The sequence below is a fragment of the Furipterus horrens genome, unplaced genomic scaffold (genome assembly GCF_987537825.1).
Source record: "Furipterus horrens unplaced genomic scaffold, mFurHor1.1.pri manual_scaffold_6, whole genome shotgun sequence".
Classification (NCBI taxonomy): domain Eukaryota; kingdom Metazoa; phylum Chordata; class Mammalia; order Chiroptera; family Furipteridae; genus Furipterus; species Furipterus horrens.
Genome location: NW_028327176.1, coordinates 82,785,799 through 82,846,746, shown reverse-complemented (window position 1 = coordinate 82,846,746; position 60,948 = coordinate 82,785,799). Strand labels below are relative to the sequence as shown.

The window sequence follows — 60,948 nt, the reverse complement described above, 5'->3', positions numbered from 1 at the left end:
TATTTACCATAGCGACCTGGGTTTATTTCTGGGCTCTCTATTCTGTTTCATTGATCTATATGTCTGTTCTTATTGTGAGAAATGCTCACAATAAAAACCGGGACACAGGACTTGAGCAGTAAAGCGAGGCCTTTATTCACGAGTCTGCAGAGCTGGGCGCACCCTCATAGCCAGGAGAATGTGCGCCCCAAGTAGACAAAAGAACCTGGTTTTATAGTCTTAGCTTCCCCACCCTAACGCAACTAGTTTCCCCTCCCCTCTCCTCCTTCACCGTTTCTCCATGACTGGATACTCCGGAGGTACAATCTAACACGTTCATCTAAATGCCCCTATTGTGATTTGTGAATATGCTAATGTTATCCACTCCCTTCTCAGAGATCCTTTAATTACATTTTCCCTTAAGACCCTTTAATTACATTTGCCTTTTGTTACCAATGACTTTGCTACTGGTTTGGGAGTCACTATGATCTTGTTTCTAACATTATGTCAATACCAGATTGTTTTGATTACAGTGGTTTTGTAATATAGTTTGATATCATTTATTGTGATTCCAGTTTTTCAAGATTTTTCTTGTTTTTCAAGATTGCTGTGGCTATTCAGGGTCATTTTTGATTCCATATAAATTTTGAAATAGTTATTCTAGATCTGTGAAATATATCACTGGTATTTTAATAGGGATTGCAGTGAATCTATAAATTGCTTTGGGTAGTATGTACACACAGTATATGCTTCCATTTATCTGCATCTATCTTAATTTCTTTCTTCAGTTTTCTGTAGTTTTCTGAGTACAGGTCTGTTACCACGTTAAGTTTATTCCTAAGTACTTTATTTTTCTAGTTTCTGTCTGTGATATTTCATTGTTGGTGTACAAAATTCCTTTGATTTATAAATATTGTCTTTGTATCCTGCTTTTTTGCCAAATTCACTTATTAGATTGAGTAGTTTTTTGGTGGAGCCTATAGGGTTTTCTATGTATACTATCAACAGCCTTTAAACAGATTCATCAAGAAAACAAGACAGGACCTGAATAATTAAAAGAAGAAGTGAAAGAGGAGATATCACTACCTATGGTACAGAAATACAAAGGATGGTAAGAAATTACTATGAACAACTATATGCCAAGTAATTTGAGAACCTGGATGAAATGGACAAATTTATGGAAACATATAATTTTCCAAAACTGAATCGAGAAGCAGAAGCCTGAATAGACCAATAACAAGTAATGAAATTGAGGTAGTAATCAAAAAACTCCTGGCACACAAAAGCCCTGGACTGGATGGCTTCACAGGTGAATTTTACAAAACAATTAGGGAAGAGCTAAAGCCTATCCTTCTCAAACTATTTCAAAAATCAAAGAAGAAGGAAGACTCCTAAACTCTTTCTATGAAGCCAGTATTACCCTAATTCCAAAACCAGGTCAGACACAACAAAGAAAGAAAACAACAGGCCAATATTGCTGATGAACATAGATGCTAAAATCCTCAACAAAATAATGGCAAACTAGATCCAGTAACACATTAAAAAGATCATATACCACGATCAAGTGGGATTCATCCCAGAGATGCAAGGATGGTTTAATATTTGCAAATCAATAAATGTAATACACCAGATAAACAAAATGAAAGACAAAAATCACATGATCATATCAATAGGTGCTGAAAAAGCATTTGATAAAGTACAACACCCATTTATGATGAAAACACTCAGCAAAATGGGAATAAAGGGAGCTTACCTCAACATAATAAAGGCCATATACGAGAAACCTTCAGCCATATCATACTCAATGAGCAAAAACTGAAAGCATTCCCCATGAGATCAGGAACAAGACAAGGATGTCCACTATATCCACTCCTATTCAACCAGTCTTGGAAGTTCTAGCCACAGGAAACAGACAAGAAAAAGAAATAGAAGGCATCCAAATTGGAAAAGAGGAAGTAAAACTGTCATTATTTGCAGAAGATATGGTAGTGTACATAGAAAACCATATAGGCTCCACAAAAAAACTCCTTGACTTAATAAGTGAATTTAGCAAGTTAGTAATGTACAAAGTCAATATTCAGAAATAGAAGCCATTTCTGTACACCAACAATAAAATATCAGGGAAACTACAAAAAAATCCCATTACCATAGCAACAAGAAAAATAAAGTACCTAAGAATAAACTTAACTTAACCAAGGAGGTAATAGACCAGTATGTTGTATTAAATGTGGTGAGGGCGCGGAAGTAATTCCAGCAAGGAGAATGAGTCGGTTGGAGGGCTGCCGCATGCTCTGGCTGGTCAGCGATGAGCTGCGCAAAGACCTCTCCTTTTATTGAGTTTTGCAAGTATAGAAATCAATAGGGAGGGTAAAGAATGAGCTCACAGGTACATTCCAATATTGATTACAATATACAATTACTTGGGATTAAAACAAAAGGAGGTTAATATATAAACTATGAAGAATGATTTCTATCAAAAACAGAAAATAGGAATTCAATCATCTATTCTTTTAAAACTATGGGAACGGCCACACTGTTCCTTAAACATTAACAGAAAGCACACAGGGTTAAACACCACCTGTTCTTGGCTTTGTTTGGTTTCCTTGGCAACATCAGGGAATATGGAGTACTCTGCAAGATTCCTTTTAAGTTACAGAATGCCTTGAAACCCTGAGCCTGATCAGTCAAAGACTGTCGGTGCCAGCGAGTCCAGCTCGCCAGCTCGGGTCATAGAGCACCTGGACCGAGAGGCATGAGGGCATGCCTCAGTTTAGGAACCTTGATTTCCAGCATTACCAGTACTCAGAAAACTATATCACACTGAAGAAAGAAATTAAGAATGATACAAATAAGTGGAAGCATATACCATGTTCATGGATGAGAAGAATCAACATCAGTAAAATGTCCATACTATCCAAAGTGATTTATAGATTCAACGTAATCACTATTAAAATACCAGTGACATATTTCAGAGACCTAGAACAAATAATTCAAAAATTTATATGGAACCAAAAAAGATCCCGAATAGTCACAGCAATCTTGAAAAAGAACACAGTAGGAGGAATCACAATACCTGATATCAAACTATACTACAAAGCCACTGTAATCAAAACAGTCTGGTACTGGCATAAGAACTGACATACAGATCAATGGGACAGAACAGAGAGTCCAGAAATAAACTCAGGTCTATATGGTCAACTAATATTTGACAAAGGGGGCAGGAACATAAAATGGAGTGAGAAGAGCCTCTTGAACAAATGGTGCTGGGAGAACTGGACAGGGATGTCCAAAAAAATGAAACCAGACCATCAACTTACACCCTACACCAGAATAAATTCAAGATGGATCAAAGACTTAAATGTAAGCCTTGACACTATAAAAGTCCTAGAGAAAAACATAGGCAGAGGAATTTCAGATATCGCACGTAGCTATATTTTCACCAATACATCTTCTTTTTTTTAAAGTATATTTTATTGATTATTTTATTACAGTAGTTCCAATCTTTTTCCCTTCACTCCCCTCTGTGCAGTACGCCCCCTCCCTCCAGCAATGCCACCCCCCATAGTTCATGTCCATGGGTCATACATATAAGTTCTTTGGCTTCACCCTTTTCTATATTATTCTTAACTTCCCCCTGTCTATTTTGTACCAAATATTATGCTTCTTAATCCCTGCACCATATCCCCATTTCTCCCCCTCCCCTCTCCTAGCTGATAACCCTCAAATGATCACCATACCTATGATTCTGTTCCTATTCTGGTTTGCTTAGTTGGATTTTGTTTTTATATTTTAGATTCAGTTGTTGATAGTTGTGAGTTTGTTGTCATTTTAGTGTTCATAGTTTGACCTTCTTTTTCTTAAGTAAGTCCCTTTCACATTTCATATAATAATGGCTTGGTGATGATGGACTCCTTTAGCTTTACTTTGTCTGGAAAGCACTTCATCTGCCCTTCCATTCCAAATGATAGCTTGCTGAATAGAGTAGTCCAGGTTGCAGGTTGCCTTTCATCACATTGAATACTGCTTGCATGTCCCTTCCTGCCTGCAAAGTGTCCTCTGAGAAATCAGCTGATAGTCCTATATATGCACCCCCCTGTAGGAAACTCTCTGCCTCTCTCTTGCTGCCCCTAGGACTCTGTCTTTATCTTTCACTTTTGGCACCTCAATCATGATGCATCCTGGTGTGGTCCCCTGTGGGTCCAGCTTGCCCGTGACCCTCCATGCTTCCCAGACCTGTATGTCCATCTCCTTCACAAAATTTGGGAAGTTTTCCTCATTTTTTCTCTCAATTCTTGCTTCCTCATTCTGCACTGGTTGAAAATTTTTTTCTTCCTTACATTCCAAATCATTGATGTGAACCCCATTTTCCTTTCCTTCACCATTGGTTTTGTGTGGATTTTCCTTTTTTCCACTTAGCATAGCCTTCACTTCTTCTCTTATGGGTTTGCCATACGCAAGCATATCTGTCAAGGCTGTGGGCATCTTTATCACCAGTGTTTTGAACTCTACATCTGTTTGGTTGGCTATCTCCCCACTTGTTAGGTAGGCTATCTCCTCGTCGCTTAGTTCTCCCACTAGAACCTTGATCCCTTCCCCGTTTTGGGCCATACTTCTGTGTCTCCTCATTCTGACAGGCTCCTGTATTCGTTTGCCTCCACGTCCCCCAGGTAGAGCTGTCGTTCCTGTTATGTTGTAAGGGGTGGAGCCTTAGGGATGTATCAGTACAGGGTGACCTGTTTCACCACGTTGTAGAGCTGTATGTAGGGCAGGGGTCCAAGAGGGAACAATGACACTTGTCCAGCACTCACCCCTTTTGCAGGCGCCTCTCCCACTTCCGCACCAGATGGGTGCCACTCTAGCTGCAGCCCTGGTGTCATTCCCAGAGTGGGTGGGTCTGCGAATGTTCTAGGACCATGGGGGCCCTTTAAACAAGCAGGTTCTGCTGAGAGACCGGCAGTTTCTGTCTCCACCCCAATCTCCACTGGTCTACACAGTCAGAAGCAATGAGGCTTGATTTTCCCTGGTGCTCGGACCGTGAACTTCTAGGTCCAGTGAGGAGTGGGAACGCTCCCCAGGTATCCCTCCTGACTTTAAAACACGTGACAGAGCTTTCTGCTGGCGTGCTGCTGCCACCGCTGCTGCTGCCACCACACCGCATCCTCTCCGCCTCAGCTCCGCCCCTCCTACCTGTCTGGATGAGTATTTCTTCTTATATCTTTGTTTGCTAGACTTCCATGTAGTTTGATTTTCTGGAACTTCTATTTTTTTCTAGTTTAGAAGTAACTGTATTCCTTCTTAGTTGTAAAGGGAGAGATAGTGTGTCTGTCTACGCCTCCATCTTGGCTGGAAGTCCACCAATACATCTTCTAAGGCAAGGGAAATAAAGCAAAGATTAAACAAATGGGACTACATCACACTAAAGAATTTATGCCCAGCAAAAGAACATCTGCAAGATGAAAAGGGAACAACCATATGGGAAAGCACATTTGGCAATGATACCTCAGACAAGGGATTGATCTCCAAAATATATAAAGAACTCTTATGACTCAGTACCAAGAAGGCAGACAATCCAATAAGAAAAAAATGGGCAAAGGACCTGAATAAACACTTCTCCAAGGTGGACATACAGAAGGTTCATAGGCATATGAAAGAATGCTCAACATCACTAGCCATCAGAGAGATGCAAATAAAAACCACAATGAGATACAACCTCACACCAGTCAGAATGGCCATCATAAACAAATCAACAAACAAGTGCTAGTGAGGATGCAGAGAAAGGGAACCCTAGTGCACTGTTGGTGGGAATGCAGAATGGAGCAGCCACTATGGAAAACAGTATGGAATTTCCTCAAAAAACTAAAAATGGAACTGCCTTTTGAAGACCAAAACTATGAACTCTAAAATAACAACAAACTGACAACTATCAACAACTGAATCTAAAAAATAACAAAATCCAACTAAGCAAAACAGATAGGAACAGAATCAGGTATGGAGACCATTTGGAGGGTTATCATCTGGGAGTGGGGAGCGGGAGAAATGGGAAAATGGTGCAGGGACTAAGAAGCATAATCGGTTGGTACAAAATAGACAGGGGGATGTTAAGAATAATATAGAAAAGGATGAAGCCAAAGAACTTATATGCACGACCCATGGACATGAACTAAGGGGGGTGGGATTGCTGGTGGGAAGGAGGGCACTGGGCAGAGGGAAGCAAAGGGAAAGAAATTGGGACTACTGTAACAGTATAATCAATAAAATATATTTAAAAAAGGGAAAAAAGAAAGAAGGAACTCCTACCTTTTGCAACAACATGGATGGAACTGGAGAGTATTATGCTTACTGAAATAAGCCAGGTGGTGAAAGACAAATGCCATATGATCTCACCTAATACAGGAACCTAATGAACAAAACAAACAAATGAGCAAAATAGAACCAGGGGAATGGAAACAAGGAATAGACTGATGGTGACCAGGAGGTCAGGGGAGGGGAAGAAGTGGGTAAAGAAGGGGAAGAGTCTAATCAAGAACTAATATAAATGACCCATCGACATGGACAACAGGGTGGGGATTGACTGTGGGAGAGGGGGATGTGGATGGGGCAGGGTAGTGCAATGGGGGAACAATAGGACAACTGTAATAGAACAACAATAGAAAAATGACAAAAATAGTAATTGATCATATAGGCTTCCTTAAATCTATTTTGCTTTGCTGAAATATTACAAGGAATTCCTGGATTGAGGTTTAAATATCCCCTTAGGACATGGAAGCCAAGCCACAGAGTTGCTTTCATGCTTTGCCTGTAGTACCTGCATATTTGGGTGAGTTTTTGAAGTTCTTTAGGTCCCCCAAATGTCTTGAGGTTTTTCTCATGTCATCTTTCAGGAAAGTAACCTTCACTCCTTACCAGGAAAGACCACCATGAACCTTTTGACCAAGCAAAGTACCAGGCCATTTCTCCAAAGAACTTTTATTGGCTTCGAAAGTCAATTTCAGTTCCTCAAGGCTTTCTGGTAACAATCATAGTCCATCACTGAGGACTTCTGGCCAAAATGGAGGCCTAGGAAAACATGCTGCATCTCCCTCCACAACTAAGAAGGAATATAAGTACCTCAAAACTAGAGAAAACCAGAAGTTCCAGAAAATCGAGCTGCATGGAGCCCAACAAACAAAGATATATAGAAGAAATACTCATCCAGACTGGTAGGAGGGTTAGAGCTGGGGTGGAGAGCACACGGTGTGGTGGCGGCAGCAGTGGTGGCAGTGGCAGGTTGCCAGAAAGCACAGTCACACATTTTAAAAAGTGAGGATAGACACCTGGGGAGCACTCCCAGCACCAAACCAGACCACACTGATCATAGTCCCAGTGCCAGGAAAATAAAGCCTCATTGCTTCTGACTGTGCAAACTAGTGGGGGTTGGGGCTGAGGAAGAAACAGCCAGTCTCTCAGCAATCTACTTGTTTAAAAGGCCTCCGTGGTCCTAGAACGTCTGCAGACCCACCCACTCAGGGAACGACAGCCAGGGCAACAACTAGAGAGGTGCCAGTCCCATACAAAGTGGGAGAAGTGCCTGGAAAAGGGGCGAGTGCTGAGCAAGCGGCATTGTTCCTTCTCAGACGCCTCCCCCACATACAGCACCACAATGTGGTGAAACACGTCACCCTGTACTGATGAATACCTTAGGCTCTCCCTCTTGCAATGTAACAGGAACCACAGCTCTACCTAAGACACAGAGACAAAAAAACACAGGAGCTTGTCAGAATGAGGAGACACAGAAGTATGGCCCAAAAGGGGGAACGGATCAAGGTTTCAGTGGGAGAACTAAGTGACGAGGAGATAGCCAACCTTACAAACGAGGAGATGGCCAACCTAACATATGCAGAGTTCAAAACACTGGTGATAAAGATGCTCACAGGCTTGACAGATATGCTTAAGTACAGCAAACGCAAAAGGGAAGAAGTGAAGGCTATGCTAAGTGAAACAAAGGAAAATCCACACAAAACCAATGGTGAAGGGAAGAAAACTGGGATTCAAATCAACGATTTGGAACATAAGGAGAAAAGCAACAGTCAATCAGTACAGCATGAGGAAACAAGAATTGAAAAAAATGAGGAGAGGCTTAGGAACCTCTGAGACAACTAACTTTAAACATGCCAACATCCAAACTATAAGAGTGCCAGGAGAAGAGGAAGAGGAAGAAATTGAAAACTTATGTGAGAAAATACTGAAGGAAAACTCCCCATGTTTGGTGGAGGAAACAGACATACAAGCCCAGGAAGCACAGAGAATCGCAAATAGGCTAGACCCAAAAAGAACCACACCAAGACACATCATAATGAAAATGTCAAGGGCTGGAGATAAAGAGAGAATCATAACAGTAGCGGGAGAAAAGCAGAGTGTTATCTACAAAGGGGTGCCTATGGGACTATCGGGTGATTTCTCAAAAGAAACTTTGGAGGCAAGAAGGGACTGGCAAGAAGTATTCAAGGTGATGAGAAGCAAGGACTTACAACCAAGATTATTCTATCCAGCAAAGCTATCATTTAGAATGGGAGGGCGGATGAAGTGCTTCCCTGACAAGGTAAAGCTAGGGGAGTTCATCATCACCAAGCTATTATTATATGAAACGTCAAAGGGACTTACTTAAGAAAAGAAGATCAAAATTATGAACATTAAAATGACAACAAACTCACAACTATCAACAACTGAATCTAAAAAATAAGCACAAAATCCAACTAAGAAAACCAGAATAGGAACAGAATCATAGGTATGGGAATCATTCAGAGGGTTCTCAGCTGGGAGGGGGTAGAGGGAGAAATGGAAAAATGGTGCAGGGATTAAGAAGCATAATTGGTAAATACAAAATAGATAGGGGGAAATTAAAAATAATACAGGAAAGGGTGAAGCCAAAGAACATATATGCATGACCCATGGACATGAACTAAGGGGAGTGGGATTGCTGGAGGGAAGGAGAGTACTGGGCAGAGGGGAGCAAAGTGGAAAAAATTGGAACTACTGTAATAACATAATCAATAAAATATACTTTAAGAAAAGAAAAAATAAACCGGAGTCCAGGCATGCTTCTTTCAAGCATGACATTCCAAGTCTTGGTTAATAAAATCACAATTGGAAACTGGCTTTTTGCATTCTGTTATGAAGAAATCAGATTCCTATTTGATATATGCAAACAAACAGATTGCCATGGAAAGAATACTACTCACTCATTAAGATCTTCAAATTCCACAGGGATCAGGTAGGGAAAAAATAAATGCCTCAATATTGCTTATGAAAGTATACTTTACCAGACTGCTTTAAGAAACAGAAAGTCTTCTCATGTCTGAAAAACAAATGATTAAAAATTAGCTATATTTTTCAACAAAATGTTATAAAAGCCACAATTATCTTCAGTTTATTATGTCCCATAATTAATTTCTTTATCCTGATCATCTGCAAGCACCTTTATAAATCCAGCAATCTTTACTCAGTTCAAGGATTGGTCTGAAAATTCATTCTCAGAAATATGCAATCTAAAATAAGTCAGAATCCTGTCCAGGAACCCCTCCCAAGACATAATATATTTTTTGCAAATGCAGTAGAGAAAAACAATGAATGTTTATAAATGACAAGACTTAAAATGAGACGGTTACAGGGTTGAGTCTAACACCACTGACAAAGGAATTTGCTTTCTTGTAACATCTTAAGATCACTAAAACTAAAAATGAAAGTATATCAGAAGTTATATAATCTCTAGAACATAAAAATGTGTATACGAATAGCAGATATTTATTATTTCTTTATTTGACAAAGCTTCCCATGTACTTTAAGCATATTAAATAGGCCTGATTAGTTCCAAAAGTTCTTTTATAAAAGAGGGAGAACAAGTCCTTGAGGTATTCCAGGGACCCACTGGAATAATTCATATCTATTTCTCAGTTAAAAAGTCTCTTAAAATTTAAACTTTGGGAAGGCCATCAAACAAAGTTAACCAAAAGAGTATAACATAAACACATTTTTATAGTAATAACTTGAAAAGATATTAAACTTAAAACTGGTTTTCACATCAAATAATTTGTCCAGACCACAGGATCCTGCTTAATTTATATGTATTTACTTTCTTTGGGCCAATAACATATTACACCTTAATTATGCCATCTGGAGAAAGAAAACACACCATTTAATACACAAACACATATCAAAAAGACCATAAACATGAAGACTGAACACATCAAGTCTATACACATAATTTGACTTATTAATTTGGATAGAGAAAGCACACAATGTTCTTATTTGCTTGTCTTTTTGCTTCTTCCCTCTACACAACCTTTTGTAACTTTTCTAGTCCCTTTTTACTCATGCAGAAATTATAACAATCTACTTTTAATTTTATTTACTTCAAAACATATTGCCATAATTTACACTTTTTATTACTAAAGCCGTATTTTTCCCTAACATAAATGTAAGTAATTAGCATTCTTTAGATTGACAGATTCATGAATACATTTCATAAATATTATCCTGTTTACTAGACCTTTGGCAAAACAATTCTAATTAGTCTAAAATGCAACCTGAATCTCTCCTTTCCAAAACAGACACAAAAACAAACTCTAAAGCAAAGGGAAAATTTCAATGAGGGACTAGGACTAGACTTGGAATTTCATCTCCTTATTTTTCTAATTGAACCTCACCTTCTAACTGCCACACTCTTGCTTTGGCTCCTTCCTTTTCCTCCATGCAGGTCCCCTGCAAGGCCCACATGGACATTGGGGTATTCCCCCAACACTGGGGCACCACTCTGGGTTACACCTGCTATTTCTAGGGTTACCCTCTGGCCTCCCCTACCCAGCATGTTATCACATGCAGTCTACCCCACAGGGGTATTTTTCTGAATATTCTGTTCATGACACCAACTGTAGCACAGGAGCCCCAAACCAGGGAGCTACTTAAGTGTTATGATATTCTGAAAAAAACAACAACAACAAAAAACCCCAGTGGACTAGCAGATGTGGACATGCTGTTTATTACTCACATTACAGGGGAGTGCACCAATGGCAGCAGTAGGTGCCAGAGACACCACATCTCCTCCAGTCCGAGGCTCATTATACCGGTCATAGCCCTAAAGTAAGCTGAGCTCCCAGGCACTGCATATGCCAGGCCTCAGAATTCTAAGCACTAATGCCTCCTTTCTAAATCTTGATCAAAAGGTTCAGCTGCTCCATTTTCCTCCAGCCTGGAAACTGAGGTTTGCAAGTGAGGGTGGAGAAGGCACTGAGTAGTGGACCGGTATGATGAGCTCACCCCTTTCCTGGATGGAATTTTACTGCTAAATTTCTTCTGATTTCTAGGCTCAGCTGTCCTCCATATTCTTTTAACACTCCCGACTCTCTCTTTGATCACCACCCATCTGCATCTACACTAGAAAAAAGAAACAAAACTTACATCCTTGCCGCAAACAGCCATCCCTTCTTCCAAGGGGCTTGCATGTTATGGTCCCTGACCCCCTTTGGGGGGTCATAGACCTGCCTAGGAGATAAAAGAGAGGGGTTTAAACCACAGCCTTTATCTCTTCAAGTTGTGACAGGATATTAAGGAACTAGAATTCCTGAACAAATTGAATGGGGAAACTAAGACAAGAAAATTAAACAAGCCCCAGCAGTTTGAGCATCTTACAGTCAGCTGGTGAATTACAAGACCTTATCTCCCCTAACCAAGGACACTTGAGAGCAAATGGTTCATACTTTTCCCCTCTAACCAGAGAACATATAGTTTAAATCTCCCTGACCTGGGCAAATAGAACAAAGTCCCAATTAATGTCCTTTGTGTCAACTAATCCAAGGACAGATGAAGTCAAGGGAACAAACAACAAAAACCCCATTAAAAACCAAACTTGTTGTGGCAATGTCCCTCAGACTCCCCTCTGCTTTGGCTTCAGAGGTTCATACTTGTGGATGTTCAATGTTGCCTGGAGCTGGGTAGAAACCTAGTCCCTGTTCTGATTGTGATCAGTGTGCATAGGGATATGGTTCATCTGTGTCACCCACACAAACCAGTTGCTTTCCAGGAAACTGACCATGAAGAAAAGGCCTAAAAAGCCTTTCATTCTCCACAGTGACACACAAGTGAGGAAGATGCAGATGTAAAAGGTGATCATCCAGGCCAAATTCACCCACTTCTTCTTCCAGATAACAAGATAGAAAATATACCATTGGAAGTAGAGAGGCAGCAAGGCTGGCCCAATCAAGAACAAGTATTTGTGCTGGTGGTTGTATGACATGTACTTATTCTTCTGCTTCTAATGCTCCACAGAGATGATCTTCCCCAATGCAAAGAAGAAGGATTGCATGTTAATGTCTGGGTCTTTGTGGAAGCAGTGGGCCTTGGCATGGTGCTGGAAGTGCATGTGGTTCCACCAACTGGCAGGTGGCCATTCACTAAATGATGTATTAAGTGGTTCCATGCAGAGGTGCTGAAGATAGACAGGTGCCCAAAGTCATTCCACAGCCAGCCAGCCAGCCTGGACTGGAACTGCGCTGAGCAGCACTGCATAACGGAGAAAGGGCATAAAGGATGTCTCCATAAGCTCCATCCATTCCACTGTGGCCCATAGCACCCCCGAACTTATTCTCAGCTCTTTACTCTTATAGCTCTCAAAGCTAGACTGCTCCGGAGACAGTTGTCTAATCAGGAGAGAGCTCGTGTACTTCTTCATAAGACCCTTGTTGATGTGGAATGTCACAGAGGGATCCGTGGCATCCTGCCCTGTTTAATAGCTGATAATTCAGAAGCCTCTAGAAGAACACGTTTAGGTTGTGCACCTTCCTCTTGATCACCAGCTACCGCTCCTTGCTGCTCCTGGACCATTGTGCCATCTTGTCCCAGGTGTAGTAGAAGCGAAGGCCCGCCCCTGGGCCAGGGCTCTGGGGAGCCCCAGGGACCTAGTGATGTCACACGGTGGGCAGGAGCAGCCAGAGGCCCACTCAGGTTCATGGATAGCGCTCGCCAGTCTCGCATGCTTGGAGAGTGGGTCTGCTTCCGTGCCAGATAATGATCTTTGGAAACTTTTCACTCAGCACAATTTCCTTAAGATCCATCCAAGTTCTGTGTTTCAATTCAATGATTGTTCCTTTTTATTGCTAAGTAATCCGTAATGTGATTTTGCGAGTTTAATGGTTTAGCTGTTATGAAGAACACTATGCAGATTTTTGTCTAAATATCAGCTTTCATTTCTCTTAAATGCCCAATGACATACAGATTTAAGATTCAAAACTGCAACAGCCATTGGCTACCTCATCAGAGACCTCCTTAGCCACCCAATTATTCTTCATTCTTCATATTGATTCACATTTCTTCATGACATCTTTCATATTATGTATTTATTTCTTGGTTTGCTTATTGTCCACCTTCCCTGCTGGAAAGTGACTTTGTTAGCTCAGGAACTTTGTTTTGTTCTGGAGCCTAGAAGAAAGGCTGGCACATGGTGTACACTCAACAAACACTGAATGAATGAATGAATCCTAGATATCTTTGTGTATATGTAGATCTAGTTCCTTTTTTTTCCCCCCTTCAGTTACCTGCAAAGTATTCCACTGTATGCCTGCACAGTATTTTCATTAACTTGTCCCCTACTCAAGCACATTTATGTTGGTTCCCGTATTTTACAAATCCAAACAATGTTATAATTAAAGCCTTATATAATCAATGATCTTTGCACAGATGAGAAGTGGAGTAAATGGTTCACAGTGTGTACATTTTTTAAAAATTAGCTATTGCCAATTGCTCTCAATAATGTTCTCCCAATTTACATTTCCACAGTGTACTGAAATACCCATTTCCTTATATTCTTACCAATATTGAGCATTTTAATCTTTATTGATCTCATAAATTAAAAGTAATATCACATTATTTTATTGTTAGTGAGTTGAAGCCCTGACTCAGTTGGTTAAAGTGTTAACTGATATGCCAAGGTTGAGGGTTCAATTTCCAGTCAGGTCACATAACATATAAGAAGCAACCAATGAATGCATAAATTAGTGGAACAAATCAATGTTTTTCTCTCTAAACTCAATAAATTTTTAAAAAGTGGATCAAACCTCTTTTCACATGTTTATAAACCACTTGCTCTTTTTCCCTCTACTACGTTTTTATTCTTTGCTTTTTACTTAGATTTGTGAAAGAATTTTGTCTCTCCAGGAAATTCATTCTTCTTCATCCTTTGCCTTATTTGCTAAAAATAACTTTTCCGTTTTTCATCTATCACTTGACTGTTTAGAAGCACATTTCTGTATAGAACTCATTTGATATTCAATTTTATGCAGTCATATTTATCCATTTGTGGCTTCTGTGTTTGGGGTCATGTCAGAAAGAATTTCCAGACAAGATTATTATTTTTTAATCAATGTTTTAAAAATAGCTTTTATAGATTTTTTTTTAAAAAATTTAAGTATTTCATTGATGTAGAATATATTTTGGTGTAAGGAGTAAGATGAGATCTTTTTACCTTTTCTTCACATTGCTAACCCATTGTTCCAGGATCATTTACTGAATGTGCAATATTAACTTGCAATTTCTTCTTCATCTTGTACTAAATTCTTATTCATATTTGGGCCTCCTTCTCAGTTATTATTCTGTCCTATTGATCTATCAGCTTATTCTTTCTTGTAGCTTTATTTTTCCAGACTAACTTTAGTATCACTTAGTGGAGGCAGATAAGAGGAGATACAGGAAGCAAAAATACCTTAGGCCTCATTAGGGCCTACTCATTTTAGTGTCTGGAAGTAAAAACAACCCAAGCAGGGAGGGCCAATGGTGTCATTCCTCAGAAACATTAAGATGAAGACTGAAAAGTATCCTCTGGGTTTAGCCAGTGCTATTAAAAATCACTGGTACTCTTAGGGCACATAGGCTGTGATGAATGGTTAGGTAGGAATTTTTTTTTCACCTTTTAAAAAATTATTGTAAAATAAAATAAATAAAAAAATTGTCCCAATTTTTGCCTCCATTGCTCTCCCCTGCCCACCACCCCCTCGAGATCCCAAGTCAACACCCACTCTGTTGTCCATACCCATGGGTCATTTATACCTGTTCTCTTGACTAGACCCTTCCCCTTCTTTCCCCCCTTACCCCTTTCCCACTGCCCCTCTAGTAGGAATTTATTTTAAAATAAAGTTGTATTAATAAAAATTATATTCTATCAGATAGGTTTAGTTTCTGTTGCATATGAAAACAACCCAAATAGGAGTCTTAAACAAACTAGTGGCTTTCATCTAACTCACATACATGGTTTGGATGCAGTCCCTGTGCAGTGAATAAGGACCAGGTTCTACTACCTCACTACACCATCTCAGTGTTGGCTTCCATCTTCAAGATTGCCTCATGGTCCAGAACAGCTGCTTGAAGTCCTACCATCATGTGCACATTGCAGGCTGGAAAAATCAGGAAGAGGAAGCTGAAAAGGGCATACTTCCCAGCTGAGTAGGCTTTTAGATGTCTTTGCAGAATCCCATCCAAAAAGTTCCATGTGGTTATCATTGGCCACCCATGAGCTCAGGACTGTGTTGAGGTGTGAAAGAAGTGTTGGATGAGTTGAAAGTGCTCCTGTGAACATCTGTAACCAGCCAGACAAGCTTTCATATTGTAGCATTGCCTTCATAAATTTAATATAATACTGGCAGCAAAGGGGCCTGGGAAGTATCTTTTAGCTGAACACATTGCTACCTGGAATAAAATTTTAAGGAAGAAGTAGAGATTAGCTATAAAGTAGTCAACAACAGTCCCTTATAAGCACATATTAAACTATACAGCAGTACTGGAAGTCCCAAACTGGAAGTCAGGAGGCCAATTTCATCTTGGCAGAAATGATTTAACAATTTTTAGTTAGTTTTCAACAGCGAAAAGTGAATATATTTTACATAAACTCCAAATTTTTGCCTTCTCTTGAATAATATAAAAATTTGGCAATATGCTGGGACTACATTGTCAATGGATAACTTCAGCTAAAGATAAGAAATAGCTGCCTTTCAGGAGGGATACTTGTCCTCTAATTAGTCACTGTCTGCATCTTTCCCTATTGGTCTGGTCTGCTCATTTAAGTTACCTTTCTGTCTCCAACAGTCACTTGTGTTTGCACCCATCATTTTACAACTGAATAAACAATAACTGTTATAAAGAAGTATGCATAAAATGACAATGGAATTAAGTTATTAGTCTAATAATTCAAAAGTACTTAAGTACTGTCAATATGATTATAGCTATGTGCAAGGCATAATGGAGAACATCGGTTTGCAGAGGAGCTTCTGTCCTCATATCGGTTACTTAAGGATCTGACCTGTTTCCTTATTTGTAAAGTATGTTAGTATTCTAAAAGAACCTTGACAGCCAGGTAAGAGTTCCATACAAAGCAAAGTCAAGGAAAGTCTTAAGATAGAAAATAACCAAGCATCAGAATTTCAGGTTCTACGTAAACATAGCAGGCTGATTGGAAAGAGTGGCCTGCTTGTTTAGATTTAGCTCCAAAAATGGACTGGATCATGAGTAGGTCCTGTAGAGGACTGTGGTGAGCACAGCCTGAACCGGAGGCTGGGCTGGCAACATTATAAGAAGACAGTGAGGATGGCAGCTGATGTTGGAGGCCAGAAGAGCTTCGATTTGAACTTCATGCTCGAGGTTTGGGCATGTTCTAGAAGCAAAAAAGGATGCTTTGAAGATTTCTAAGTGAGAAGTGACAGAACAAAGGAAGCATTTTAGGGTTTTTTTAAAGATGATTCTCTCCCTTGAGGTTGTTATGTAAATAGGTTACAGGTAAAGACTAGATAGGGAAGCTAGTGGAACTAGTCACATTGATCTAGTTATTCATTTAAAAAATTTACAAACTGACATTGATGAAATAATTTAGGTCCAAGTGTAGTAATGAAAATTAAAATGAACAGAGGCAAGAGAGGTAAGCAAAGCAAGGCTGTCCAGATTCAATTAAAGGACAACATTGAGAAAATAGCAAAGGAAACTAAGAAATGCAGTAGGGATAAGGGAGCAACCCAAAAGATTTGGAAATCTACTGGATAATGAAAAAAATTCAAATCACTGCAGGATTATCAATCTCCCTATATACTTCAGGAAGGAACAAGCATTTTAGATCCCATTCAACATAATTCTATGCAGCGGGTTACTTTCCCTCCCTCCCTCCCTCCCTCCCTCCCTCTCTCTTTCGTCTTCTCTGTTGCCGTTTGATAATTAAGGTTTTCTTTTTTGAAACAAAATTGCGAGTGCCTGTCAAGGTGGTTGTTTAATAAAGCGCCCCACAGACTACATGGAGCCAGGTCTGCTACCTCTGACCCTCCTCAGGGTAATGCTAGATGCCTGTTCTTCCCACACCAACGCAGATCCAGCTTTCTCTCTCCAGAGCTGAGTCCAGGGCACCGTACAGGAAACCCAAAGTCTCGGAGAGCAGGCCTACTGCCGTGGAAGCTCGGCTGTGGGCCCGCAGCGTGAAGGCAAGCGCTATTGTGTTCTCGTCGCGCCCCGTGGACACTGTCTGCCTCTATTACCGGTCCCCGAGGTTTGCGTTCCCGTCAATTCCGTCCCTGAACGGGTGGTCGAGCCTCCTCTACCCTCCCAGGAAACAGTTCAGTACCCAAGCCCACTAAATTCCGTAGCTGTGGGAGGCCCCGGCCAAGCCCCACCCCCCGGACACGCCCCTTCCGCTCTCGTCGGGGTGGGGTTTGTGCTGCGGCCGGGATCTGCTCCGACGCGGCCACGTTATACTGCGCTCTTTGGAGCTCACGGCCCTCCCCTCCCTCGGCGTACCTGCTAGGTTTGTGGGGCTGCTGTATTCCCAAGCTCACTCAGCTCGGCACAGCGGTGGGGAGCGGCCAGTCACATCCGCGGTTCCAGTGCACGGACACGCCTGGGATCTGGGCCCGGGAGGCGCCGCCCTCCGCTGGCCCAGCTCGCTTCCCCGCAGCGAACTGCTGGGAACCTGGGCGTTGGGGCCCATGCTCGTGCACCCCTGCAGGCCCGCGCCATGGCCTCCGGGAGCGTGGCCGAGTGTTTACAGCAGGAGACCACTTGCCCCGTGTGCCTGCAGTACTTTGCCGAGCCCATGATGCTCGATTGCGGCCACAACATCTGTTGCGCGTGCCTCACCCGCTGCTGGGGCGCGGCGGAGACCAACGTGTCTTGTCCGCAGTGCCGGGAAACCTTCCCTCAGCGGCACGTGCGGCCCAACCGGCACCTGGCCAACGTGACCCAACTGGTGAAGCAGTTGCGCACTGAGCGGCCGTCGGGGCCTGGAGGCGAGATGGGCGTGTGCGAGAAACACCGCGAGCCCCTGAAGCTGTATTGCGAGGAGGACCAGATGCCCATCTGCGTGGTGTGCGACCGCTCTCGGGAGCACCGTGGCCACAGCGTGTTGCCGCTGGAGGAGGCGGTGGAGGGATTCAAGGTGAGGGCCGGATCAGCTGAGGGAGACGAGTGGCGGGGGAGTCGGACAAAGGGAGGAGAAAGCCAAAGAGGCTTCCTTTTTTCCGCCTAGAAAATGGCTGGGCCGGACTTGTGGTTCACAGCCGTCATTTCCTCTCTCTCTGCTCTAGAGCCTGGGCACTCAGATTTGGGAGGAAAACCTGTAGATGGTGAGGAAGCCACAAGTCTCCCCGTCCCCATCCTCCTGTCCTTATGTGCCACTCTGTTTACTGGTTCATGGGCAGACGGCCCGCAGGAACCACCCCCCTTGACTGTGTAAAAGATGCTCGTAAAACCACGTACATATCGGTAAGCTTCAGAGATGCACTTATTCCTGTTGGCTTCTAGCTGATCTCAGACAAAACACATGTTAATTGGCAGTATATACATCAAGCAGATACCCACTACCTAGTCTATAAACATTTCCCCACACTTCCCTGTGTTCTAGTCTGTTCTAGAAACTCACGAAAAAGAACACAACTATTTACTGCTTAAGTTATTTAACCACTGAGACTCGTAGAAGGTAAGTTATTATAAAGATTAAGTGAAATAACACGATGTGTGGAGAGCCCTTTGTGAATGGTTGAATAGAGCAGCTAAACAATAACGTGGAAACAAAGTAATTTCCTCAGCATGCAAGCTGTGGAACAGCTGCAACTTAACTTGAAGCCTCTACTCCAGCCACGTTTCCACTGGACCAGTGATTTTAAACCGGGTGCCGGGAAAATTTTAAAACATGCAATACCTGACTATTTAGTCAGGGCCACTGACCTCATTTCTTTTAGATTGTTAAATGAAAAAAATAACAGCCAATACAATGATAGCTGTTCAGTGTGAATAAATCAGAATTATACCTTAAATTTTTTTGTGTGTGTGAGATCGGCAAAAATTATATTTTTTGGTGTGCCGCAGAATTTTAGTAATTTTATGTGTGCCATGGCAGAAAAAGGTTGAAAATGCTGCATTAGGTCATGCAGGGACCTTGCGGGGCAGATAGTTGACTCACTGTTGGAAGTTACACACAGACTGCCTGAGGAGAGGTGTGACGACCCCCTGTGCCCTGGTGATGGCAGTGTGGTTAAAGGACAGGTTCTGACCCAGGGCTTGGCATCAGACATGTGGGTTTTATGTGTGATAAGTGGAATAGCCATGCTCGTGCTAAGGTCTGCCTGATCCTGAATGGCCCAATTATTTTTGCTTTTCTTAGGAGCAAATCCAGAATCAGCTGGACCACCTAAAAAGAGTGAAAGACTTAAAGAAGAGGCGTCGGGCACAAGGGGAGCAGGCACGAGCTGAACTCTTGGTAAGAGTCTTTGGAATTCACAGATAATATCACTTCTGCTGGTTACTTTCTCTTTTGTAAGGCTGATGTTACTTCCTTAACCTTGTCCAGCCAAGTCACCCAGACTTCTAGGTGAAGTTTGGAACAATGCCTTATTGTGGTTGGAAACCCTGGAGGTCTGACCTATCAAAAGTTTAACCCTCTAGCTTTGTGTAGATCAGGGTTGATCCTTGACAGAGCTGACATGGGTGAAGTTCTTGGGCACAGTCAGCCTCCTTTAGTACTATTCTGCAGCCAGATGGTGATAGTGGCTTTGCATAAGCTCCACTGTTACTTCTTGTTGGAGTGTTCACTTTTTTGACAACACTTCAACTCCGAAGTTTTTACTTTGTTTTTTTTCTTACCCTAGTTTCCCAAGGCCATAGCAAGTGGTTGATGAACTAATTTGTGATAGGGCTATCTGGGGGTTTCGTTTTGAAAACCAAAACAAAAAGTACAGAGACTTATCTATTTAAAAATCCACCACCTAGGTTTTTAAGCATTTTTTGAACAATAAATAAAATATTAAAAATTCCCACCCATTACAGGTATTTGCATGTGAGAAGTAAACTGTTAGACTAGTAGTGTCTAACACCATCTTGTGAGAAATTTTGTCCGTCCTGGCCAGGGTGTAGCTGAGAAGTTTTGGACAGGGAATTTAGATACCCTTAGATGCCACCACTTGTTCTGCTCTCATAGTCCCTCTGAGACCTCAGTTCTCCTTGCTTGAAAGTAGGTCTGATGGATGGAAAATCTTCCAGTGAGCATGTGTAAAGTCAAATTCATTATGTACATAACCTTGTCTTCTGTGGGAGGATTGTCAAAGAGGGGAGACAGCTCTTCTCTGATAGAGTACCTGAACATACTTCTTGGCTCTGACACTAGCCAATTGGATAGATGGACAGAATAATAGAACGTCTTGAGGCCTCAGTTTTCTCATATGTGAAATGACTAGGTTGGACTAGATTTGTTCTTCAGCAACGGTATGTGTTTCTTTGGTTGTCACTTGAGCAATCCTGTGATGGGGAGGGTGGGGCAGGGATGCTAAATGTGCTGTAATCTAGAACTAGTTCCATGCTAGACAGAATTGCCCCCCACCCCACCCCACCCCAGGGTGGAGATATACACACACACACACACACACACACACGCACGCATGCACGCACACACCCATCCCCTTGAGAAGCACTGAATTAGTTAATCTTTAAGGTCTCTTTCAGCTTTAATTTTCCATTTCTAAGATTATATTGTGTAGTTTATATATTGGAAAGACTTATCCAACTAAGGAGAGGTATGAGCTTAAAATGGATTTATAAACAAAGGTGTTTATGTTTTGCACAGGAGTGCTTAAGAAGGGTAGTTAGCGGGATAGTTAGTGAGGGAAGGTCCTCAGGAGTTGAGTTTAAATAGGTGAACAAGCTTTCTGTAAAGGACCAGATAGTAAACATTTTTGGCTTTGTGGGCCATATCATCTGCTACAACTACTCAACTCTGCTGTCATAGTTTCAAAGCAGCTAAAGACAATATGTAAATGTAGATGTGGCTGTGTTCAGGTAAAACTTTACTTGGAGCGAGGAAACAAAGGGAGCTTGCTCATCCTTTGTTTAGAACAATTATTAATAGGGCACTGTCAGTGGAAGGTGGGGTAGAGAAGGAAGGGCAGGGAAACTGGCAAATCTGCACCTGTGAACCTTGAAGGTCAGATAAAGGGTGTAGATTGCAGTGGAGGGCCTAAAGGAACCTATCAAGGTTATTATGTGAGGATTGTTGTAGAAATTGTTTGAATGTTGCAAACCTTTCTCCACTGGGCACATATTGCTTCTCTGACTGCTTTTCATGGTTCCCCATTGCAATAAAGTCCTTGCCCCTTAGCCTTCCAAGCTAAGTATACTCTAGTCTCTTTCTTTTTTCTGGCCTCTACCCTCAGAGCTCATGTTGTTGCATCCAGACAGAACCAGTTGCCTGCTCTCCCCACTCCCTTGCCTGTGCCATTTCTTCTGCCTGGAAAGCTCTCCCGGTCTTTGACCACATGGTGAACTCCTGTTCATCATATAAGTCTCTGAATACTGCTTTTGTGAAGGCTGCAACTTTTCTCACCACAGCTGTCACCCTATCTTTACTTATCCATCCATGATTATGTGTGTCACATGAAGCCAACCCTCACTTGATGGACTTTCTTCAGGGCAGTGACTGTGTCTTAATTATCACCGGGCAATTTAGTTCTTGGCCATTATATATCTAGTTAGTAAAGATTGAAAAAAGTGGGTGAGTAAACAAGATAACTTTTTTTAGTATACTGGATGCAATGTTGAGATCTTGGAGTGGGTAGTAGGGGAGAAATGGGAAGGGCTATAAAAGTAAACTTTCCCTGTCCTCATTGCCCTTTCATGTATACACAGAGCCTGACCCAGATGGAAAGGGAGAAGATCATTTGGGAGTTTGAGCAGCTGTATCACTCTTTGAAGGAGCATGAATATCGCCTTCTGGCCCGCCTTGAGGAGCTAGATTTGGCTATCTACAATAGCATCAATGGCGCCATCACCCAGTTCTCTTGTAATATCTCGCAGCTCAGCAGCCTGATTGCCCAGCTAGAAGAGAAGCAACAGCAGCCCACCAGGGAGCTCCTGCAGGTAAGATTAGAGCTCCCTGCCCAGGCAGCACCTGCTGACAAGTCTCCATTCTCTCTTAAACAACATGTACATGAGCAGTTGTTACCTCGAGTAGTTCTGTGGTGTGACCTTCACAGTGCAGATGGTAAAGCTGCAGTAGACATCACCCAGCAAGACCATAGCAAAGGAGTGAAGCCTGTCTGTCATTTGTTCATTCAACACATGTGAATGGTTTGCTCTGGGTTAGACAATGGGATTAAGTGGTGAATAAGCTCTCCTGAAATTTACATATATATATATTTTAAGATTTTATTTATTTTTAGAGAGATGGGAAGAGAGGGAGAAAGAGAGGGAGAGAAACATTGATGTGTGAGAAAAACATTGATTGATTGCCTCAACTGGGGACTGGACCCACAACCTGCCATGGACCCTGACCAGGAATTGAACCGGTGATCTTTCACTTTGCGGGATGACACTCAACCTACTGAGCCAGGGCTCTCTGGCCTTTTTTTTTTTTTTTTTAAATGTTTACCAATCCCTGCTTTAGAATAGCAAGATGATGGCCTACTTTGAGCCTTTATGAACACCAGTATTTCATTGTCAGGGAAAGAAGGAAGGGTTTGGAAAGGGAACAGGTGACCAGAGAGTCAGTGTAATTGGGAAGGAAGAATGTTGCAAGAAGAAGGGAGTAGACAGCAGAGTTGACGTGAAATAATAGGGGGGCTGATGTCTATGGATTTTGAAAACATGGCCATTGTGATGACTTGTGTGAACTGCCACAGGAGATAGTTTATTCAGGAGCCCATTAGGGAGAGTGGTGGGGACTGGGTCCAGTGAGCAGAGACTACATGAGTAGATGACTGTTTCAAAGAGTAAGACGGAAGGAGATGTAAGAAAATATTTGGAGATGAGGTAGGGTTGTGGGGCTTCATGGGAAGGGATGCTTAAAGGAACTAATTATATATTTTAAAAGAATGTGCAGGGAGGAGAACCTGTGTTATAAGGAACAAGGTGAGGAAAATCCTGGAACTAACAGTGATGGATTAATCATCATTTGTTATTCCTGAGAAGAAGGGAATGGGAACTGAAGCATGTGTGCAGGAGTTGGTTTTGGAAGGACTATGTTGTATGGGAAGACTGAAGGATCAGGGGAGGTAGGTATAGGCAGGTTGTGAGGTTTCATAAAAACGGTGACTTTCATTCTCTTTTGAAGTTGGAAAGCAAGATCGTCTCTGAGAAGGCATTAGGGAAAATACGAGTTTTGAAGAATGTGGGAAAGTGTTTTTTGTTTTAGAGAGAGGGTAAGGGAGGGAGGAAGAGAGGAAGAGAAACATCACCGTATGAGAGAAACATCAATCAGTTGCCTCTCACACGCTGGGGACCTAGCCTGCAACCCAGGCCTGTGCCCTGACCAGGAATTGAGCTGGTAACCTTTTGGTTCACAGGCTGGTGCTCAACCCACTGACCCACACCAACCAGGGTGGAAAGTTCTGAAATCATTCTTTCAGAGTAAGGCCAGGTGGTTTGTGAGACATAATACTTGGTCAGTGAACCTGGGGTTATACTGGAATCAGTTTGCCTTCTTTCTCTGCTTTCTTAGAACATGACTGCTCTGATACAGGCATAGGGAACACAGGTAGTTGGGCTCATCCAGGAAGAGGGCATTGAAAGAAGGACTTTAAGGTTTTATTTGTGTGTGTGTATTATATGTGTGTGTGATAGTACTTAATTAATTCACCATTTCAACCATATCAAAATGTACAACTCAGCATTTAGTAAACTCACAGTGTTGTACAATCATCACAACTATCTAGTTCTAAAACACTGATCACCACAAAAGGAAACCTGTACCCATTTCTCATCCCTTTCTCCCACTGACAACCACCAATCGGCTATGTGTCTCAGGGTTTGCCTATTCTGGATATTTGATGTAAGTGGTGAAGTCAATTATTCGCATGTGCACCCATGCGTTCATGCATGCACATGTATATACACAGTGGAATACTATGCAACTGTAAAGAAGCATAAAGAAGACACCTATGAACAGAATGGTTTACAGGATATAGTCTTAAGTGAAAAAAATCAAAGTGCAAAATGTAGAATATGCTTTTCATGTAAGAAAGAAGTGATAATTGGAAAATACATGCATTTTTGCTTATATTTGCAAAGGAAGTACTGGAAGGGTAAACCAGAAACTATGGGGATGGGGAGAAAGAGTGACAGATCCTCTCCAGCCAACTCTCGGACTTTTTGAGCACCAAAATAAGAAGTAATGGATTATAACTCGTTGAATAATATAAGAATCTGAGTCCATGCTAATAATAAATAAGAAGGGAAAATTCTTCCTTCCAGTAGAATATTGAGTAAATAATATAGAAGGAATTTTGAAATTAGAAAAATGATCATTTGGCAACCATCATAATGAGAGTTAATTCAGACCATAATTATTAATGGATGTTAAATCTAAAAAGGGAAAGTTTCATAAGAATTGAAATATTAAGATAATTTTAAAGTATCACTTTAGGTTACTTATTAATTATGCAAGGAAAAATAGTAGCTCTACAGTGACCAGAATATCACTAGTAAGGAGAAAGCAAATATTGCATACCTTTAAAAGAACACACAGACACTGGTCAAAGGTCCTACAACCTAAGTTTAATCATGAGGGGGGGTATCTGACAAACCCAGGTAGAAGGACATTCTATAAAATAACTAGCCAGTATTAAACCAGTGTCAGTGTTGTGGAAAATAAAATCAATGCTAAGGAACTGTTAAAGAATAAAGTCACATGTCATCAAAGCTAAGTGCAGTGGATCATTCTGGATTACTTTAGCAGGGGAGGAGTGGCTGTAAAGAACATGAAGACAGTTGGTTAAATTAGAATATGGACTATGGATTAGATAAAACATCAATGTTCAATTTCCTGAGTCTGATAACTATACTGTAGTTATATAAGCAAATATACTTAGGAAATGCATACAGAAGTGTAAAGGGGTCAAAGCACATACTGTAAACAATGGCTTCTCAAATGGTCCTAAGGATAAATATGTATATAATTATCTGGTAAGTCTGTGTAAGAAGTATATAGAAGCTTTTTGTATTAGCAGCTTTTCTGTGTATTTGAAATTATTTCACCACAGAAGTCAAAGGAAGCAATCTGTATATTTGTGATCCAAGGGTGGGATGCTTGAGTTAATAAATTTGACATTTTGGAGTCTGAACAGGATTGTAGTAGGAGGACCTAGAAAGTATCCTACAGCAAATAGTGTGCATCCCAGCTTCCTTTGCTTGATTTTTAGCTCCTTGACTGTGAGTAGTGTTCCTTGTCTCCCTAGTTTCTCCAAGTAACAGTCCATAGTTGGGCTTTCAGCAAACATCTATGAAAGAAAATTGAAGTTATGAATGACTTCTCATGGTTATCTTTTTCCTTTCTCTTATAGGACATTGGGGACACATTGAGCAGGTACCGTTTTCTCTCTCTGCAGTGTTAATCAGGGGAAGACCTTCTCCTTTTACTTAATAAATCCTGAAAGGAGCTCAGAGCCAGAGATGGCTGTCTTACCAAATGGTCACATACCATGCCTCTCCCTGAACAGAATCACTAGTGCACAAGGAATTGGATGGACCACAGCTCTTCTCATTAAAGTTCAGGAATTATTGACAAATCGTGGGAGCAAGGTGGTAGAATAGGGGGTTCAATTGGGAGGATGCTGGTGTTTCATGAGGACACTTCCATGGGGAGGGTGGAGGCTTATAGGGACTTGGGCACAGCACAAGGGTATCTTATGATTGTTGCTTCCTGAACATTTCAGAATCCTTTCTCTTATTCTTTCTCTCTTCCAGTATGGCCTAAAAAAGGTATGACCAGCTTAGTTATGTAATTAATGATGAGACACCTGGATTCTGGCTTGTATTCTCAATATTTCTGTACTGTATCATTAGAGAGAAAGTGAGGAAGAAAGCGCTCCCTGGGTATTGGAACATGGCCAAACAGGGAGAGCTCAGAGTGGGCAAGAAGCCACGGCAGAGCTATTTGTGGGCAGATGGCGAGGGCAGCCAGATAGGCCTGGGGACATGATGTATGGTTCAGTGCCTACAGGGCTGGAAATTGACTTTGAGGGAGCTGAACTCTGAAGCTGATCAAAATCCTGAATGGTGAAAAACCTTCAGAGAAAATGCAGCCTGATTATGTGGGAACATTTGAGGAGATGGGGGAAGGCCTCATAGGTGTGGTAGGTTGGCTTCGGGTCTGTGTGGATATAATCATGATGATAGATGGACCTGTTTCTTGAAGGCTCCAAAGAGGGAGATGAATTGATACTTGAAACTGTCCCAGCCAGCTGATTCCACCAAATATTACCTTTCTTGTTACTTTGACTTTTTGATGCCAGTCTAGTTTTGACCTAACATAGGATCCTAGCATTTGTGCCATTAAAGTTTGGGTTTGGCTATATGAGATAGGAAACCCAAAATTTCATTGTCTTCAGGATTAAACAAAATAAAAAATTTTGTCACCATATAAGAAATGTGTCCAAGACTAGTATGGTGGCTCTAGTGATCATCAAACTCTCAGGTTTCTTTTCATTCACTCTTCTGCCATCCCTAAGGTATGGCCCTCATTCTTATAATCCAAGATAGTTGCTAGAATGGCAGCCAGCAAGAAGGAAATAAGTCACATTGTATTTCTTTTTTAGGCTACCTTCTTAAATTAATACAAGATACATTTTAACTTTTCATTAGCCAGAACTCTGTCATGGGGTCACATCTAGATTGGGTAGCCATGAGCCCAGTAAAGTTTGGAAGGTGGAAGAAGGGATATTGTAGGTAGGCAATTAGCAATCAGTCTTTGCCACAGATCCCTTGGAGGTGTGGGTAATTGGGTAATGTCTAGAGAGTACCCATCTGTCTGAAGATGTCACTCTCACCATATTGGGAATCTTAGGATTCTGGGTCATTGCCCATCATGAATATCTTGGACTCTGTCATGGAATATAGTGCTTTCTGGCCTTAAATTCAGTTTAATTCAGTAAACCTTTTGAAAAGCCATGAGCTTTATGCTTTGGGGATTAAAAAAAATGAGTTAAGATGTCTCTCCTTTTCTGGTCTAGAGGATCATAGTCTTGGAGAGGACTATGGAAAGGGTGGCTTTTAAAGATTGGTGACCTCTGTTGGCCAGTGCAGCCCAGGCCCTGTCCTGGCCTCTGGAAGGTCATAGAGTTGGGGAAGGGATTCACACTTTTTTTTCTCCTTAAACTTAGGGCTGAAAGAATTAGGATCCCTGAACCTTGGATCACACCTCCAGATCTGCAAGAGAAAATTCATATTTTTGCCCAAAAATGTCTGTTCATGACTGAGAGTCTGAAGCAGTTCACAGGTAATGTGAAAAGAGGGATCTGCGAGGGGAAATGGATCTATGCTCTGAGTATCTGTTACCTGACAGATGCATTTTCCAGTTGGTGAAATGCAAATTGATTATCTTCTTTTCTCTCCTTAGAAAAAATGCAGTCAGATATGGAGAAAATCCAAGGTAAATTTGTCTACTGATGGGCTTTTGATGTTGAAATATCCCATGAAAACGAACGTCTGCATTAAAAGTGTGGCAAAATAGGGCAGGGGTGATAGATACCCACTGGCCAGCCTTCCCTGATATTTTACACCTTCCTTTTTGCTTTGTTAATTTTTTTCAATTAATAGCCTCTTGTTTCCCTTTGAAGTCTTTTAATTATATGCAGTCAGTTTTAAATCTACATTGATGGAGGAGAAAGGCAATCCAAAATTAATCCAGAATTAATGTGATTGTTTTTATTTTTATTATTTAATTGGGAAAGGGCATGAACAAACTATTCTAGTTATGTTTTCATTTCACCCAGTATTTATAGTTATAATTCACAGAGTTCCTATTGCTTTTGGGTGTAGCTACTGACCAGTGTAGGAGGCAACACCTTGAGGAAAGTGGTGAGGGGTGGCATTCAGGAGTGAGGGTGCCTGGGTCCCGGGTCCAGCACTTCCTTGTGGATTCTGCACCATACAGGTGTGGCTCAGACATCTTAGGTTTGGTTCCAGGGCACCACAATAAAATAAATTTTGCAATAAAGTAAGTCACAAGAATATTTTGGTTTCCCAGTGCATATAAAAATTATGTGTACACTATGGTGTCTCTTAAGTATGTAATAGCATTATGTCTAAAAATATATATATATACCTTAATTTAAAAATACTTTATTGTTAAAAAATGCTAACTCATCTGAGCCTTTGGCAAATCATAATCTTTTTGCTGCTGGAGGGTCTTGCCTTCAGTTTGAACAAAAACCACAATATCTGGTAAGCTCAGTAAAATGAGGAATGTTTGTAATTTCTTCATCTGTAAAATAGGGGAAATAATAGTTCTTACCTTACAAGGTTGTAAGGTTTAAGTTAAATTAGGTGCCATTGCTAAAGCCTTTGGAATGAAGCCTGATTCATAGTAAACCCTATATTTATATTTATTAAATAAAGTGTTCTAGGTATTTAAGGAAGACTCTTTCAAATACAGAATTTTTTGTTCATACGCCAAATTCAGTTAGGAGCTGCCTGTGTATTAATTACTAGAATTCTTAGGCAGTCTGTTAGAATCTGAAATCCTTATATGTAGGTGAACCCTTTTCTTATTTATTACACATTACATTTCCTCATAATCTCTGATAATCTGTGTTATGTGTTCTGAAACTTTATTTGCATTTTATCTTTTCATATACATACTCTTTTGGTATATACCAACAGAGATTTAAGGGACACTCACATGTCCATAAGCAAAACAAATGGGAAGAAGTTCCACTTAATACAGTGGATAATACCAGAAGCAGTTAGTTCAGACATGACCTTTCTCAATCTTGTTCTCACTTAGTTCTCTTCTTCTGCCACTTAAAAGGCTTACTGTGAACATATCTGTGTAAATGCTTTGACAACTCTAAAGTGACTTTTAAGTGAATGGTCCTATTTGTCTCAATGTGGTAGTAGGTGTCACTCAAACCATCCAGCCCTGAGAACAGAGGTGGCTTATGAAAACCAAGAGTTGTGTGTCATGCTGCCTTAGAGCAGTGTTTCCCCTTACAGACCCAGCATGTACAGTGGAGGGTGGAATCCTTGATCTTGCCTCAGTTTGACCCAGTAGGCTACCAGTGCCAGGCATGTGGTTATTCTTTCACTCAAAGTTCCCAGTCCCTCCCCTTTCCCTTAAAGCTGAATGATTGAGTCATGTATTAATATGAAGAAATCAGTGCATGACTGACAACAGGTTTCTAGTGGGGACCCCTGCTGTCTGATGACTAACTGAAGCTCCCTCAAGTCGGGTATTTCCTGGAAATACTTAATGTGACTTCCATAACTTTTTTTTTTCTTTTGTTTTTTCAGAATTAAGAGAGGCTCAATTATATTCAGGTAAGTGATAGAAAAACCATGCAGGGAAAGGAGGACAAAACCTTAAGTACATAACCACTATTGAATGATTTGAGAAATTACCTAATTTTGGATCCTTTAGGCTCAATTATACTCAGGTAAGTGATAGAAAACCATGCAGGGAAAGGACATATCCTTAAGGACATAATCACTATTGAATGATTTTAGAAATAGCCCAATTTTGGATCCTTTAGGTTACATGTGTAAAGATGATAACAACTATTAAAAAATCATTGCTTGTTTCTATATGTTTACAATGACTCAGAGATGAAGCCAGGGATGTTTGAAATAGGAGGAAGTCAAGATCAGGTGCTGTGAAGACTTACAGAGCGAAACTGCAGTTCCCAAACAGTAGAGCACTGGTAGTACCCTGCAACACTGCTCTGCCTGCCCAGCCTTGGCACCATATTGTTTGCAAAAACCAACCATTCATCCAAAAAGAGTGATTGGAGAAGAGTGATTGAGTTCAGCTTAGGTTCTGAGTGCTAGGAAGTCTAGGAATCTTGTGTCTTCCCATCTCTGTGCTTTGGGGTAAGATTTAAAATTCCCCCTCCCCTAGACCATCACCTTTACCTAATGTTCAGGGAGACTGGGTAAATCTATTCTCAGAGGTACTCAAATCTGGGGTGTACTTTCCATAGTCACATGGCTATCTTCTGTTGCATGGAATCCTCTTGATGAAGAGGGGGACTCCACATATAACAGGCCTTTTGTCATTGGAGTTCACTGGATGCTGTAATCCATATTTAATTTTTTCAACAAGTGTTAATTGGATACCTTGTTTACTTCTTATACTAAGATTGTGCAGGGTACTATAGAGGTAACCAAAGACCATGAGACACAGCCCTATCCTGAGAGTTTGTGCCTAGTTGGAGGTATGAAGTATACCCATGGCATGAGAAAGAAATGAGTGACTATTGTGGACAGATGGTTGAATCAAGAACTGACCATCTGGGTTCTTGCCCACCTCTGCCAAGTTGCCTGTCATGAACCTTTTGTGGGATTCATGCGGCCCACCGAGCTTTGGTTTGAAGGGATAATGTTTGGGAATCTTTCTCCTGAACAAGCTAGGAAGAACAAATGAGAGAATAAGTATTGGTGATTATAAAGCAGAAAGAGTCCACATGATTGAAAGATGCTGCAATACTAAATACCAGATTATGAGACATGGGTGACACACAGTTTTAGATTTAAGAGAGGGAAACTAAATAACTTGGGCTGGTTAAAAACAACTTTTTAAGGAAGATGTGGGTCAGGTATTGGATCTTAGAGGAAGATGAATAGCATTTGGATGTGCTGAGTAAAGGTCCCATGACATGGAGGATATAAAAGTGAATTGAAAGATGGGAAAATTGTTCCAGGTTCCCAGTTCTTTATTTACAGCTCTGAATATATGTGGGAAATTCAGTTTATAATGGATATTGTGGCTTAAGATGTGAAAGAATGGGAATAGATGTAAAAATCTCAATATTTTCAATATATTTTGGCTTAAAAAGGTAACCAGCTGATTCAAACCATGACTTTTTTGAATGTTAAATTCAGGATGAATTTCATCATAAAATGAATGCAGCCTATAGAGGGGAGCTCTTATTCCCTTATCAGGCAGGTAGGAGAGAAGCAAGGTGTTCTAGAGTGGGCTTTCCTGGCCCTCAGTTGACTCTCACCTTTGCCTCTGTGTCTCTGCAGTGGATGTAACTCTGGACCCAGACACAGCCTACCCCAGCCTGATCCTCTCTGACAATCTGCGGCAAGTGCGGTACAGTTACCTCCAGCAGGACCTGCCTGACAACCCTGAGCGGTTCAATCTGTTTCCCTGTGTCTTGGGCTCTCCATGCTTCATCGCTGGGAGACATTATTGGGAGGTAGAGGTGGGAGATAAAGCCAAGTGGACCATAGGGGTCTGTGAAGACTCAGTGTGCAGAAAAGGTGGGGTAACTTCTGCCCCCCAGAATGGATTCTGGGCAGTGTCCTTGTGGTATGGGAAGGAATACTGGGCTCTTACTTCCCCAATGACTGCCCTCCCCCTGCGGACCCCTCTTCAGCGGGTGGGGATTTTCTTGGACTATGATGCTGGTGAGGTCTCCTTCTACAATGTGACAGAGAGGTGTCACACCTTTACTTTCTCTCATGCTACCTTCTGTGGGCCTGTGCGGCCCTACTTCAGTCTGAGCTACTCAGGTGGGAAGAGTGCAGCTCCTCTGATCATCTGCCCCATGAGTGGGATCGATGGGTTTTCTGGCCATGTTGGGAATCATGGTCATTCCATGGAGACCTCCCCTTGAGGAGGTGAACACAGGCCAGAAGGGCTGTTGGCCATAATCCTACCCCAGGCATAAGGGATATTGCTGCCTAACCACTTCCTGTCCTTCACTGCTGGATATCCTTACCACTTTCCATGCCCCTGCAGTAGGAGACAGGATGTTCATGTTCTCTGTCATCCTCTCCCCATGAAAATTATGAGATGTAATGAGAAGCATCAGGACTGTTCAGAAATAAAAACCAGATGTCCACCTCTAGTGTGTTACACTTTTTGGTTTTGTACATTACTGGAGGGGATAAAGAATATGGATATTCTTTGAATTTGGAAAGCTGTTCATGATACTTACATCTTGGCTTAGCCTGCCTTCCTCTGGTCCAGTCCCACATAGTGGATATGGGTATTTGCTGTCATTTCTGTACTAGATCTCCTCTCTGAGAACCTGAAGTGGGACTAGAAGGCCGTGTCAGCATGGCTGCCTTTATCCCAGTTTTTTCTTCTGGGGATGTGTTTTGATTAGTTACAGTTATCTTATAATAATATAGGAAATGGCTCCACCTTTGTTATGAGATAATGTTCTAATCAGTGTGTTCTTTGCTTCAATCTTTCGTGAGAACTTTGCTCACTTCACTCTAATAAAAAATATGCCCTGGTGCTGGATGCATGTCAAGGATAATTTTCTGCCCAATACCGTCTATTGTTCCTACATCCCTTCCCAATCACATCTGTGGATTGATGGATAATGATTCCTGGAAGGATTCTGGGGCAGTATTCCAGGGATTCAGTGACCTGTTGCTCCCTCTTCTTCATCTCTTGAGGATGGGGGAATTGACCTTTCTAGTGTGTATCCCATCAAAGGCTTTTGCCTGAATTGGTGCTTCCTGAATAGCTGTTCTTTTTGATATTAAAAAAAAAAAAAAAGTTGTTTCTTCTCGCTTTGAAAGTCCTTTTATTTTTAGCTTAATTATAAATTTCTAAGCTCTGGTTTGTTGGCTTAATTTTGCATTTGAAGTTTGAAATGTAACCAAGACGTGAGGGTAACCTGAGGTACACTCATATCTCACCCAAATTCCTCATTCAGAGCACATACAGAATTTAGCTGGATAATAGTATGGGATGTAATTGCCAAACCCATTTTGAGGTCTGTGATACACAAAATAATGTAATAGAAAAAGAATAGATAACTTCTTCTAGTGTAGTGAGATTTCATATTTTTCAACCTATACATTTTAAAAAATTGTAAAGAAATATACCAGAATAGTAACATATCTTTTGATGAGGTTATGGGCGGTTTCCCCACACCACCTCATATTGAACTCTTCACTATGGAATCCTTGAAGCACACACCAAATGAAAAAAATATACAGTACCATCTCTCAACTTCAAAAACTTTGATATATGATCAATCCCATTTTGAATATAGCCTCATCTCAATTTTCACCCTTACCCCTGTTATTTAAAATAATTTGGAGGGCTTTTCAAAATTTCTCTTGTAAAGTTGTTTTCATAAAAAGAATGACCTCTAGTGAGGTATATTGCATGGTAAATGTTGTTCGTAAATAGTAAAAATATTTACATGTTTAATTATATCTCATCTAATTCCAGAAAGAACTTTAAGGCATTTAAAACATAAGCAAAATAAGGTAACAGGAGTTTAACGTGGTAAAGGAAGAAAGAGAAATAAGAATGGAACAAAAGACCAGGAATAAAAGTAAATGTGTTGAATGATAACATTACAAGGACAGTAGATGTGGACCACAGTTTCGTTTTTAAAAAGTGACATGGGAACCTTGTTAATTTTGTAGCTCATAGGTTTTGAGATGGGAATTAACTAAATTGTTAAGGGACTTAGTGGGATTCTTGTTAGTAGAAGGAATTTCTGCCTGGGTTCTTGGTAAATAGGAACTATCACAAGGGTTTGTCTTAAAATGAGATTAACAAATCAGTAAGGAAACATCCCAATAAAAATTTAGTTAGAAAAGCCCTATAAACAGGAATGTTGAACTTCACTAATAAAACCATATAACAGTGCCTTACCATTTTCACCCATTAAACTGATGCTCTTGCTTAATTATAATCTGTGTTGATCAAGTTTAGGGTATCTAAATTGTTTAAAAATTTTTGGTAAACAGTTGGACAGTATTTGTCAAAAGCTTTTTTAACACTGGATAAACTGATGTAGTGATTCCACATCTAGAAATTTGATGAAATAATTATTGGTATTTGAAAATATCCATACAAGGATATTCTTCAGCGTGTGGCTCATGAAATGGAAAAATTAGAAATAATCCAGTGGTCAATACCATTTTAATATGGGAAATCTGCAATACTTTGCAATTAGAAAAAAAAACCCAGTAATTATGAATTTTGAGAAGGTTACTTTTGTCATGTTGGGAGTAACTTAAAGAAAATATAGTAAATTATTTCCCGCGCAGAAAAGGGACCTAACCTTTACCTTATTTAAATAAAAAGGAAAACCTTAGTGTGTTAATAAATACAGGAAACAACCCATAAGTTCAAAATTCACTTAATATCCCCAGATCTATGTTTCTGCTTTCCGAACTTCAAGGCCCCAAATACAGCAGTTGAAGCTAGTGTCAAACGTGTTTAGGGAGCCCACCACGCGCGCAGACGCTGCCCTGGGCAGCAGCAGTCCCAGTCCAGTCGATCTTCGCAGAGCCCGCCCTCCTCCCACGCCTCCGATCCGCCCCTGCTAAGGGCTCTCCCTGTGCTCCGAGATGTCAGTTCTCATTGTTTAGTTTAGGTCTCCCTTGAAAAACGTCCTCAGACCCGGTAGACCCAGAGATCAGATTAGTTTGCGAAAAGCTGAGGAACCGCTGGAGGAGTCTTAAAGAGGAGACATGGCGCGGTTTCTTAAATCTCGCTGACCATGCTGAAAAATCGCCACTGTTGTCTTCGACCAGCTGTGAACAAGAAGGTCAAGGCTGAGCGCTCAAGTCACCCGTTGGGGTCGAGACTAGCTGTGTCCCACCACCACCGGCAGGAGATGTCGTGTACCGCCCCTCCCCACCCCCCACCCCCCACCCCGCCATGCACTTTCCTAGGCTGCTCCCGGTTGTCACTTCCGGAGCCCCCCCCCCCCCGCCCCCCAAATACATCTCAACAAGTGCCAAGGCAGTTCCGGGTACAAAAGGAATCTAAATAGAGAAGAACGGGGGCCATGCCATAGACTCGGGGTCATTTGTTTTCTCTTCAAAATAAACAAACCCCAGGGAGAGGATAACAGATTTCACTGAGAATTAGAGATTGGAAAACCGAGGAAACGACATCTGCAAATTGTTCTTTCTACCTGCCCCAAACGAGGGCTGTCTGTACACAGGACAGGTTTGCATGCCCTTCTCCCAGTGTGGATGATAGCCGTAAGGCCCTTGAAAGACCTGTGTTCAGTTTTATGCATTAACATTTTTTTCTGCTTCCTCAAAGTCTTCCTTTACAGCCCACAAGTGGCTTTTTTTCTTATCCCGCGCATTACCTAATGACCCCAACGTGAACACTTCTGTCATGTACGTCACAGAGGTGCTAGGATTTATTCTACAAAAGGAAAGGACTTCTCATGGAGTGTCAGGATGGCCGAGTGGTCTAAGGCGCCAGACTCAAGCAACTCTTCCCTATAGGGGATTCTGGTCTCCGAAGGGAGGCGTGGGTTCGAATCCCACTTCTGACACAACCTTTTCTTATTTTCCAAAATAAATATGTATCTGAACGGTATGTATAAATAACTTACCAACCCATAGTGTTAAAAATTTGACCTTAACAATTTTCTCGTAGGACTTTTAACACAGAAACGACCAAAAGAGGAAACGCCGCAGTATTTTGGAATCTGCGAGACTTACGGCAAAGACGCTTAATGAGAAGCGGAGATTACTAGAGGGTGACTTCTTTGAGGCATCCAGAGATAATCTAGAAACCGCAAAAATTGATAGCTGGGCATCTTTTCTTGCCAGTTGTGCAGGGGGAGATTAACAAATCAGTTAAAGAGGGCGCTGGACCTGTGCTGTCGCTGTTTCTCTACCTGGCTGGCCCACTTTGTCCCAGTCCGTCCCCTGAAAATTTCCTCCAGTACTTTGCCACCAGTCTCATTACCCTGTCTCCTGGCAGTGCCCTCTCTAAAGAAATCCAGTACAGGTCGCCTGCTCTCTTCTCCATTTTCAAAAGACATGAAAGTAGTTCTCAAACATTTCTTTCTTTCTTTCTTTCTTTCTTTTTTTTTTTTTGAATTATGCACATTCACCCTCCCTTGGCATCTGAAATAATTGTTTTTTTTTTCCTCAGTAAAAATTGAGTACCATTTTAACTTCTGAATAAAAATATGAACGCTATACTTTCCTCCAGATGTAACCATCAGTATTTTATTGTATATCTTACAGTTCTATTTTCTCTGAATTCACATGTATATATTCAGAAATATTTTGTATATTTTTTCACAGAAATGTGGTCATAACCAAACGCACTGTTCTCTGACAAATTTTTCACTTAATGTATCCTAGGCACTTTACATGGGAACACTCATTCTTTTTCCATTCAAAGGAAATATCACAATTTTTTCCACAGGATGGATATATTCTACTTCATTTTTCCACTTTTTGGGGAGGTGGTGGTGAACATTTAAGGTATTTCTAATTATCATTCATCCAATAAATATTTAATGGGTGCTTCTTATGTGTCAGGGGATGCAGCCCTAGGGCTGTAACAGTGAAAATATAAGAAAGGATAAGATAGGATTTTAAAAAATTAAATGAAAATTTAAAAATAATAAAATAAGTTTCTGCCCTTATGTTGTTTATATTCCAGTTAAATGACTTTGTTCTACTCAGGAACACCACATTCCAAGATTTTCCTATATCTCAGAAGAATATAAATCCTGGATCTTGAGACTAAGTGTTTAATACCAGCTATTGAACATTCATATCTGCATGACCATGTATTTTTCCATCATTATGACCACTCACAACTGTACTCATTTGATTATTGATTTTATCCTAAGAGTCAAAATGTAAGACTACACAGGTGAGAAAAAAAACTGGCTTATTTAACAATAAAATTCTCAGGAAACATTCAGCAAGGACAAGATGCAGTTGTTCCACTTGAGAGGCTACATTCTGAATTCAGATTCTGGAACCAATGCTTTTCAGTACTACCAAACAGACTTAAACAGAATAGGAAGGATGGGCTAGGTAGGAAAGATCATCAGGGTGGAAAGCCCGGGGTGCCTAGCAGTGAGCAAAACTGGGAGGATGAGTATTGTAGGGTGGGACCTTGGCTTCACAGTGATCTTTTCCTCCCCTAGTGTCACTGGTCATGTGATTTAGAGCCCCTGACTTTTCAGATACCTGGTCATGTGGTTCAGTCCTTCCCCTCTTCTGGTATATCACTAGTCATGTGGTAGACTCCCTTATAGGAGGAACAAGAGGGCTATAGAAAAGCCTCATGTGACTCCCATATAAGGCCTCACTTGACTGTTCCCTTCAAGACAATGAAGTCTGGACCCTCATCAACTAATCTTAGGAACAAAGACTCAGGTCTGTTGACCACAGAAACAGAGTTTTGGTCAAACTAGAGATGACATCTAGGCCTCAGTTTTGTTTTAGCTCCAGGCCCAGAAAAGCAGCAAGGCCAGATAGGGCCATGCCATGGTTGACATCAGGACTAGCTGTGATGATTAATGATTGCCTGCCCAGGCACCAAAGATCAATGGAGACTAGGACCCTGAGTAGACACACCTGGAAAGTTGATGAATATTCTGTTGAGATTCTCCCAAGAACCCAGTGTGTGTGTGTGTTCTCATTCCTCCTCTCATTCTCTCTCTCTCTTCCACTTTCCCTTTCTCCTCCCACCTGTCTCTCGTTCCCTGTACCCCCAAACACACACCTTTCCCCCTCTCCTTCCACCAGATGCATTTTCTTGGCCTTTCTTTCTTTTAAGATTCAAGGGCCCTTCTTTTGCCTCTGTGACTTGTTTCCTGAGTCCACGCAGCCCAGCTGGCTCAATTCTTTCACAGCTCGCTTCTTCTACCCCTTTGATTTTTCTAAACAAACTTTTCACTGGTATTTGAGTTTTTCGGCTCTTAGTTCTTTTTTTTTAATTTTTAAAGTATATTTTATTGATTATGTTGTTACAGCAGTTCCAATGTTTTTCCCTTTTGCTACCCTCTGCCCAGTACCCCCCTTCCCTCCTATATTTCCACCCCCCTTAGTTCATGTCCATGGGTCATGCATATAAGTTCTTTGGCTTCACCCTTTCCTATATTATTCTTAACATCCCCCTGTCTATTTTGTACCAACCAATTATGGTTCTTAATCCTTGCATCATTTCCCCATTTCTCCCCCTTCCTCCTCCCAGCTGATAACCCTCCAAATGATCCCTGTACCTATGATTCTGTTCCTATTCTGGTTTGCTTAGTTGGATATTGTTTTATTTTTTAGATTCAGTTGTTGATAGTTATGAGTTTGCTGTCATTTTAGTGTTCATAGTTTTGATCTTCTTTTTCTTAAGTAAGTCCCTTTGACATTTCATATAATAATGACTTGGTGATGATGAACTCTTTTACCTTTACCTTGTCTGGGTAGCACTTCATCTGCCCTTCCATTCTAAATGATAGCTTTGCTGGATACAGTAATCTTGGTTGTAGGTCCTTGCTTTTCATCACACTGAATACTGCTTGCCGGTCCCTTCTTGTCTCCAAAGTACCTTTTGAGAAATCAGTTGATATTAATACAGGCACCCCTTTGTAGGCAACTCTCCACTTCTCTCTTGTTGCTTTTATGATTCTCTCTTTATCTTTCATCTTTGGCATTTTAATTATGATGTGTCTTGGTGTGGTCCCCTCTGGGTCCAGCTCGCCCAGGACTCCTCGTGCTTCCTGGACTTGTATGTCTATTTCCTTCACCAAATTTGGGAAATTTTCCTCCATTATATTTTTCACATAAGTTTTCAATTTCTTGCTCTTCCTCTTCTCCTTCTGGCATCCCCATGATTTGGATGTTGGCATGTTTAAAATTGTCTCAGAGGTTCCCAAGCCTCTCCTCATTTTTTTCAACTCTGGTTTCCTCATTCTGTACTGATCGACTGTTTTTTTCTACCTTATGTTCCATATCATTAATTTGAACCCCGGTTTTCTCCCCTTCACCATTGGTTTTGTGTGGATTTTCCTTCATTTCACTTAGCATAGCCTTCACTTCTCTTATGTGTCTGCCATACTCAAGCATATCTGTCAAGCCCACGAGCATCTTTATCACCAGTGTTTAGAATTCTGCATCTGTTAGGTTGGCTATCTCCTTATCTATTAGCTTGGCTATCTCCTTGCCACCTAGTTCTCCCACTGGAACCTTGATTTGTTCCCTCATGATGTTGAGGCACTGTATGTGGGGGAGGGGTCTGAGAGTGAACAATGCTGCTTGCCCAGCACTTGCCCCTTTTCCAAGCACTTCTCCCACTTCCATATGGGACTGGTGCCCCTCTAGCTGTTGGCCTGGCCATTGTTCCCAGAGTGGCTGGGTCTGTGGCTGCTCTAGGACCATGGGGGCCCTTTAAACAAGCAGACTCTGCTGGGAGACTAGCAGTTTCTGCCTCCGCCCCAACCCCCACTGGTTTGCACAGTCAGAAACAATGAGGCTTGATTTTCCCTGGCTCTGGGACTGTGAACTGCATGCACTCTGATGAGGAGCTGGGAACGCTCCCCAGGTGTCCCTCCTGACTTTTTAAAATGTGTAACTGTGCTTTCCACAGGCCTATTGTTGCCACCACCACACCTCATCCTCTCCACCCTGGCTCCACCCCTCCTACCTGTCTGGATGAGTATTTCTTCTTTATATCTTTATTTGTTGGACTTCCATGCAGCTTTATGTTCTGAAACTTCTGGTTGTTTCTAGTTTTGAGGTAGTTATATTCCTTCTTAGTTGTGGAGGGAGATGCAGCATGTCTGTCTAGGCCTCCATCTTGGCCGGAAGTCCTTAATTCTTTTCTTAGCTAAATTCAAGGACCGATGTCTAACATCTGTGCTGTTCACCTTTAACACCTGTAGTACTTAATTTAAATGTGCTTAGGTGAAATATGAAATGAAATATAAGAGCTTAAGAAGGGAAAATGATACAAAGTCTCACAAGATTTCTATTATGTTATTAATTACATAAACATACAGGGCAATATATCATATGTGTGTATAGCCACTGCATACATAAAATCATTTTCATGGGAGCAAACAAGTGTGTCTCTGAAGACTCTGGAAGAATTTGTAGTGTCTTCTGAAAAAACTAGGTGAGTTAGAAGAAGACTAAGATAGTATGAGGGAGAGTAGATAGCAGCTATCATGTAGGATTTTAAAAGGTTAATTTTAGTTAAAAAAATTACTATAGAATTTTTATAAAGCTATTCTTTATGAGGAAGTTTTTCCTTCCTGTTTCATTCACAAGTGCCTTTTGGAATTATTGGGAAGATAATTTAGCTCTTCATTCACTCTCTTCTTTGCTGTTTTAGTAAGTGTCAATAAGAGTTTTTACCTTCCTTGACCCACATTTCTCTTTTGAGCTTTGCTTCTGTGGTCTCCCTTAGCCCTTTGCATTGGTAATGTATAAGGGTACCTGGGCTTTCACACAGCTGCTGAGTGAATGTGTCTATAGGGTTCCAGGTCTACAAATGGGTAAAAGGAGTAGAAAAAGCCCATTCTACCTTCAGATCAAAACCATATTCTTCAATCTACTTTTACCAACCACAAAGCTGATATTTTGTTTCTGCCACTACCATATACCTTCAGTACTTTAGTACAAATAGAAATGAATGTGTCAAAGACTATTTAATTAATGAAATAATGTAACAACCAGTAAGGTGTTACTATTGCTCAAATGAAGATTTAAAGTACTGTATATTTATCAACAATCTGGAATGCTGAAATATATATAGATTGCTTTTTAGGTTTTCGATTTCCAGGTCAATGATCAATTACATTCCACTGGACATAATTCATTTGTATTTCTGAGGATGAACATGATTTGCACTATTGTATTTTTTCTACAATTGAAATAGCTCAAAATCAAGGTTGCTCTTATGGACTGAATGTTTGTGCCCCTCCCCCTAATTTATATGTTGAAACCTTACTTCCTAAGGTGATGACAGTAAGAAATGGAGTTTTTGGAAGGTAATTAGGACTAGATGAGGTTATAAGGGTAAAACCCTTATGAATGTGATTAGTGTTCTCATAGGAATCCTGGAAATGCTTGTTTTCTCACTCTGCTCTTCTTGCCATATGAGGACACAACAAAGACAGCCTTCTTCCTCACAAGAACCCAATCAGGACTTTCCAGCTTCCAGAGGTATAAGAAATACATTTATGTTATTTAAATCACCCAATTTATGATATTTTGCTATAGTAGCCTGACTTAACTAGGGCAGTTGCCCTAGACAAGATACCCAGGAATGTTTTTTGCTCATCTCAAACTCACAATTTTTCCTGACCAAACTCAAATGGGAGAAGAATGTGATTAAACCCTGAAAACTGAACAAATCTTTCCTGACAAGGAGAGTGAGAGATAGAGACAGAACTGCTAGTCATTTAATGGCTCTGGCTAGTTAACAAAAGATTCCTCACATCTCTGTTTTACCTGTTGAAATTCTGTACTAATTTCCAAGTGGCTATTTCCATAGATTATTTTAGCCAGGCACCAGCTGACTCCAGGAGCCTCTGCTTGTTGTTCAGTCAGGCACCATTTAACCCAAGAAGCCCCTCTTGTTTACACATGACCATGCCCTAGCTCATTCACAGGAGTGGACATTACTTTGTGTGGACTCTGCTATCGCAGAACTGGCTCCGCATTACTTTCCTTCACTGCTTTGCCTATAACTCATGTAAAGTCTTTCAGACTACTTTCTTCTTCTCCCTTCCCCCTACTCCATGTATAAAAACTTTTTTAAAACTCTGGAAGAATGGACATCTTTTTTATGTAGCCACATTACTGGTGATTTAGACTACTTTTTAAGTATATTTTATTGGTTATGCTACTACAGTTGTCCCAATTTAAAAAAAAATTTTTAAATCAAAGCTATTTTTATTGGTTTATTACAGCGAATATTGTAATTAAAAAAAGATTTTATTTATTTTTTAGAGAGAGGGGAAGGAACGGAGAAAGAGAGACATTGATGTGTGAGAGATAAATCAGGCATGTGCCTTGACTGGGACTCCAATCAGTGACCTTTCAGTTCGCAGGCTGGCACTTAATCCACTGAGCCAAACCAGCCAGAGCTACAGTGAATATTTTAAAATATAATACATTTTCACTAAGAATTATTGTGCCTTTAGGACTTGGCTTTACTGTATAAAACAATAAGATACCCTAGGAAGATAATTGCCAGCATTTAGCACAATGCAGGGCATACAATGATTATGTTCTTAACTAAATGAGAAAAAAACAACAACAGGATACACATAACACATTTTCTCTAATTAAACATGAGTAACATTGACCTCTGAAACTTCATGGAAAAAACAGATCAGAAATTTATTAAATCTATTATAACAAAGACAAATCATTTGAGTTCGTCTAGTATTCTGTATCAAGCCTGTTAAAGCAAAACAAACAAACAAACAAACAAACAAAAAACCCTGAGATTTCTGGGATTATCTTTTCTCCCTGGTCCATTCTTACTAATAGTATTTCAAATATATCTATGTATAATTATTGACAAACAAATTTTGAACCCTCTCTGTGTTTGCCTACCCTTTTAATGCTCATCAATGACAAAGGATAAATCAGCTAATTTCATGATAGACAGTTATTTGAGCCCAAAGCTACATTTTCTTTTTGTTTGTTTTCTTTTATTGTTTTTCTGTTACAGTTGTCCCATCCCCCCCCATTGCTCTCCCCTGCCCTGCCAACCTCCTTGCTCTCCCACAGTCAATCCCTACCCTGTTGTCCATGTCCGTGGGTCATTTATACCTCTTCCTTGACTAGACCCTTCCCCTTTATTCCCCCTTCCCCTCTGATTGCTATCAGTCTGTTTCTTGTTTCTATGCCTCTGGTTCTATTTTGCTTATTTGTTTTGTTTATTAGGTTCCTCTTATAGGTGAGATTACATGGTATTTCATCTTTTGCTGCCTGGTTTATTTCACTTAGCATAATACTCTCCAGTCCCTTCTTTCTTTCTGTTGTGTAGAATTCCATTGTGTAAGTGTACCACAGTTTCTTGATCCACTCATTCACTTCTGGACACTTAGGCTGTTTTCAGAACATGACTATTGTAAATAATGCTGCTATGAACAAGGGGTGTATAGGTTTTATTGAATTGGTGTTTCAGGATTCTTCAGGTATAAACCAAGCAGTGGAACCACTGGGTCAAAAGGCAGTTCCATTTTTAGTTTTTTGAGGAAATTCCATACTGTTTTCCACAGTGGCTGCACCAGTCTGCATTCCCACCAACAGTGCACTAGGGTTCTTTTTTCTCCACATCCTAGCCAGCACTTGTTTTATACTGATTTATTATTGATAGCCATTCTGAAAGGTATCAGGTTATATCTCACTGTGGTTTTATTTGCTATTCTCTGATGCTTTGATGTTGAGCGTTTTTTCATATGTCTATGGGCCATTTGTATGTCCTCCTTGGAGGAGTGTCTATTCAGGTCCTTTGCCCATTTTTTAGTTGGATTTTTTGTCTTCCTGGTGTTGACTCATATGAGTTCTTTGTATATTTTGGAGATCAAACCCTTGTCTGAGGTATCACTGGCAAATATTTTTCCATGCTATTGGTTCCCTTTTCATTTTGATGATGTTATCTTTAGCCATGCAGAACCTTTTAAATTTGATGTAGTCCATTTGTTTATTCTTTTCTTTATTAGCCTTGCCCTAGAGCAGTGGTTCTCAACCTTCCTAATGCCACGACCCTTTAATACAGTTCCTCATGTTGTGGTGAACCCAACCATAAAATTATTTTTGTTGCTACTTCATAACTGTAATTTTGCTACTGTTATAAATTGTAATGTAAATATCTGATGTGCAGGATGTATTTTCATTGTTACAAATTGAACATAATTAAAGCATAATGATTAATCACAAAAACAATATGTAATTATATATGTGTTTTTCGATGGTCTTAGGTGACCCCTTTGAAAGGGTCGTTCGACCCCCAAAGGGGTCACGACCCACAGGTTGAGAACTGCTTCCCTAGAGCATGTATCAGCAAAAATACTGCTGCTTGGGATATCTGAAATTTTACTGCCTATGTTTTTCTTTAGAACTTTTAAGGTGTCTGTGTCCATGGCTTATGTTTAAGTATTTTATCCATTTTGCATCTATTCTGGTGTGTGGTGTAAGTTGATGATCTAGTTTCTTTTTTTTTTTTTTTTTCATGTCCCTGTCCAGTTCTCCCAACACTACTTGTTGAAGAGGCTATTTTTACGACATTTTATGCTTCTGTCCCCTTTGTCAAATATTAATGGACCAGAGGGACCTGGGTTTATTTCTGAGCTCTCTATTCTGTTCCATTGATTTATATGTCTATTCTTATGCCAGTACAGATTATTTTCATTACTGTGGCCTTGTAATATGTTTCAGTGTCAGATACTGTGATACCTGCAACTTTGTTCTTCTCTCTCAAGATTGCTGAGGATATTCAGGATCATTTTGGTTTAATATAAATTTTTGAAGCATTTGTTCTAAATCTGTGAAATGTCATTGGTATTTCACAGGGATTGCATTGAATCTATCGATTGCTTTGGGTTGTATAGATGTTTTAATGATGTTAATTCTTCCAATCAATGAACACAGTATATGCTTCCATTTATTTGTGTATCCTTAATTTCTTTCTTCAGTGTTCTGTAGTTTTCTGAGTTTTTTACCACCTTGATTAAATTTATCCTAGGTACTTTATTTTTGTCATTGCTATAGTAAATAGGATTTTTTCTCAAGTTTCTCTTTCAGGTATTTTATTGTTGGTGTACAGAAATGCCTTCTATTTCTGAATTTGACTTTGTATCCTGCTATTTTGCCAAATTCACTTGTTATGTTTAGTAGTTTTTTGGTGGAGCCAAGAGGGTTTTCTATGTACACTATCATGTTGTCTGTGAACAATGACAGTTTTAGTTCCTCCTTTAGAATTTGGGTTCCTTTTATTTCTTCATCTTATCTTATCACTGTGGCTAGGACTTCTGATACCATGTTGAATAAAAGTGAAGAGTGCATCCTTGTCTTGCGCCTAATCTTAGGGGAAAAGCTTTAGTTTTTTTTTCCCCCATTGAGTATGATGTTTACTGTAGGATTCTTGTATATGACCTTTATTATGTTGAGGTATGCTCCCTCTATTCCCACTTTACTGAGCATATTTATTATAAATGGGTGCTATACTTTATCAAATGTTTTAACAGCATGTCTTGATATGATCATGTCACTTTGTATTTCATTTTGTTTATGTGGTGTATTACATTTATTGATTTGAAAATATTAAACCATCCTTGAATCCCTGGGATAAATCCCAGTTGATCATGGTGTATGATCTTTTTAATTATTGCCTGGATCTGGTTTGTCAATATTTTGTTGAGGATTTTAGCGTCTATGTTCATCAGCAATATTGGCCTGTTGTTTTGATTCTTTGTTGTGTCTTTTACCTGGTTTTGGAATTAGGATAATACTGGCCACATAAAAAAAGTTTGGGAGTCTTCTCTCTTCCTGAAATTTTTGGAATAGTTTGAGAAGGATAGTAATTAGCTCTTTCCTAAATTTTGTTAAAATTTGGCGGTGAAGCTGTCTGGCCCAGGGCTTTTGTGTGCCAGGAATTTTTTTATTACTGCTTCAATTGCACTAATTATTGGTCTGTTCAGGTTTTCTGCTTCTTCTTGATTCAGTTTTGGAAGATTATATGTTTCCAGAAATTTGTCCATTTCATCTAGGTTGTCAAATTTCTTGGCATACAGCTGTGCATAGTAATTTCTTACAATCCTTTGTATTTCTGTGGTAGCAGTTGTGATTTCTCCTCTTTCATTTCTGATTTTATTTATGAGCCTGCTTAAAGGCATGTTGATTTTGTTTATTTTTTCAAAGAATTTGCTCTTGGTTTTATTGATCTTTTGAATTGTTTCTTTAGTCTCTATGTCATTTAATTCTGCTCCGATCTTGATGATTTCTTTCCTTCTATTCACTCTGGGCTTTGTTTGTTGTTGTTGTTCCTCTAGTTCTTGTAGCTGTAGAGTTAGATATTTTATTTGGGATTCTTCTATCCTTTTTAGGTAGACCTGTATTGCTATGAACTTCCTCTCAGGACTGATTTTGCTGTGTCCTGTAGGTTTTGGGTTATTGTGTGTTCATTATCGTTTGTTTCCAGAAACTTTTTGATTTTTTCCTTGATGTCATTGTTAACCGATTCATTACTTAATAGCATGTTATTCATTCTCCATGAGTTTGAATGTTTTTGAGTTTTTTCCTTTAGGTTGATTTCCAGTTTTCAGCCATTGTGATCTGAGAAGATGCTTGATATAATTTCAATTTTCTTGAATTTGTTGAGGCTTGTTTTGTGTCCTACCATGTGGTCTATCTTTGAAAATGTCCATGTGCACTTGAAAAGAATGTATATTTTGGTTCTTTGGGGTGAAAAGTTCTATATATATCAATTAAATCCATTTGATCTAGAGTGTTGTTCAAACCTCAATTTCTTTGGTGTTTTTTTTGCTTCGAAGATCTGTCCATTGTCGACAATGGGGTGTTAAAGTCCCCTACTATGAGTGTGTTGCTCTCTATATCCTTCCTGAAGTCTTTCAAAATTTTCTTACATATTTGGGTGCTCCTATATTGGGTGCATATATGTTTACAAGGGTTATATCTTCTTGATGGATTGTTACTGTAAGTATTATGAAATGTCCTTGTTTGTCTCTTTTTATGGCCTTTGCTGTGAAATCTGTTTTGTCTGATATAAGTATTGCTACCTCAGTTTTTTTTTCTTGTCCATTTGCTTGAAATACTTTTCCCCATCCTTTCACTTTCAGTCTGTGCAGATCTTTTGTTTTGAGGTGGGTCTCTTGTAGACAGCATATATCTGGGTCATGTTTTCATATCCATTCCACTACCCTATGTCTTTTGATTGGTGCATTTAATCCATTTACATTTAAGGTTATTATTGATAGGTAATTATTCATTGTTGTTTTCTCCCTTTATACTTGTGTTTCTCTCTGTCTCTCTCTGTTCCTTCATCTTCTTAAAGCAGACGTTTTAGCATCTCTTGCAATGCCGGTTTGGTGGAGATGTATTCTTTTAGCCTTCATTTGTCTTGGAAACTCCTTATTTCACCTCCCATTTTGAATGAGAGCCTTGCTGGGTAGACTATTCTTGGTTGTAGGCCTTTGTTTTTCATTGCTTGAAATATTTTTTGTCATTTCCTTCTGGCTTGTAGTGTTTCTGCTGAGAAATCTGATGATAGCCTTATTGGAGCTCCCTTGTATGTTAGCTGTTTCTCTCTTGCTGATTTTAGGATTTTATCTTTGTCTTTGAATGTTGTCATTTTAGTTATGATGTGTCTTGAAGTGGGCCTGTTGGGATTCATCTTCACTGGGACGCTCTGTGCTTTCTGGACTTGCGTGACTCTTTCTCTCATCAAGTCAGGGAAGTTTTCTGTCATTAGTTTTTCAAACAGGTTTTCTATCCCTTGCTCCTCTTTTTCTCCTTCTTGAATTCCTATTATATGGATATTATTATGTTTCATTACCCTGGCTGGTTTGGCTCAGTGGATTGAGCATTGGCCTGCGAGCTAAGTGTCGCTGGTTCGATCTTCCAGTCAGGGCACATCAGAGAAGGAAAACTCTGACTCCAAAAAAACTCCGCTGCCTTGTGGCATACCTCTTCAGGGGAAAGGCTAAGGGAGTAAACCCCGACAGAAAATCCGGAGCCGGAGTCCCTAAGGCGGTTTGACATTGTAGTCAACACCGGCAACTCCTGCGGCGCACCTGAAGCCAAGCTGTATTGACTCCGTCTTTCCCTTGGGCCCTTCAGCTGCGAAGAGAGGGGGGGTGTCTGCTGCATGGGCAACAGCAGACCCTCCATATCACCCTGCCCAGGCTCTGTAGCTTCAGCTTCACTGGAGAGGACACTCCAGCGTCATCGCAAGATGTCGATTCAACACGGGAGGAGACAGATACCGTGTCACTCCCGAGTCGGACTGCACAACCATTCTTGGCGGTGCAGATAGACTCTTAAGAAGCTACACCATCGTCTCTCGAGACGGACGGCTGCCGATGATGATGATGATTATGTTTCATGTTGTCCTGCAACTCTCTTAAAACCTCTTCTTTCTTTTTCAGTCTTTTTTCATTTTGTTGCACTGTCTGGGAATTTTTTCTATGTTTTCCTCCAGCTGGCTGGTCTGATTTTCTGCTTCCTCTAGCCTGCTTTTCATTTCTTCTACTGTGTTCTTCAATTCAGAAATTGTATTATTCATTTTCTCCTGGCTCTTATTGATAGCTTCTATGTTCTTTTTCATATTGATGTAATTCTCAGTAAGGTCCTTGTAGTTTCCCTGGAGTTCTTTGTAGTTTTCTTTGAGGTCACTGATCTCATTGAGCTTCCCTATAATCCATCTTTTGAATTTCATGTCTGATAGTTTGCTTTCCTCTATTTCATTTAGCACACTTTCTGGGGAGTCTTCCTTTCCTTTCGATGGGGGGTTGTTTTTCTGTCTCCTCATTTTTGTGACTCTTCTTGTTTGTTGCTGCTTCTTAGATTGATCTACACTTCCTGGATCTGCCCCTGGTGGCCTCAGATTGTGTATCAGTCTGGGCCTAGGCAGCCTGTTGGAGCCTACCAGAGATCTACTGCCTTTTTCTGTCTCCTTTAGTTGTTAATCTCTTCTATCTGTGATCAGCTGTTAGACTTAAGGACCTAGGGTGGGGCAGCTTAATTCCTATAGGCGGGGCTTTTGCTTCCCCTCAGGCTGACACCACTTGGAGGAGAATGTTCTGCCTGCAGTATTGGGAATGAGTCAGCACTGGGACCCGTTCAGCTGCTCCCTCAGTTCTCTCCTCAAAGCCACCACCCCAAATTCTCCCCAAGCGTCTCTAGTTCTCTCTGCCTTCCCTCTGTTTGAGCCCAAGGTAAGTGGGTGCCAAAATATTTTTGCATATGATCCGGTTAAGAGTCTTTCTCCAGTTGTTTCTCTCAGGCCAGCAAGAAACCCTGTGGCATTTTGCTTTTCACAGCTGGATACTATTTTACTTTATGCTCTGTTCCTGTAGGCTGGGAAGCCCAGCTAGGGGTTTAGACCCTGCCCTTCTCAGGATGAACTCCTGGCTGCTGAGCTATTTCTCAGTCCCTTCAGCTGCCACTTGTGGGAGCCCAGCCAGCCCTTACGCGTGTCTGCACTTTTTACTGGTCACGTTGTGATGAAGCGGCCTTTTCTGTCTCTCTGTGGTTATAAGACTTCTCTCCAGCTAGTGTTCAGTTGGTTATTCCAGATGATTTCTCCACAATTAAGTTGTAAATCCAGACTGGTCCTGGGAGGAGTTTAGTATAGCTTCCGTTTAGTCCTCCCCCATCTTGGATCCCCCCCAAAACTCTTAGAAGTCATTTTTGTAACAAAAATCTGGCCAAATATTTATTAAAAATTGCAAAAAGTAAATAAATAGGCCAAATAAATCAATTCAAAAAGTCCTCAGAAAAGCTCAAAAACAATTGGCTAATGTCTTTGCTCATTTACAGTAATCTATATACCTGGAAGGCTTACAAGTAGCTCCTAAGAAAGTTTCACTCTCAGTAATCTCCAACAATTGTTAGATGTCATCAGTTGGCTAAGGCCTAGCCTTGGTATAACTACCCACCATCTTATTCACCTCTTCAACACCCTTAAGGAAGACCCTAATTTAAATTCATCTCATACTTTATCTCCTCAAGCTTTAAAGAAACTAGATATTATAAACCAGCATATTAGAACTAGGCAAATAGAAAGAATTAATCATTCTTACCCAATCAAGCTTTTTTGCTCCCCTATGTTATGCTTCCCTATAGGACTTCTTGGACAGCTGGCAAAGGGCAGCTAATAATCAAAGGGTGAAATAGAGCTCAGCAATTATTTGGCTATGACCCAAAGTTTATTCACTTGCCCTTAACTCAAGTTTATTTACCACAGCTTTTTAGTCAACTCCTGGATTTTGAATGAGCAATAGCTGATTATGTCAAAAAACTCGAACTCAATCTTCCTTCACATAAACTTTTACAGAATATTTCTTAATTGAATCTATGTATTAAAAACAAAATTAGTCCTGCTCCAATATCTGGGGCAAAAACTATCTTTATAGATAGATCAGAAAAAACTGGAAAAGCGGTCATCACATGGAGGGAAGGACCAAGTTGGAAAGATTGTGTAACCCACAATCATTCAACCACCAGAGAGCTGAACTCTCTGGAGCCATTATGGCCCTCCAAAAATGGCTAAACAGTATATACTATACTCCACATAGACCAGGCTCTACTCAAGGAGTCTACAGACCTCCAGTTACTCAGTCTGTTTCTAACCTTACAAAGTTTAATTGACAAAAGAACACATCCCATATTTGTCACCCATATTCGTTCTCATTCAGGCCTTCCAGGCCCTATGGCAAAAGGCAACAAACATGCTTATGTTTTAGTCAGTATATTAATTACCTTCCAAGAGGTATTTGCCTCTCATCAATGTTACCACCAAAATTTTCAAGCACTTTATCAAAAATTTGACATTCCCCATTCTCAAGCTAAGCAAGTTATCTAGGAATGCGTGGACTGCCAGGTGCTGGGTGCGGTGCCACCCAGCAGTGGGACCAACCCTGGGGATTGGCCCCCCAAGTAATTTAGCAAACAAATGTCACTCATTATCTTCCCCTTTAAAAAATTTAAATACTTCCATATATCAATAAACACTTACTCTGAAGTGTTACATGCCTCCGCTCTTACAGGAAAATCATCCAAGCCTATTCAGGCACATTAGTTTGAGGCATTCAATTTCTTAGGCCAACCACAGCAAATAAAAACTGATAATAAACCAGGCTAGAGATCTGAGTACCTTAGACATCTTTAACAGCAGCTCTGGTGATGGACTTGATGGGCTAATGGAGGCCTCTGGTGCTATTATGTGCGGAAACAGTCTCTGTCAATCATGTGGGTAGCGGCTGCAAGTTCTGTTTTACCTGGTGTGGTATGTAGGGGAAAGATGTTTTTCAACTGTGCACAAAAAATTCATGAAGAATAAGCTAGGAGTCCATCCCTCTGGTAAGAGGAGAAATTATAACAGATCTGAAAGCAGCATATGGTATAAAATGCCCTCTGAGGATTTTTACTTCTTTGAATACATTGAAAAATTTATTTCCTAAGATGAAAAGATCAAGGAAAAAAACTCATGGAAGGCATAATTCAGAGATCAAATTCTTCATTTTGATGAAGTTCTACTTCATTGAACTGGGTAATTGGTTTTAAACCAGAAGTCTATTTTAGAGATTTTACGGCTAAGACATCTAACTATATTTAAGAAAACATCATAATAAATGTGTTCCTTCTGATGAAAAAAAAAAAAACCAAAAACCAGGCTTCATAGCCCACCATACCTTTAAAAATATTTGTAAAAAACAAAAAAGGGGGAGTATAGAGTCCTCCCAAAAGAATCTAACTAATTTAGCAACCCAATTAAGTTTAAGTTTTAAAGAATTTATTATGTTTCTTTCAGAATGTTGGGTCAGAAAAATAATGTATGTTGCAGAAAGCCCCAGTAAGTCATAAATGGTCTGTGCAAGTTGGAGAAGGATTGTGTAGGGGGGAAGGAAGAAAAAAATAAAGTGAGGGAAATGGAAGTGAAAAAGAAATAAGAAGGAAAAATAAGCATATAAGCCTTTGAAACATTTTAATATTTAGACCTAAAAGCTGCAGTCCCAGGAATAAGCCACGCCAAGCTTGCTATCTCCCCTGCGTTCTCTAGCCTCTGTTAAAGTTGTCAAGGTTACTAAATAATGAAAACACCCACTTTTAAGCACATTAAAGGAATGCAGTAATCACCAAAAATAAAATTTTTTCCCTTTCTCTAGCCTCAAAGCAGGAACATGGGGGCACTCTACACTCCCAACTCTCAGGGAATAGCTGCCACTGTTTAACCCCTTAATTACAGAAATAGGCTTGTCTCTGCTTTACATGCAGAAAGTCCTAAGTTTGTAGCATCATCAAAAATGCTATTATTCCAGCAAAGGCCCATGGATGTCTCCACAGTCTTACAGACTCAAAGTCTGGTTTGTAAGTTATTAAGTAAGTTAACCATTTTGCACAAGTTTCTCATTGCAGGTTTATCTATGAGTCTGACAAGCCCCTATACCCACTCCAACCAGGGGACCAAGTCTTACTGAAGACCTGGAAGACTCAAGGCCCTGAACAGCTGCTGGCTAAACAATAGACTGGTCCCTGTGATGTCCTATTGCAGACTTATATTGATCAGGAAATTCTGGCTTGACTCTCAGTCATGGAATCTGCCATACTATGGCTAGGAAAACAACAAAATGCCCTGATCATCTGACAACAGCTTACCTATAATCCCGGGCTCTCAAGACTATGTATCACTCCATTAAAATGGAATTAGTGTCAACATTCTTGGGCTAACATACAACATCATCTATGGGATGCCTTTTCCATCAGCCTGAAAGGCCAATTGATTGGCTACAATTTGAACTCCATCAACAGCTTATAGACATTAAGCAGCTTGCTGAACAAAAGGTATTTCAAACCCTAAGTAATAATTGTAAATGGCTTAACCTAAAATTTGGTTTCAAGGACTAAATTTGCATATATGAATAATAGGAGCAGCTAAATGCTTATTTTTTAAGTATATTTTATTGATTATGTTGTTACAGTAGTCCCTATTTTTTCCTTTGCTCCCCTCTGCCCAGTACCCCTCTACCCTCCAGCAATCCCACCCCCCTTCATTCATGTCCATGAGTCATGCATATAAGTTCTTTGGCTTCACCCTTTCCTATATTATTCTTAACATCCCCCTGTCTATTTTGTACCAACCAATTATGCTTCTTAATCCCTGCACCGTTTTCCCATTTCTCTCCCTCCCCACTTCCAGCTGATAACCCTCCAAATGATTCCCATACCTATGATTCTTTTTCTATTCTGGTTTGCTTAGTTGGATTTCATTTTTATTTTTTACATTCAGTTGTTGATAGTTGTGAGTTTGTTGTCATTTTAGTGTTCATAGTTTTGATCTCCTTTTTCTTAAATAAGTTCCTTTAATGCTTCATATAATAATGGCTTGGTGATGATGAACTCCTTTAGCTTTACCTTCTCTGGGAAACACTTCATTTGCCCTTCCATTCTAAGTGATAGCTTTGCTGGATACAGTAATCTTGGTTGTAAGTCCTTGCTTCTCATCACATTGAATACTTCTTGCTAGTCCCTTCTTGCCTCCAAAGTTTCTTTTGAGATATCAGCAGATATTCTTATAGGTACCCCTTTGTAGGTAACTGCTTTCCTCTTCCTACTTTTAAGATTCTCTCTTTATCTTTAACCTTTGGCATTTAAAAATATATACTTTATTGATTATGCTGTTACAGTTGTCCCAATTTCTTTTCCCTTTGTTTCCCTCCACCCAGTGACCCTCTCCCTCAAGCCCCCCCCCCTTTGTCCATGCCCATTGGTTGTGCATATAGTTCTTCTCAACATCTTCCTATTTACTCCACTCCCTCCTACTATGCTTCTTAATTCCTATACCATCTCCCTCACTTTCCCCCCCTTCCCCATCCCTGCTTACCTCCCCCTATAATGTTCCCCATACCTATAATTCTTTTCCCACTCTCGTTGCCTACTTAGTTTGCTTCTGTTGTTGGTTGTTGTGATAGTTTTCATTTTAATGTTCATAGTTTTGATCCTCTTTCTCCTAAATAAGTCCCTTTAACATTTCACATAACAGTGGTTTGGATCTGATGAACTTCCGTTTTACTTTATCCTGGAAGCACTTTCTCTGCCCTTCTATTCTGAATGACAGCTTTACTGGATAGAGTAATTGTGGTTGTAGGTTTTTTCTTTTAATTACTTTGAATATTTCTTGCCAGTCCCTTCTTGCCTGCAGAGTTTCTTTTGAGAAATTAGCTGATAGTCTTATTGGGACCCCTTTGTATGTAATTCTCTTCTTCTCTCTTGCTGCTTTTAAGATTCTCTCTTTATCCTTAATTTTTGACATTTTGATTATAATGTGTCTTGGTGTGGTTCTCCCTGGGTCCAGATTTTTTGGAACTCTCTGTGCTTCCTGGACCTGTAAGTCTATCTCCTTCCCCAACTTAGGGAAGTTCTGCTTTATTATTTTTTCACATAATTTTTCAATTTCTAGTTCTTCTTCTTCACCTTCTGGCAACACTATGATTCAGATGTTGGCCTGTTTATAGCTATCCCATAGGTTTCTGAGCCTTTCCTCATTTTCCTCACTTTTTGTTTCCTCTTTCTGCACTGGTTGACTGTTCCTTCCCTATGTTCCGATTTGTTGATTTGATCCCTAGTTTTCTTTCCCTCACCACTCGTTTTATATGTGTTTTTGTTCATTCCAGCAGGACTAGCCTTCATTCCTTTCCCATCTTGTTTAAGATACTCTGTTAGGTCTCTAAGCATTCTTATAACCAAAGCTCTGAACTGTGCCTCAGAAAGATTTCCTATCTGCTGCTTTGTTGGATTAGATATTTGCTGTCTGGTCAGTTGCGTGATTGGGATCTCTATTGTGATCTTTGCCATCCTGACAGTTTTGTGTTACCTTTGCTTCCTGGGTGGGCTGTCACATCTCCTACGCTATAGGGTGCGGAGCCCTGTGCACTCATCACAACCGGGAGGCCCTTCTCACCATGCTGTGGCATTTTCTGTGGGGGTGGGGGTCCAAGATGGATTCCTGCCTTACACTCTCTGCTGAGAGACTGGGAGCCTCCTCCTCCATCCCCAAGCCCTCTGGTCCTCATAGTCCAAGGCAATGGGGGTCTGTCTTCCCTGGCATTGGAATCGCAAGCTGACAGGTCTGGTCTGCAGCCAGGGGTGCTCCCCAGGTACTTCTCACCTCCCTTTAAATACAGGAGACTGTGCTTAGTGCCATCTCACCAGCATCACTGCTGCTACTGCCTCCAGCACAGCTTGACCTCTCCACCCCGGCTTTGCCTCTTTTATCCGTCTGAATGAGTACCACTTCTTTATAACTTCATACATTGGACTTCCATTTATTTTCTGGGACATATGGTTATTTCTGGTTTCATGGTAGTTGTATTCCTTCTTAGTTGTGGAGGGAGACAGAATGTGTCAGTCTAGGTCTCCATCTTACCTGGAAGTCTTCTGTCAACCTTTGACATTTTAATTATGATGTGGCCTGGTGTGGTCTTTTTTGGGTTTAGCTAGCTTGGGACTGTCTGTGCTTCCTGGACTTGTATGTCTATTTCCTTCACCAAATATGGGCAGTTTTTTTTCATTATTTCTCACATAAGTTCTCAATTTCTTGCTCTTCCTTTTCTCCCTTTGGTTTGGTATGTTTAAAGTTGTCCCAGAGGTTTCTAAGCCTCTCCTCATTTTTTTTCAATTCTTGTTTCCTCATTCTGTACTGGTTGACCTTTGTTTTCCTCCTTATGTTCCAAATCATTGATTTGAACCCCAGTTTCCTTTCCTTCACCATTGGTTCTGTGTGGATTTTCCTTCGTTTCATTTAGCATAGCCTTCACTTCTTCCCTTATGCGTTTGCTATACTTAAACATATCTGTCAAGCCTGTGAGCATCTTTATCACCAGTGTTTTGAACTCTGCATCTGTTAGGTTGGCTGGCTATCTCTTGGTCGCTTAGTTCTTCCACTGGAACCTTGATCCATTCCCCCTTTTGAGCCATACTTCTCTGTCTCCTCATCTTGACAGGCTGCTGTATTTTTTTTGTTTCTGTGTCTTAGGTAGAGCTGTCACTCTTGTTACGTTGTAAGAGATGATCCTTAGGTTTTCTCATCAGTATGGGTGACCCTTTTCACCACGTTGTGGCGCTGTATGTGGGGGATGAGTCCAGGAGGGAACAATGCTGCTTTCTCAGCACTCGCCCCTTTTCCACGCACTTTTCCCACTTTGTAAGAGACTGGCACCTCTCTAGTTGTTGCCCTGGCTGTTGTTCCCAGAGTGGGTTGGTCTGCAGATGTTCTAGGACTGTGGGGGCCCTTTTAACAAGTGGACTCTGCTGAGCTACTGGCTGTTTCTTCCTCTGCCCCAACCTCCTTGCTTTGCACCGTCAGAAGCAATGAAGCTTTATTTTCCCAGGTGCTGGGACTGTGAGTTGTGTGGTCTGGTCTTGTGCTAGGAGTGCTCCACAGGTTTTGCTCCTGACTTTTTAAAATGTATGACTGTGTTTTCTGGTAGCCTGCCACTGCTACCACTGCTGCCACCACCACACCGTGTCCCCTCCGACCCAGTTCTGCCCCTCCTCCCTGTCTGGATGAGTATTCCTTCTTTTTATCTTTGTTTGTTGGACTTCCATGCAGCTTGGTTTTCTGGAACTTCTGGTTGTTTCTAGTTTTGAGGTAGCTGTATTCCTTCTTAGTTGTGGAGGGAGATGCAGCATGTCTGTCTAGGCCTCCATCTTGGCTGGAAGTCCGGAGTTTTCTTAATACATTGGACATTTGCATGTTTTGTTTCCTGAGTGAAATGTTTAAATCCTTGGGGGAACATTATAACTTAACAGCTCATTCCACAACTATGCCTCACTATCTACACATAGGTACCTGGATACCTTTGGTTGTGATACCTACCTACTGTGAAAAATGACATAAATAGAGCCATTTCAAAATGAAGTCAGAGACACTATCCCAGTAGAGCTGCCTTGTATGGCTTGCTTCTTGAACCTTTGCAATATTTGAACTGGGCAACAAAACCTTTGGACTGACCAGGGGCAGATCCAGGAAGTGCAGATCATTCTAAGAAGCACCAACAAACAATAGGAGTCACAAAAATGGGGAGACAGAGAAACAACCCCCCATCGAAAGGAAAGGTAGAGTCCCCAGAAAGAGTGCTAAATGAAATAGAGGGGAGCCAACTATCAGATATGAAATTGAAAGCATGGATTATGGAGAAGCTCAATGAGCTCAGCAGAAACTACAAAGAACTCCAGAAAAACTACAGTGAACTCCAGAAGAACTATAAGGAAGTTACTGAGAATTATACCAGCATCAAAAAGGACATGGAAGCTATCAATAAGAGCCAGGAGGAAATGAAGAATACGATCTCTGAATTGAAGAACACAGTAGAAGGAATTAAAAACAGGCTAGAGGAAGCAGAAGATCAAATCAGCGAGCTGGAGGACAATGTAGACAAAAACTCACAGACAGTGCAACAAAATGAAAAAAGACTGAACAAGACTGAAGAGGCTCTAAGACAGCTGCAGGACAACATGAAATGTAATAATATCCATATCATAGGAATTCCAGAAGGAGAAGAAGAAGAGCAAGGGATAGAAAACCTCTTTGAAAAACTAATGACAGAAAACTTCCCTAACACGAGGAGAGAAAGAATCATGCAAGTTCAGGAAGCTCAGAGGGTCCCAATGAAGATGAACCCCAACAGACCCACTTCAAGACACATCATAATTAAAATGCCAACATTCAAAGACAAAGAGAGAATCCTAAAAGCAGCAAGAGAGAAACAACTAATAACATACAAGGGAGCTCCAATAAGGCTATCCTCAGATTTCTCAGCAGAAACACTACAAGCCAGAAGGGAATGGCAAAAAATATTCCAAGCAATGAAAAACAAAGGCCTACAACCAAGAATACTCTACCCAGCAAGGCTCTCATTCAAAATGGAAGGTGAAATAAGGCGTTTCCAAGACAAAAGAAGGCTAAAAGAATACATCTCCACCAAACCAGCATTGCAAGAGATGCTAAAGGGTCTGCTTTAAGAAGATGAAGAAACAGAGAGAGACAGAGAGGAACACGAGTACAAAGGGGGAAAATGACAATGAATAAGTACTGAAAGAAAGAAGGAACTTCTACCATTTGCAACAACATGATTGGAACCAGAGAGAATTATGCTTAGCGAAATAAGCCAGGCAACAAAAGAAAATTACCTTATGCTATCACCTGTTACAGGAAACTAATGAACAATACAAACAATGAGCAAAATTGAACCAGAGGTATGTAAACAAGGAATAAACTAACAGTAACAAAGGGGGAGATGGGAGGGAAAGAAGTGGTAAGAAGGGGAAGGGTCTAGTCAAAGAACATGTATAAATGACCCACGGACATGGACAACTGGGTGGAGACTGAATGTGGAAGAAGTGGGGGGCAGGGTGCAGGGAAGCAAGAGGGGGAAAAAAGTGAGACAACTGTAATGGAAAAACAAACAAACAGAAAATTTTTTAGTGGGGGGAAAAATAAAAATATAAAGAATAGAAATGCAAGTTCAGTGAATATTAGAAGGACAAGGATTTTCCTTCACACTGTATATTTTTCTCCCTATCTGATCCCTCCAGAATTTGGCATTCTAAAGAAGTAAGTAATGACCTAACTTTCTTTGCATAAAACTAATAAGGCCAGTTGTTAATAGAGGTTTTTTTTTTCTTTTTTAACTAAGACTTTGACTGGAATGTCATGCCTAAAGGAGACATGCTTGGGCTTTGGTTGTTACCAAAAACCCCTGAGCAACTGGGACTGACTTTCAAAGGTAATAAAAGTCCACGAGATAAAAGGCCTGGTACCTTGGTTGGATGTGTGGTCCATGGCAATCTTTCCAGGGAAGGAATGAAGGTTGTTTTCCTGAAAGATGGCTAGAAGGGACCTTAAGGCACAATGGAAAACCAGGAGGACCTGGAAAAGACAGGTGTTTATAGGCAAGGCTGAATGCCAGGTATGTGGATCTGCTTCTGTGCCTTGAAGGGGAGACCGAAGGTCACCCTAAATGTTCCTTGCGTAAGTTCCAGCAAAGCAGAACTAAAGATCATAAGTGATCATTTGCTGCTCTTGTTGTGTTTATGCAAATGAACAGGATAAATTAAAAATGGACTTAATGCAGTCCCTTTAATGACAAGGAGGGTAATCTTAGGGAAAAAAATCACGATTCAAAGAAGATCACAATGCCCAGTGGTAGACTATAAAGTAGTGCAACTAACCGTCTTTGAAGTTTCTTTTCATTTAAAACTTGTTTTCATTTGAAAGTTAAACTATGTCTGTGGCATTATCAAAGATGTTTAATTTACAGGCAAGAAGAATGTCAAATGCCTTACAACTGGATGTCTTTCCGATAAGACAGTCCTATAGATTTAGAGACTTGTATGTGGGTTATGTTACATAAATTAACATGTGTTTTCTGTTTTCAAAGGGCATAAGCCTACGATCTCATTACCTGAGTGATTGTCTGTACGTATAGGCCTCACTTAATCCTGTCTGCATCGCTGCCTCCTGAGACTCAATGATTTGGTTGAACTAACTGGCTGGGTTGGTGAAGAACGGGGTGGTCTGTGGGCTTCACTTTAAAACTGGTTTCTCTTTTCTATCCTAATGGCTTGGACAGAAAGAGTGCAGAGGCCTGAGAGGGGGGAAACCTAAAATATTTCCCTCAGTCCAAACTAAGTATAATGGGCAAAAGGGTTTTGGACAGGTGAGATGTACCTGGCATACCTTCCTCCAAAGAAGCCCTTATTTTCCATAATGTGGGACATTGAAAAATTAATACCTGTCTTCTGTCATCTAGTGGTTACGGATTGAATGATGTCCTTTAACCCTGTTGCCCCAGAATACAACAAGGATGCCAGCCTGTTAAACCAAGCATGCCGTTGTCCAGAGACAGCCAACCAACCTGGAGTCTGCACGATCCTTCCCCTTGTGGGAAGGCCACCGTCCCCTCCACACCCCTACTCTTATTAGGGATTTCTTGACCCACGGGTAGGTAGGACGACGACCATGTCCAGCTTGAAGCAGCTAGAGGAGCTCGAGACCTTCGTCCATTGTCCTTTATAAGATTGTAAAGGATCTTAAGTCTGAGAGGGAGGGATTGTTATTTTTTATTGTTAAAATGTTTAACTAATTAATTATTTTTAAAAAAGAAGAAGAAGAATATATGAAAGGGTGAGGCAGGAGAGCTTGTATGTACGACCCATGGGCATGGACTTGGAGAGGGGATTGTTGGGGAAGGAGGGTGCTGGGCGGAGGGGAGCAAAGGGGAAAAAATTGGAACTATTGTAACAATATAATCAATAAAATATACTTTAAAAAATAAATAAATAAAAGCAAAAAAAAAGCTACAACATATTGGTTATGTAAGATGAATAAATTCTGGAGATCTAATGTACAACAATATCACTATAATTAGCAATATTGTTAATATTGTAAAATTGAAATTTGCTAAGGAGGTAGATCTTAAGTCGTATCACTGCCAAAAAGAAAAAAAATAATAACTGTGAGGCGATGGATATGTTAACAAGCTTTATAGTGGTAAATATTTTACAACATATATGTATATCAAATCATCATACCTTAAATATATATGCAATTTTTAGCTGTCAATTATATTTCAATAGAGCTGGAAAATAATTTTTTTAAGTAAACAAAGCTGTTAGTGACAAAGTATACCTCTTAAAGGACTGTATCACTCAGGACCTCTTTTGTGATGTATATTTTCTCAAAATGGTTCTTTTTGAAAAACAAAATCCACATTTTTATTTGATTAATTTGAACACAGCCTGGTAGTAATTTAGAAAGATTTAACACACTTGGGTAAATGGTTAGGAACTTGGATTTTTTTCATTTTGTATCTCCTTGGATTAGTGCTAACAACACAAACCACAGAGAATGACAGCAGAACTATGGAGCTAATCAAAAAATTAAAAACCATCTTTTCTATTATTTATCCAATTAAAGCTAAAAGTGAAATCTGAAAAAAAAAAAAAAAAAACCTTTGCACTGGGCCAAACATTGTTTTCCAA

The 60,948-nt window shown here is 40.4% G+C and overlaps 1 protein-coding gene, 1 long non-coding RNA gene, 1 other non-coding gene and 1 pseudogene across 3 annotated transcripts; 2 read left to right on the top strand and 2 right to left on the bottom strand.

The window, feature by feature from the left end:
* Positions 1-5,121: 5,121 nt before the first annotated feature.
* LOC150006637 (uncharacterized) lies at positions 5,122-17,638 on the bottom strand. The gene is made up of 5 exons (XR_016511961.1): positions 17,295-17,638; positions 15,250-15,687; positions 11,413-11,496; positions 9,198-9,313; positions 5,122-5,345 (listed from the first exon to the last, which is right to left on the bottom strand). It is a non-coding gene; the product is annotated as an uncharacterized LOC150006637 (long non-coding RNA).
* LOC150006638 (acyl-CoA (8-3)-desaturase pseudogene) lies at positions 11,879-14,719 on the bottom strand (annotated as a pseudogene).
* A 155-nt stretch (positions 17,639-17,793) lies between the features above and the next one.
* On the top strand, positions 17,794-32,956 carry TRIM27 (tripartite motif containing 27). Its single transcript, XM_090281942.1, has 8 exons — positions 17,794-18,409; positions 19,634-19,729; positions 22,147-22,377; positions 25,797-25,819; positions 27,615-27,730; positions 27,851-27,883; positions 29,746-29,772; positions 31,477-32,956. The coding sequence occupies exons 1-8, from the start codon at positions 17,990-17,992 to the stop codon at positions 32,070-32,072; spliced, it is 1,542 nt and encodes a 513-aa protein (XP_090138068.1). The 5' UTR covers positions 17,794-17,989; the 3' UTR covers positions 32,073-32,956.
* A 2,672-nt stretch (positions 32,957-35,628) lies between these two features.
* Positions 35,629-35,732, top strand: TRNAL-CAA (transfer RNA leucine (anticodon CAA)). Its single transcript has 2 exons — positions 35,629-35,666; positions 35,687-35,732. It is a non-coding gene; the product is annotated as a tRNA-Leu (tRNA).
* The last annotated feature ends 25,216 nt before the right edge of the window (positions 35,733-60,948 follow it).

Excerpts from the sequence above, each read along its gene's own strand:
- TRIM27 (XM_090281942.1), top strand. The coding sequence starts at position 17,990 with ATGGCCTCCGGGAGCGTGGCCGAGTGTTTACAGCAGGAGACCACTTGC. Across the intron at positions 19,730-22,146 it reads AGGCACGAGCTGAACTCTTG|AGCCTGACCCAGATGGAAAG; the intron begins GTAAGAGTCTTT and ends ATGTATACACAG. Across the intron at positions 29,773-31,476 it reads AGAGGCTCAATTATATTCAG|TGGATGTAACTCTGGACCCA; the intron begins GTAAGTGATAGA and ends GTGTCTCTGCAG.